The sequence below is a fragment of the Ruditapes philippinarum genome, unplaced genomic scaffold (assembly GCF_026571515.1).
Source record: "Ruditapes philippinarum isolate M1 unplaced genomic scaffold, ASM2657151v2 ctg4391_1_1_1_1, whole genome shotgun sequence".
Classification (NCBI taxonomy): domain Eukaryota; kingdom Metazoa; phylum Mollusca; class Bivalvia; order Venerida; family Veneridae; genus Ruditapes; species Ruditapes philippinarum.
Window position 1 is genome coordinate 1 of NW_026861984.1, and position 69426 is coordinate 69426.

The 69426-nt window shown below is 32.9% G+C and overlaps 3 protein-coding genes across 3 annotated transcripts; 1 reads left to right on the plus strand and 2 right to left on the minus strand.

Moving 5' to 3' along the window:
- Positions 1-14672: 14672 nt before the first annotated feature.
- On the minus strand, positions 14673-27943 carry LOC132717544 (uncharacterized). Its single transcript, XM_060701031.1, has 4 exons — positions 27782-27943; positions 24514-24542; positions 17851-18006; positions 14673-14984 (listed from the first exon to the last, which is right to left on the minus strand). Exons 1-4 carry the CDS (start codon positions 27852-27854, stop codon positions 14913-14915), a joined length of 330 nt encoding a protein of 109 aa, XP_060557014.1. The 5' UTR covers positions 27855-27943; the 3' UTR covers positions 14673-14912.
- Positions 27944-39848: 11905 nt separating this feature from the next.
- On the plus strand, positions 39849-42631 carry LOC132717542 (uncharacterized). Its single transcript, XM_060701029.1, has 3 exons — positions 39849-39982; positions 41034-41223; positions 41698-42631. The coding sequence occupies exons 2-3, from the start codon at positions 41043-41045 to the stop codon at positions 42390-42392; spliced, it is 876 nt and encodes a 291-aa protein (XP_060557012.1). The 5' UTR covers positions 39849-39982; positions 41034-41042; the 3' UTR covers positions 42393-42631.
- Positions 42632-63195: 20564 nt separating this feature from the next.
- LOC132717543 (uncharacterized) lies at positions 63196-66208 on the minus strand. The gene is made up of 3 exons (XM_060701030.1): positions 65810-66208; positions 64935-65124; positions 63196-64546 (listed from the first exon to the last, which is right to left on the minus strand). Exons 1-3 carry the CDS (start codon positions 66002-66004, stop codon positions 63846-63848), a joined length of 1086 nt encoding a protein of 361 aa, XP_060557013.1. The 5' UTR covers positions 66005-66208; the 3' UTR covers positions 63196-63845.
- Between the last annotated feature and the right edge of the window lie 3218 nt (positions 66209-69426).

Below are 69426 nucleotides of genomic sequence, written 5' to 3' on the forward strand. Positions count from 1 at the left end.
TTTAAAATTAAAAGTGATGTGTTTCAAAAAATATCAAAATGAAAGGTACACTTAAAATAGAACAACTATGATATCAACTCAGATGAGTAAAATACGGTAATAATAAAATGTAAAATAAACGGTAATAATTTCCAATAATGTAGCCAAAAAGAAATATTCAATCCCGGACGAGCCCCCAATTTCTGTTACGAGCCAGGCGTAACTAGAAAGAAAAGCCAGCAACAAACTTGTAACAATATAACAAATTTATTACAGAAAAAATATTAAAGAAAAATAAAATAACAAATAACGTTTACAAATACCTGAAGTCCAAATAAAAGTGAAAATCTTAAATGTCTAGTCTGATCCTGGAATGATCCTTTTTGAATAACACAGTTAAATCCAAGTTAAATCCAAGAACACTTTAGAATAAATTCCCACAATGAAATCCACAAGAATAATTTAATCTATTTTGAAATAATCCAAGCTCCAATAAATCACTTAATATCCAAGTTGAATAATACTCCAAATATATTGATGACTTAAAACGTAACTGAAGACTTAAAAGATCACTGATGACTTAAAAGGTAAAGGTAATGAAAAATGTCACTTTATATATATTAACTAAGAAAATTCCAGAAAGGTCTATTATGTTCTAAAGTAATCATAATCTAGCAACTTCAACAATAAAGAACATTCCAGAAGTTTCTATCTAAATATAATGCATGAGTTTTCTACAACAGTTAAGAAAGTTCTAGTACATACATGTAGTTAATGTTCTAAAAATAGAACAATGATAATATTGGAAATACCAACTGGTCAGATATAAATTATATACATGTAATATGTTGCATACATAACAGTATCATCCAAAGAATCTCTTACCAATGACAAGTTATCAAGTTTTACCATCGATCTTTCCTTGTATACCATTAATCGCTAAACTGAACTCTCTAGTTATGCCAATGACCTTTCAAACGAACTCTACAGTTATGCTGTTGATCTCTTAAAGGGCATTAGCATCTTAAACATTGCTAAGAGTAGAATAAAATTAATGACATTGTTTAATTGGGCGCGGAGCTATTTGTGTTGACTATTTTTTGTCCATGGACCCGATTTTTATCAGTTAATCCCTTCAATTTACATCAAATTATAGATTCGGATGCAATAATTCCTTCCGATTTCTGTTATGTAAAGTCATATATTGGTTTCCCATCCGGTGATTCGCAGAATATCATATCAATGGATGAGAAAAGCAGTAAAACAGACAAAATAAGAAATAAAACTAAAATTTGGTAATTTATATCTTACATTTGTCTCTTCTACAGGAAATTACTAATTATTTGTAGTACACTTAAGGTTATGTATGTATTTTTTGTTGTACATGAATTCGAAAGCTATAAATAGATATGTCCTTCACATTGTGAAAGTCCAAAAATCTATTTAAGATCATTTGTTTCGCGCTATGGTAATGAATAACGAACTGGAGAGTTTTGCAGGAAATGAAATGCATACATATTCAACCATTGTAAATTTATTTTGAATTTAAAAGCTTCTACACCTAATTGTATGGTTTATGGTGAGTTAGGCATACTCCCATTAGCCTTACAAGTGAAAGCAAGAGTTTTGTGTTTCTGGAGTGAAATTATAAATGCTAAGGAAAATAAGATATGTAAACTTCTTTATAAAACAATGTTGTCTTTGTCCTCTAGGAATATTGTTAATTCTAAATGGATAAATTTTGTGAAAGAAACACTTAGTAATCTTGGCATGTCAGAATATTTTCATTTACAGAAGGTAGATAATATTAATCACTTTAAAAATATTGTGAAGCTTAGACTACAAGATCAATTTTTACAAGATTGGCATAGTACTATTGATACATCCTCTAAGTGTTTAGTGTATCGTACATATAAAAATACTCATTGTTTTGAAAAATATCTAGATGTACTTCCTTTTGACATAGGCAAATATTTATGTAAATTTAGAACAATGAATCACTTATTACCAATCGAAAAAGGCAGACATTTGGCAATTGATCATAATAATAGGGTCTGTTCCTTATGTCCGTATCAAGCTATTGGTGATGAATTTCACTACATATTTGAATGTTCGTACTTTAATGACATAAGACGTAAATCTCTTCTTCCCAGGTTTTACATTCATCCCAATATATTTAAACTTGACACATTAATGACTAGTTGTGATAAAAATATTCTACTAAGATTATCTTTATTTTGTAAAAACATTATGTTAAAATTTAGATAACTAATACTTCTCATTCTCCGTTCCCATTTGTTACATTATAAAATACATGTTGTATTGAATTCAGTACTTGAAATGAAGAATATGATCTCCTTTTTGTTTATTTAGCTAGTCATAATTGTATTTTTATATTGTGATATTAGTGATTTTTGACTGTTATTTTTCTGTTTGTTTGTTTGTTATAACCAGTTGCATATTATATGCCTTGGTTTTATAAAAACTGAAAACTGAACATAAATTTATCGAAAATAATTTAGTAGACCATTTTGACTGTTGTTATATCACATTATTATCATTTTTAAGATATCACAATTGTTGTCACAGTGAACTCTGGAAACGTTAAAGGACATGATAATAAGTTTCTTAGACTTGTCTCAATAATTTAATATCCACAATATCTGTTATTGTTACTTCCAGGGTTTGACTTGTTTTAAAACTGCTCGGTAATTCTGCCGGCGTCTAAATTTCGTTCAACATATATGGATATATTGAAGCTTCAAAACCAAAATATATAGAAATTATAAAGAAATTCATGCTGGGACTTCACAAAATGTCATTTTAGCGTGCTTTGAGTACATAAGATTATTTTTTATATTTTGTCATTAATTTGCCTGTGTATTCCTTTTACATGAGGTGTTAAAACTGGACGAGGATTTTGAAGCAATTCAACAAAATAGTAGATTGATCTCCCAATAAATCAATTAACAATAGCTCTGTGACTCGCTTGAATCTAATACTTATGTTAGTGAATTTCCTCATATCTGTCTAAAATTCAGGTAAGAGTCTTTCATTGATAAATAATGTTTCACTAGATCAACATGCCATGCAAATTTATTAATGTACCATTACTTTTTGCTAACGAGAATTTGGTCTTTTTATAAATTCATCCCACATTTTTCATTCCATTGGGTGTTCTACTTCCAGTACTTATCTGGGACTTATATAGCTACTGTATCTTAACTCCCAGGTATTAAAAGAAATTTCTTAATTTGACATGAAAAAATGCAATACAATATTAATCCATTTTATTGCAATTTTTATATTCTGCTTGTTTATTTGTTACAATTTTAAAGCTACATTAAATAAATATGTAAAAATATTTTTGCCGTCGGCTTAAAACCAAGCATTCTACAGTTTCATTAATCTTTTTAACAGTATCGTTATAAATCTCATCAAATACTGTTCGTAAATTAGGGTTTTAAATGGAAAACCCCGCGTTAACACTTAAAGTCGTATACGGATTTTAACATGCAAATGAAGAGTATAATCAGCTCGTGTATGCGCTACGTCACGGTGTTATAGTTGCTATTATATCCGGAACGCAGCAAATATAAGATTTTCTTGTGCAAACACAGCTTCACGGTGCACTAGGCCTGTGGTTCTGAAAAAATAATCATTTCATGAATATGAAACCCAATTTATTAATGAAATGTCGCTATTTCTGTTTTGCATGAAATTTATTAAATGTAACTTTAATAACAAAAAACAGACTTTGTTCATTTTGACTACTGATTTGTATGTTCCAAAGAAAATACATTTAATATTCTTATCTCTAGCAAGCCTACCAAAGTTCATGATGAACAATGTCTTTCGTTCGCACATTCATCTATGATATACATGCACAATATTCTGGTAAAATCCAATAAACTATTGAAAATTTTATACGGATATCTGGTCATCAGATGTCTACTAGGTCATAGTCAATTGCTGCATTTCTTGCTTGAATGCCCTTTGATAATGTACACTGTCTAGTACTTAATCGAAATAGAAAATGTCTTTTGCGTAGGAATTATTTGGTAAGGTATTTGTAATTAGCGCATTTTTTTGCGCTTCCCAATTGCTGCATTGCAGCAACATTTGTACTTGTACGTATTGATCTTAATGATTTGTTATTTGTATTTGAATACCTAGAACAGTTACGCTATTATTTTGTTCGTGTCATTACTTCTCTTAACCAAGATAATATCATGCACGCAGCCAATTTGTTATATGACATTTTGATAAAAAAACTGAACTACAATCAAAGAATAAATATGTTTTCCTTGTTTTCAGATATGCGCAAATCCTTCCCGCATAATGCAAATATTTTCTTTAGTGGTATAACGTGACAGAATTGCTACAATGTTATTTTTCTCAGTCTTATAAAAAATGCATGCAACCAAGTCATGCCACTAAGGAAAATATAAGTAAACAGCTAAATGTCCAATACAATGTACTTTCTCATAAAAAACTTATGTTTAAAGGAACTCCACTGAGGTTCAAAAACCCTAAAAAATGAATTTCTTATATAAATAAGCTGGGACTCTTAAAAAGAAAGATGCAAAAGATAAATAAAAAAGGTCAGAAATAAATATTAATTGAATGTCGCATTTTTGTGCTATTCTTAGCCCGATTTGATTGAAAAGCGTTTTTTTTGGTCATTTTTAACCATAAGCATGTTTATTCGGAAAAAATTGAGTGAGCCAATTATCTGAAATTTTGCACACAAATTATTTTTCTAGACCCACATCAAATGGAACATTTAATCTCGAAAACTTATTTCCAGTCCCGTCATGTCAAAAAAAAACCTCAGTGGAGTCCCTTTAATCTCAACACCACTCGATATGTTTGGTTTGGTTTAAAAAAAAAACCAACAAAAAACAAACTTTAAATCCCCTTTGACTTACAACTCAATATTTAAATTGATAACATTGTTCGATTGATTAAAAGATTAAATTGGGGACTTTTATGTCTGTTGACTAATATCTGTGAATCCAGTATAAAAGAATTGATCATTCATTCAGATTCATTATATTGACAGCCGACAAATAGTCATTGTAAACTTAGAGCAAATATATTTGGATAAAAATGTAAGTTTTTTTTATATCTTTATTCTTTGGAATTTGGACAATTCTTTTGGCGATTGCAAAAGCACTTCTTTTCTTTCAATAAACAAATCTTTATGTGAGACATTATAAAATACTTTATTTTCAAATACTTATAAAAGAATAGCAATATTCTAATAAGAAATATTAAAAGAATATTTTTCAAAAGGCTTGTTTTTAATTTATTTATTCTCTTGTTGTTTATATGTGTATACATTTGTATACAAAAATGCAGTAACTAATTACTTACAAATCAGTCTATGTAGGTACGTTCAGTAGGGTTTAACATTTTTTTGACATATTTATGACTAGAGGTTTCGGAACAATGTTTATCAATAAATACATATAAGAATAAGGTAAAACATTATGTTTTGACACGTACCCCGAAATATTCATTTCAACATGTAGTAAATTATTAGATAAAATATTGGTTCAAAAGAAGTCGTGCTTAGTTAGAAATCTTCGTAAAAAATGATCAACAAACAACTCAGTTATCCCGCTCATTTAATATTTTACTTCACAACTCGTAAAGAAAAGAAAAAGGTCAAATACTAAGTTTTAAGTCTATATAAAAGACCACGTTAATCAAAATAAATAACGTTAAATTAAACGAAAAGTTATGTTCATATAAAATATTACTTTGAGTGCGTTATTGGACGTGACAATTTTAACCTTGTACGACGGTTGTTCAATATATAACGAGACTGTCCTTATATATTTTTATTCTAACATGAAATATAACAAAACGTGGAATCATTATTAAATATAACTTATTCTTGATCAGATAACCGGCATTGGTAGAAAAAATATAACGCATCATAGAAATCATGATCATTTCAATAACCAGAGTAACTCGTATACATTCGTGTGTCACTATTTCAAGCATTAATAATATATTAAATTGTTGATTCTTAGTTTTCCTGTCGCCAAGTAGTAGATTTTTATTAATTAAAAACGGAAAAAGTCTTTCTTTTTTTTCAAACAAATTGGTATTCAACAAAAACATTTTTATTATTTCCTTTTATGCACAGTCAATAAAGTTTGAATTGTTATAAAGTGCCAAAACAACTTTTATGGATCATTTTATCAGCAATGTGTCTTTTATCTTTGCTCCTTTGTCTTGTACAATTTGATTACTTTTCTTTGCTGTAAAAACAAATCGGCATTAACATATGTATATTCAACAAACAACACATTATATAGTACACTTTTAGTTCAGATTAAGTTGGCATTGTAATAAACTAACACTTAATTTAGCAATATTAAATTAATGAAAAGATTATCAAAATACATTACAAAGCAATGATTGTAAACTAGTGTATATCCTTTTATTTAGATGAAGTTCCAATTGAGATGTATAATGGCTGGCATTTACGTATCCGTTTTAGGTAATAAAATTCGGTTTATCAATAACTGACGTGTATAATAGCGTTCTGAAATTGTAACTCCTCAGTAAAAGTACATTTGATTTTAAAATGTTGTATCATGTTTGCATCAATCATTTCTATATCAAGCAAATTGTACCACTGTACATTCTAAATTATATTTTGAGCAATATGAACGACGGAACTGTACATATCACAAATGTATACAAATTTATTCTGATCTGAAGTGTGCATGCAAGACTTGTCCCCCTTTCTAAAAAAGATGGTATGTTTTGTGTTGGAAATTCCAGATCTGTCTCTGTCTTTAATTATCAGACAGACAACAACTAATTTGTATATCTGGCACCTTTCTATCATCAGAAAACATATCTTTTAGTGTCCCCTCAGGGCTCCATCCTTTTAATTCTGTCAAAAATCTTTACAAGGAATTTACAATAAAGAAAACCTCCTTTATTTGATAAAAAAAATTAAACTGATTAATGATTTTATATGAACTTCACGATCTGCAGTAAATTTACTACACGTTAAATTAAATTGGCTATGTGAAAAAAGATAAACATGGTATTTTCCTAACAAATTCTTCAGTTTCAGAGATAGACACTGCAGCACCGACTCCAGCACTGACTCCAGCACCGATTCCAGCACCAGTTCCATTACCAACTCCAGCATGGACTCCAGTACTGACTCCAGCACCAGCTCCATTACCAACGCCAGCATGGACTCCAGTACTGACTCCAGCACCAGGTCCATTACCAACTCCAGCATTGACTCCAGTACTGACTCCAGCACCAACTCCAGCACCAGCACCAACTCCGGCACCAACTACAGCACCAGCAAATCCTAAAGCGCCGGTACAATCACCCGTCGGTGGAGGCGTTTCTCAATCTCCTGTAAATGGACACAACGGACAATCACAATCAGGTACAGCAAAATATCTTCGGTACAAACTTAGCATTGTCACTGTAATTTACATGTTTATATTATCATAACGTACGTGGATCCCTCCCCAGGTGCAACTGATTTATCAATGAACTTGAGAAGTCATTTTGTGATTATCTCGAGCTTGTCGTTTCCTACAAACAAAAGAAATTCTGTTAGTAAATTTAAATATCATATGTTTAACATACATGTATTGTGAAATCCAGAAAAGTATTTTTAAAGGTACAGCTTAAGAACAAATAATCAAATATCGCTTATTTCTTACACGTTTGTGCATGCTGTCACAAGTAAATGTTATCATTCCTTGGTATGTGTAAAATATAAAAATTTGCTCAAAAATACATAAAATACAAAAAATACTATTTTCCGATCGTTATTGTTTTCGTCTTTAACCACGGCTTAGATTAAAGTAAAAGTCACCCAGATTACTGATACGACACCAGAAATATCTAAATAACTGGTGCAGATGCTAAAATGGAAAAGGACCAGCTTCTTCATTTTCGACCTTATGATTTGTTTTACGGGGAAAAAAAGGAATTAAGGATTTTCGGAAACGCATTTCTTCCGATAAATTTACACGCTAGATAAGATAAAGGAGTTTCAAATACCAGGTTTGCCAAGAGACGGTTATTCCGTTTTGAACTACAAACATATATTTAAAAATGCTGGCATTAACTAAGAGAACTTTAGTCTGATATTCAAAAAAATATATTTGTCATGTGGTGCGATTCTTATTCGTGTCATTGGCGTTAACGCGACTTGCCGAGCTGTCGGCTATGGGCGGGTTTTCGAGGGCCGCATATTCCGGTTTAAACTGCATACGGATATTCCTCCTGGCTTATTCTACCATATTTAAAAGAAATAATTGAAATTAATGTCATTTCATCTGTTACTTTTTTCTTACAGTAGCTTATGAATGTATGTACAACTTCATTTATAACGGCGAAATGACGACAGCCTGATAAACAAGAAACACTTCTGAATATAAAATTTACTCGGTTAAAATTAAATACAGACGTATCACAAGTTATACTGTTTAATTATTGAAAATAAGTCCAAATCATGTTTCTAATCACACATTTTTTTTAATTACTTCACTTCTGAAATTTCTTCTTCAATCTTGGGCATTCGTTACTTTATTAACAACAGCTCTTGTCTCCCTTTCTTCAAAGTAGCCTAATTATTTTTCGTTTTAATTACAGGTTGTGGAGGAAATGGGGAAAACGGATTACATCAAATCACCACAGGAACCCTGTCCAAGTTCACAGGAATACTCTTTGCCACACTTTTCATAAACAGATATATATTATTTCTATAAAATGTTCATGATATATTTTAAAGGATCCTAGAACAATATGGACATATTTACATACAAACACTAGATCTAAACTAATGAAAATGTAAGAGCGGATATTACACTTCGTTGTAAGAATGATGCTCTTAGTTTAGTAAAATTACACGTTTATTTAAGTTTATTAATGCCTACTGCTCTCAAAATTTATTATAGCTATTCAAACACCTGTTTTGGCTACATGTCTTCAATATGTGTAAATATATTATCTAATGTGTAAAATGTTCCATAACTAAATTTTCAAATATTGCCCATTGATTATTACTCAGTTAATTATTGGCCATGAAACTTACATCGACACAAACTTGCCCTTTATTCAATCTTAGTTTCAAGAACGGCACCAGTTACATAAATACATTCTGCGAACAACATTTGATTTTATACTGGAGAACATGGTATTGAAAATTAATTATTTGAACATTAGTTTATGCTGAAAGGAAATGACAAACCTGTTCTTGAAAACGAATTAAATATATGTCAGCATTTCACAACGATGTAGGATATTTTATGATGATGAAACATCTTGATAATATTCTTCTTCCTCACTATACCAGTTTTGAGAAAGGTTTATACAATACTTATATTATATATAAACCGAATTACAAATAAATCCCACATCTTCCGCATAGCAACCCATTAATGTGGCCTTCAGCTTTTCAAACAAAATTAAACATGCTATTTTTAGATAAATCATTTCATATAATCTACAGAATTAAGGTGGAAACTGAAATTTGCCGGCTATGAAATACATAAACAATAAGGAAACCCAACGATAATCTATCTAAATTTCATGAAATGTCACTGTGCAGTTATGAATAGCTCTCGGGACGTTGTTTTAAAGAAGGCCTACAGTGATATGATGCACTTTTCCAAGATAAAATCACTGAACTACTTGGTTTGAAACAACATAGAATTGATTTTCCAACAGAAAATAAAAGGTAAAGGTCGCTTTAATATTAATCCATTTTAAACAAGGGTTTGACTTTATAAAACCGAGCAGCATCTAAAGATTTAAACATCTAAACAATGACCCGATCATCTGCAGTAAAGCGCTGCAAGCAAATTTTATATTTTTTTTTAATTTAATAATTAATGCGCAATGGCAATTTTCTCAAATTCCCAAATTCGTGCATCTAATAGAGGTATATCTTTTACAAAATGTAATAACATAATTTTATATTGTAATAACAATTTACAAACCATATATAAATTATGATATTACATTTTGCTAAAGACATACCTGTGTTAGATACACGAATTTGAGAAATTTGAGAAATATATAGATCTATACGTGTACACAATGTATGAGACAAAACAATAACAAAGTAATAGTTGTATCATATGTTATAGTATATGAAACGAGTTAGTTACCAGCATATAACACTGAAGACGAGGGATGTTTCTGCTAAAAATGTTGAGGCTGTTTCACCTGCCATTATATCTGCTTATTTAAGTGTAACTACACGAGTAGTTTGGAAAATGTCTCCGTAATGTAATATTTAAAGATTCGACGATCAATACGCTAGTCTTGTCGCCATTCTCACGAGTCACACGAATTATCTTCAAAAATAAACACTCTCATGGAAATATTTTTGATGAGATTCAAAACATAATGTTTCAGCAACCGTATGTGCTACTTCATTTCTTTAAATTTGATATAAAATTAAAAAAAATATTGGTTCACTTTACTTTCAGTCACATAATTGCACCATTCTGCGTTACTTTGCTATTTGCACATTGCTGCGTTACTGGATATACACGGTGTTTAGTATGAGAGAAAAATAGTGACAATTAAAAAACATTAAAGAGTTGATGGAAGGTGATTTCCGAATTACATTTGTACCAAGATAATTTATTAATATCTGTTACTTCTCACACGAAAAATCATTTACCAAGCGGGAAATTCAGCTCAACATTTTGACACACAACTCACAACGTACGAAACGTAAAGGAAATATTCAGGAATGTGGATTGTTCATTTTCAACTCAGACAAAGGATTCGTGAGCGTTCAAAATGCCAAGAGAGTAAAGAAGACATTTTTTAGGAAAAGAATTCAAATTTATCAAAATGGCATACGACTTTATTGTTCGGCGTATGGGTATTGTAGATTTATACAATAGAACGGAGGCGACTTCCAAAATACCATGTTATTTTATAGCTATAATACACATAATGGACTGACCAATAATTTTAAGATAGTTTCATGTTTGCTATAAAAAAAACCAGACAAATATATATCCAGTATAAACTATTTTTCTATGAAGTTATTTGTTGTCATGATATGTTTTAATTATGACAAGAGTTAAAAAAATCAGCCTAATTTACTATCTTATTTAGAGGGGTCATATACAGTGTACAACTTAATATTCGTCTAATTCTGTCGGATCTATTTAAAATTGATTTGCATTTATCCCAATCCTGATGTTAAGCTGTGGCTTTTAAGGTGGCGTCCAAAATGGCCGTATTTTTGATATTCTAGAATATTGGCTGATTTCAATTTTAAGTTTTGTATACTAATTTAATTTTTGCGCGAAATAACTTTAAAATTGAGGAAACACACTTAAAAGTAATTGATTTTTGTTCACGTACATTCATGAATTTAAATTTAATGCGGCTCCCGAAATGTATATAGGTGTTATTGGAATGATACCTTTATCAATGCTAAATCTGCACATGCAAGCAACAATAAACTCATTAAAAAAATATAATGCCCACCTCAACAGAAATACATTTGTATAGTTGTCACTATTTCAAAGCCACAAAATGTGACAAACAGGGTATAGTTTGTTACAGGGTTATTTGTGTCCAGTCTATAACTTTTTCATGATCAAGGTATGTGGGCAATTCATCAATGACATGTTATTTGCATAGGCCTGACTTGGCATCATATCATGTCATGTAACAAACCATTTTTAGACTGAACTTCCAAGTGTGACCTTGACCTTTGAAGGGGTCTGGGTGTTGTGCATGACATGTCGTCTTATTATTGTCAACATTTGTGCAGAGTAATTTCAAATTCCCTTGAACAATAAAAGCATTATGGACTGGACATAATATGTACACCCTAAAACAGACCATGTTAAGCTTTGACCTCCAAATGTCACCTTGACCTTAGCAACATTTGTGCCAAGTAATTTCAAAATCCCTTCATTAATGAAATATCAGAAAAAGTTATGGACTGGATACAATATACACTCTTTAACAGGCCAAGTTAATCTTTGACCTCCAAGTATGAAATTGACCTAAGAGGTAGGCAACATTGGTGTTGCTCATGACACATTGTCTTATTATGGTGAACATTTGAGCCAAGTATTGTCGAAATCCATTCACGGAAAAGAAAGTTATGGACCTTACACGACATAGACCTTCAAATAGACAATATTAACCTTTAATCACTAAGTGTGACCTTGAAGGTAGGGGTGTTGCCCGTGACACCTTGTTTTATCATAACAAACATTTATGCCACATTCCTTTGATAAATGCCATGATTATAGACTAAATACGAAAGCGTGACAGACAGACAGATGGAAGGGCAGGCGGACGGACGTCCCAATCATATGATACATATGTGGCTTCTCAATTGTTCTTTTAGCCATGCAAGAGATTACTGAATGAATGACATCAAAGAACTAGAAATGTGTCGTCACTCCACGGATGCCCCCGCATGCAGCAAAAATTTCAGATGTTACAATATTTAGTTCCAAATTTGTTTGCACAAACTATTTTTTTTTTCATTTTAAGTTCAATGCCCTTAAAACTATTCAATGTAATCACATACCATTTTTATACAAAGTTCAAGGTACTGAAACTATTCATTGTTTACCTTTTGTAAATTGCATATTGCATATTTGTAGCCAACATAATAATGGTTAAATACATTTCCACAAAAGTACCAGTGCTGAAACTAAAAATTCAAAATTTTTCCAACATTCAAGAGAGATAACTTTGTCCAAAATCATTAAACCACGACCAAATTCAAACTTGAACTGTTTATTCCTAGGATGTATCTATATGTCAAATTTGAGTTGAATGTATACAACCATTGGTGAGATAATGAACGGAAACTAAAAATTTCTGATTTTTTTTTCAAAGTTCAAGAGGGATACCTCTGTCAACTATCATCAAACAATGACCAAATTCAAACTTGACCAGTGTATTTTTATGACATATCCATATCTTAAATTTGAATTGAATATGTACAACTGTTGGGGAGATAGTGAACGGAAACTGAAAATTTCCTTTTTTTTTTTCAAAGTGGAAGGGGCTTAAGTCTGCAAAAAATCATGGAACCATGACCAAATTCGAACTTGACCTGCACATTCCTTTGATGTATCCATGTCAAATTTGAGTTGAATGTGTAATACCATTGGAGAGATAATGAACGGAAACTGAAAATTTCATATTATTTTCAAAGTGAAAGGGGCATAACCCTGCCAAAAATTATCAAATCATGACCAAATTCGAACTTGATCTGTATTTTCTTATGATATATCCATATGCCAAATTTGAGTTGAATGTGTGCAACCGTTACTAGTATAATGAACAGAAACTGATGATGACAGAATGACGAAATAGGGTAACACTATATGCACCAGGCATTATATGGCGGGGGCATAAAAAGTACAATTACCTATTGTTCCTCTAGCCACATAAATATTCAAATGTTTGTTCGGACAGACAGACAGAGCCCTTTTCCACATCCCACTTCTTTCTTTGAAATAGAGGCGGACAATAAGTGACCCCAGGCAGAGCCAATATTGATCCAAAAAGGCAGTTTTAATACCAGTCATTTTGTGGTCCACAAAAAGATGTTACATGCCAAATATCTTAAGCTCTGGACTTAGAAGTTTCACACAATGTCTCAGATTTTTTTCCCTATATAAATCAATAAATCCCTGAAGCAGGGTCAATATTGAATCTAAGTTCTAGACATTGTACATTGTAGTTTCACATAATAAAATTTAAATGTGTTTTCCTATGCAATTCTATATAAATCAAGAAATCCACAGGGAAGGGCTAATTATGATCTTGGGAAGACCAAACCTATGCTCTGCACATCATCTCATTATAAGAAATGTATCTGCCAAACAGTTTTAGTTTTTCAATGTGTTCAAAAGATAAAGAGCAGACACAAAATTTTTAATTGATTCAAAATGACTGTGACCTTGACCTGAGGATCTGTGACCTTGCACTAGTCTAATTTTGGTTAACATTCACTGCCCCGCCCCCCACCCACTTTACAATTTATATACATGTAGTTCATGAAATGGTTTCATTTACAGTTAAAGCTGTGTCTCATGAAATATCTTTATATAAAATTTATAAACAGTAAAATTATGTTGTTTCCATTATTTTATGATTGATTCTGGAAACAGCTGTAATTTAAAATGTCTAATAATGTAAAAAGAATAAGTCCCGAACAAAAATTGTGCCATTTGCTATTCAGGCAATATTCCATATTTCTGTTATACAAGCATTTTGCAAGCATTCTTTTTAAAATTCAAACAATTTTTGCAACAGCTTTATACACTTAAATGAATCTGGTTCATAAATATATATATTGTCAAAATTGTAGTATTTAAAACCTGAATAGATAAACATTTCATGAATTATATATCAAATAATTATCAAGGATCACCCACCACACTTGTCTAATCATTTACCATGTGATTTTTTAATGCTTAGTAAATTGTAATGTTTCTTGCAGTCCAAAATATTCACCAAGAAAATCAGTTCAATCAGCTGATGTACCAGTAAGTAAAATGTGTAATATGTAAAGGGGGTGGTGGAAGCATTACTGGACATACCTACAACAAAACTTTCATTACTTTTGAAACTTTCCATATAGTATAGCTAAACTTCAAAGCACTTTAATTATCAACACTGCAAATGTTTAAAATATTGTCAAATTTATTTCAATCAATCATAAAAAGTACACCTGTTCTAAACATTCCAATATTACAATTTCAGAGTCTTCTTAAAGAATATACTTAGTTAAAGAATTATTAACTTTCTGTGGTCTTGTTTTATAAGATATTTAGTCATAGAATTTTTCTTTGAAAACAAAATCTGTGAAACACTAATAACTTAAAATAATTTCCGAGTGATTAATTTGTATTGATCATTGTTTATCCGTAGATCTCCTTCAAATCGATTGGTTTGCTGTAATCTGGCGTATATACGAATTTTCTGGATAAGAACTGAAAATAAAGAAACAAAAAATATAAAAAGTTTAAAATAACCAAATAATTGATGATGCAAGCAATAGATAAATGCCCTATCTGTCCAATTCTATCATATTCAGATTACAATAAACAGAGTGCACCTAATCATAGAAAATTGTCTAAAAACAAATTTTTGTCTGGTCTACTTGAAGGTCTTGTCCCAAGGAATGTTGTGGATAAGTATGAAGACAATACACAAAGACCTAAAAAAAAGTCATGATCAAGGTTTAAGTTTGTGAATGGCAAATGTTTTGCCACCATGACTGTAACAATACATCTAGCATATTCATTTTCATTGTAAACAAAGGCCACCGCTGGCGGGGCAACGCCTTTTTTTACATTTTCAAAAAGCAAACAAACACATGGCTTAAACAAATCTTAAAAAAGAAAATTAAAGAAAAAAAAAGTTTTTCCTTTTTTGTCTAGTCACACTTGTTGTAGAAGTATGAATTCTTTCCATAAATAAATGAGAAAGTAAAGAAAAATATAATCGAAATTTAATAATTTATGGTCAAGGTCATTTAAAGGTCAATTATTCCACGTGTCTGCTTTGTCAAAAGTGTAGTTTTGTTATATATGAATCAAATCTGTACATAAATTACAAAATTAAGACAACTTATGTAACAATGACACAGTAGAGAGTTGTTTCCCCTGAACTGTTCTTTTATGGGTCAGTGGTTACATAATGATTCTCACACCAGTTTGATCATGTGACTATTTTTGGTGTTCAGTTGACCTGAGGCTTTTCAAGAGACACATGTACATTGTCCTCTAGTTTTAAATTTTTGTGATTTATGGGATATTATAATTAATAATAAAGGTATTTGAAGTTTGAATTGCTTTTGATGATTTCCAGAACATCAAGACTAGTATTGTTTATCTAAATGTTGTTTTTAATTGAATAATAATATTGAATGGAATAAGTAATGTAAATGGTATCTGTGTCTTATTTTTGGACTTCTTAAGGATTGGTTTAATATAGCAGTATCATATCTTTCTCCTTAACTAACAAATTTTATAAATTAATTTCAAATTCTATTCCAACTCTCTGCACATTATTCCATTATAATTTGCAGAATTAACAGTACACTGGAGAGAGTGAGAAGAGCATATTGTATTTCTAAGTTTGATATATTGTTGTAAATGTATAAGTGTTTTATGATATTGTATGAAAAAATGTTTATTATGTTAATTAAAAGCCACTGAAATGATGTGTGATTGATAATGATTTGTTCAATTCATGAATGTTAAATATACTATTTATTTAGAATGAATTAATTATGTATTTTCAGAGTGTGGTTATATTAGAAGATGGATTGTCTATAATCCACTGAATTTGTCTTAGATACAGGCTATGCCAACAAGAACAAAAGAGATTCAGAACCTACCAAATCCTTGACTTTTATTCACCCTTTCTTATTGATACATCTTAAAGGAGTTACACTTAACTAAAATTCAATACTTTGGCCTTGACTGTCAAGGTCATTGAAAGCTCAAGGTCAATGTCAGTTCAACCTTTAAGAATGCCTTGTCCAAAATGTTGTTCTTTCAAAGTATGAAGATAATCCATTTATTAATTACCAAGATACAGTCAATTATAGCAAAATCAGTGAAAATTCAATAATTTACCTTAAAGGTCAAGGTTAAAAAAGAGCCAAGGTCAATTTCAGTTTGATATACATGACAAGAGCGATCAGTAATCACATGTGTCGCCTCATGATGGCCAAATTCATGTTGGGACAACTTTTGTGACAGACAGACAGACAGTGCACATCTAGACTTGGTACTGATCATTCCTGTAAAGTTTGGATAAAATTGCACCAGTAGACTAGTTTATGAGGAGTAGTCCGGACAAGCTTTTGTGTATCTGGCAACACACAGAAAAAAACACCTTTTTATCAAAGGGCCGTAACTCGGCCAAAAATCATTCAACCGGAAAAAAACGTGCAATATGCGCAAGGACTTGAGTTACAGATCAATCCTGTAAAGTTTCATTGAAATTGCATTAGTGGTATAAGAGAAGTATTCCGGACAAACTTTGATAAATAAAAATTATTAAAGGGCCATAACTCTGACAAAAATCATTGAACCGGAAAATGCTGACAATATGCACAACTAGACTTGGTACTGATCATTCCTGTAAAGTTTGATAAAATTGCACCAGTAGTTTATGAGGAGTAGTCCGGACAAGCTTTTGTGTATCTGGCAACACACAGAAAAAAACACCTTTTTGTCAAAGGGCCATAACTCGGCCAAAAATCATTCAACCGGAAAACCCGTGCAATATGCGCAAGGACTTGAGCTACAGATCAATCCTGTAAAGTTTCATTAAAATTGCATTAGTGGTATAAGAGAAGTAGTCCGGACAAACTTTAAAATTAAAAATTATTAAAGGGCCATAACTCTGACAAAAATCATTGAACCGGAAAATGCTGACAATATGCACAACTAGACTTGGTACTGATCATTCCTGTAAAGTTTGGATGAAATTGCACCAGTAGTTTATGAGCAGTAGTCCGGACAAGTTTTGTGACGGACGGACGGACAGACAGACAGACGGACGGACAGACAGACGGACAGACAGACGACGGAGAAGTGATCAGTATATGTCGCCACTACTCCGTAGAGGCGACACAAAAATCTTATCATAAAGAATCTTATGTTATAATATAGCATAATAATATGATTTTCTGCAGCCGTTATGCTGATGAAATGCAAAATCGAAGCAGTGTGAAGGTTACATATTTATGAAACTCTCCTGTTTACATTTAGGGTATGACTTATTGTTGAGATCTTATCTTATTGATATTGAACAACTCAAATTCTTCAATCAAATACTTACAGCATAAGAAGCAGCAAGCATTGCAACTGTCGACAGGAGCAAGTTTAGATTGTACATGGGCTGTTTCGCATTATAATTTTCTTGCCAGCTTCCACTTGGAACTAACATGTGGTCCATTGATGCTTGGTTTGCCATCACTTTTTGTCTAGGTGTCAGCTGCAATAAACAAGAAGGTAATTATGTGCCTATTTGAGAGGAATAAACATAGAGGAACATTTCCATGTTCTGTGAACCAATATATATTTTACTCTTTTTTCACAGTAGGCCTTAATTCATTTGGTATACTGGTCGAAGAGATAACTCTGACACACAGATAATTCCGACACTTGATAAATATTTTTGTTGCAACGTTGTTTTTCAACAAACAAGCATATAGCCACCTAGTAGTCTAGGAGCAGGACAGAATGTGATGATTTTTTGAAAGTTGTTAAACTTTTTTATAATTTTCAAATAATTACCTAAACTTTTTGTTGGCAAAAACTGCTTCAAAACATTCTTTTTATTAAATTGCAAGGAAAAAAAAAAAGGAAGTAAAAAATGTATTGACCCACAGGCCACTGACTTGGGAAAGATTGTTGAATTTTTTTTATATCAACAAAAAAATAGATAAAACATGTAAGATGTAAAAATTTATAATATTGATGCTGATTTTCCTGTCATTTTTTACATAAAAATTTAAGTGTTGACTTTATTAACTGTTTGTTTGTTTGTTTGTTTCATTTTACGCCTTTTTCAACAGTATTTCAGTCATATAGGCGGGTAGTTTCCTAACCATCGTTCCTGGAGAGTTACACCAGTACTAGACTACCTTCCTCCGCGCTAAACTACCAAAGCATCTCCCGGGGATCGAACCCACGCCAGAGAAGTAACTGGATTAGAAGTCATCGACTCTAACCCCTCGACCACGGAGGCGGTTACTTGATGCGGGGTTAGAAGACCATGTTTTGTATACCTCATTCAAGACCTTAAAGAAGTACCAGTTTCCATTTTCATATGTTATTCTTGTAGTGTAATGCAAAGTCTTTGAATTTAACTTTGTTTAGGTGGTTCAACATTTAAAATATACAGGAAGATAATTAAGATATTGCAAAAAATATGTGAATTTGTGCCGGGGTTATCTCCCCAACCAGTATAGGATTTATTCGGTGGTCCTATACAAAAATGATGTAAATCATCCCCTGTATGTCCTTTATGTTGTGATAGATGTACAGCATCAGATTGAACATTAGAAGAGGGCACCTAAGGATCATTCCTATGAAGTTTGCTCAATCTACTTTGTACTTTAGGATACGATGTCATTTAAAGAAACTGCAGATAATTATTAACATCTTACTATCACAAATTAAAGCTCATCTCTGTTACGTCATGGGTTTATGAACGACATAAATATATATGTGCTCTAACTACGTTTATTATCTAAACTATATTATATGATACATGTGTTTACATATCAGTGTCCGCGATGGTAGTATCTTAAGATCTAGGGAACTCTCTATTATAAAGGAGCTGTACACACCTAGAGTATCATGTTACAGTTTACTCATTCCATCTTTTACAAAATTACTGTTTTTTTAAACATAATTTTATCATATGTATAACCGCATAGATTATTTGAATAACGCTTAAATAAATTCAAGGAAGAAAAACTTTATATTAGATGATGATTACAGTAACATGTAGTTAATAAATGTTCATTATCATGAGTCGTTTACAACATGTACTAATCATGATTAATACTGTAAATTTCTTCATTACAAACAATCACTGTCTATTTACAAGTCTGTTACAGCACGTGGCTTCACCTTTCTGCCTGCGCGAGTGAAATAATTAGCATTATCCGGAGGATTCAAAACCACAGGCTGTTTATTGCTATCGGTACGCTCTGACCCTACGTCAATCATTTTGTCATTAACTGACATTTCAAGGCCAGAATTCAAAGCACCATGTGTCAATAAAGGTGATTCTTTAGATTTCAACAAATCTTTAAGATTTCTGCGATATTGTTGTCCGTTTTCTGTTTCAACAATATAGGACCTATCGCTGTGATTTTTTATTACAACAGCGGGACTCCAGGACTTGTCTAGACGTTGAATTCTAGCGGAATCTCCAACATTTAAGGGAGACAGAGACTTAGCATTTTTAGCTCGACTATACGAAGTATATGGAGAGCTGTCCTACTCGCCCCGGCGTCGGCGTCCGCGTCCAGATTTTAGATTAAAGTTTTGGTGCAGTAAAATATTTTTCACTATAACTTTGTCATTTCTTAAGGTATCAACTTCAAACTTCAAATATATGTTCCTTATCATCAACCACATCTTATGTGACAAGGTTCATAACTCTAGCACCAATATTTTCAGATTTATCTCCCCTTGAACTTAGAATTTTCCTTAAAAATTACTATTTTTTTACTGATACTTCTTTATTTCTTAAGGGATCAACCTCATACTTCAAATATATGTACCTTATCATCATCCCCATCTTATGTGACAAGGTTCATAACTCTAGCACCAATATTTTCAGATTTATCTCCCCTTGAACTTAGAATTTTCCTCAAAAAATACTATTTCTTACTGTTTCTTCTTTGTTTCTTAAGGGATCGACCTCATACTTCAAATATATTTACGTTATCATCATCCCCATCTTATGTGACAAGGTTCATAACTCTAGCACCAATATTTTCAGATTTATCGCCCTTTGAACTTAGAATTTTCCATAAAAAATATTATTTTTTACTGTAACTTATTTATTTCTAAAGGGATCAACTTCATACTTCAAATATATTTACGTAATCATCATCCACATCTTATGTGACAAGGTTCATAACTCTAGCACCAATATTGCAAGAATTATCTCCCCATAAACTTAGATTTATTTACTAGAAAAATGTTATTTTTTATTTTAACTTTTTTATTTTTAAAGGTATCTACCTCAAACTTCAAATACTTATACCTTATCATTAATTACATTTTATGTGACAATGTTCATAACTCTTAAAGCAATATTTACAGATTTATCTCTCTTTGAACTTAGGATTTTCTTTAAGAAATATAATAACTTCTTTACTTTTTAAGGTATCTACTTCAAACTTCAAATATATATTTCTTATCATTACACAAATGTTGTGTGGCAAGATCCATAACTCTAGCATGACTATTTCTATAATTATTCCCCTTGATCTTGGAATTTATGTTAACAAATGTTAATTTTTACTATAACTTAATACGTAATTATACATAATTGATTTTTCTTTCATAGTTTTGTCCTCCTTACTGCGTCCAGTATTTTATTAGTCGAGCTTCGCTGTCTCCTGTGACAGCTCTTGTTATCATAGTAATGCTTAGATTTGACCTTGGATTCTGCGATTTTTTGTTTGACTACATCAGGGGGCGGTTCTCGTGGTATAAGGTTTTCCCTTACAGTGGGAAGGATAGAACGAAGTTGTCGTGATTGGACTAACTGCGCTGGACTGAAATTTCCTATATCAGCGAGAGGAGTAGAACGATATTCTAAAAATCCTATTCTCGGATCAGAATTATCATCTTTTGCCTTTTTAAGTATACGTTTGGCAACTTTAACCATCGCCTCATCCAAACAATTTGTTTGGTTATGATATGGACTACATTTTACAGGTACAAAATCCCATGACTTTGAAAACTCCTCAAATTCTTGACTAGAAAAACATGGACCCCCATCAGTGACTATTTTCTCACATATGCCCCAATGTGACATGATATCTTTCATGTGGGAAATAACAGTTGAACTTTTTATGTTCGAAAGTTCATGAACTATGGGATACCTAGAATAGTAATCGGACATGACCATGAAATTTTTCTCATTAAGTGAGAACAAGTCACAGTGTCACACCCTGCAATTTGAAACGGATAGTCTGGGATTTCAGAGCTGATTAATGGCTCATTCTGTTGCGATGACCTGTATTCCAGACAAATATGACATTGATTTACCATTTCAATTATATCATTTGAAATTCCCGGCCCAAAACATATTGACCTTGCTCTACTAAGACATTTTTGCGCACCCAGATGACTGGAATGCAGCACCTTTAACATTTCAGATCTGAGTGACCTGGCATAACGATTTTTTCTCCTTTCATTATTAAACCATCAACCTCAGATAACTCATCCCTATAGTTCCAAAAGGCAGCAATTAACTGATGACAAGCCTTTTGTACTTAGGCCAACCAAACTTTATTGTTTGTTGTAATGTACATAATTGTTCATCTTGTTTTATGTGTAACCTGATTTCCTCAAGTTTTCTATCTGACACGGGTAAAGATGAGATAACCATGCAAACGTGTGCCTCAATACCTCATTAAGTTCTGGGCTTGTTCCGGACTGGCGTTTCTGCTAAGTCCATCTGCTAATGGATTTTCTTACCGGACATGTGACGAAACTGAAACCTATATGGAGTTAATTTCAAGACTAAACGCTGCAACCTAGCAGGTATTGAATGCATAGGCTTTTTCAGCAATCCCTGTATAGGGAGATGGTCATTTTCTACAATGACATCACGGCTATAGCAGTACTGATGAAATTTCGTAAATCCAAAGACGATAGATAATAATTCTTTAGAAATTTGACCCATATTTCTCTGTGATTCAGTTAAGCTACGGGACGCAAATGCTATGGGACGTTTTCCTGAAGGATTACTGCCCCTAAAAGATTTTGAAGAAGAATCAACTTGCAATGTCAAGGATTTGTTTGGGTCATAATAAGCTAAACATGTGTCCTTACAAATGACTTCTTTCATTTTTCAAAGGAATCACTTTGAGGCTTTTTGCCACGTGAATAAAGTGTCCTTAATGCAATAACTCTCTCATAGGAGCGGTAATCTCTGATAAATTGTCAGAGACATAACGACTGAGATAATTAACCATGCCTAATACCACCTGTAGTTCACTTTTTGATGTGGGTGGTCTCATACCCTTAATGACCTCAATTTTGGCGGGATCGGCCTTTAAGCCTTCTGCAGTTAACACGTGACCAAAATAACTAATCTCGGTGAGACCTACTTCCAACTTTCTGGAATTGAAACGAATGCCTTTATATGTGCTCTAACTACTTTTATTATCTAAACTATATTATATGATACATGTGTTTACATATCAGTGTTCGCGATGGTAGTATCTTAAGATCTAGGGAACTCTCTATTATAAAGGAGCTGTACACACCTAGAGTATCATGTTACAGTTTACTCATCATGCTACAATCTCTAGGCCTTTTTTTTTCTATCTCAAAATTTAACAGTCATCTTGTACAGCTGACAGTGACAAAGGCCACTGACCCTAGGATAGCATCTGATCGATAATCAACAATTGATACAATATCAATTAATAATTTAGAATATTATTGATACAATTTAAAACCCATTTCTTCATGTTTAGTAAAAATAGTGAAAATGTCTCTCTCTTTGTTGTAAAGAGAAAAAGCCACTTTTTTTCCCTAGTTTGAACATTGGAATTAATTGTCAAAGACCTGTAAAAGATAAAACCAAGAAAACATTCTTTCTTTCAGAATGCTATGTTTGTAAGAATAAACCATGCTTGCATAACACTATAATTTTTTACACATATATTCATATATATATAGTTTCCACTGTATATTAAGCAATTTAAATCTATTATCAAGTATAAATGATATTTAGCTATTGATATATCAATACAAAATTTTCAATCAATAACAGCCCTAGCTGACCCTAATGGTGAATTTTTACCCACTGAGTTAAGGAGATATTGTTAGGGGGACAAGTTCTGCATATACCAATGGTGCACTATAGCCCCCATACATGTGCAAGCGAAAGTAAATGAATTGCATTTGGATATTCATAAAAAAGCTTTGAATTTCATAAAAACTGACACAGTTATACACTTATCCCATCATTGACTTACTTCTGCTTTCATATACTGGGAGTTTATTGTGAAAGTGCATCTTTGGAACATATACTTTTTTACCAATGCTCAATTTTAAGATTTCAAATGAGTTCCTTCCTGTACAATACCATAAATCAGCACATTACTATATTATTATCTATGCAAGTAACAGTAACTGAATTGAAGGCTTATGTGTTACTTGCATGTACGTAAACAAGAATGGTAGTATTAGTATTGTACTATTAAATTTTCATTGGCTCATAATCTCCATATGCTTTCTCAATTCTATTTTTTTAGTTATAATGATAAAGAATTTTCATGCCTTTTATCAAATATGACTGAGCCAAAACACATTTCCCCCCTCTTTTTCTCTGTTTAATTTGCTGACTTAAGCATAACATATGCTGAAAATATTCAGCAGTTTATTATCCATCGCTGAGAACATTTTTTTCTTGTTATTGTGTTTTACATCACAACAACACAGTATAGGTCATATGACGACTTTCCAGGTTCACTGGTGGAGAAAGACGCCATGTGCCCTTCCCTTCAATGTTTCTGGCAAGAATGAGTAGAACCATCAACATTCTGTAAGCTAGAGAAAGAATCCAAAGTCCAATTTTTTGTTTTCCTTTTGTTGGATATATAGAGGTAAGATATATTTTGATTTCTGAACAGTTTAAAAATTGTTTTTTGTTGTCATTAATTTACTGTCCACGTCAATCGCTTAACATTACGAAAAGTGGTGACTCACAGGTATATATGTAACAATTACTTACTGCACCAGGTTCTCCACGGCATACAACAGCTGAAATTAAAAAAAAGAAAATTAAATAGTTATAAGATTGAATCAATACATCAAAATTATTGCTCAACATTTTAATACTAGCTGTTGCACAACACTTCAATTGCAAATATCATTTTTCATTCAGCTTCAGGTCATTCAAGTACTGAGGCAAATACATATAACATTTTATAACTATTTAAGCATTTACGAATCTTACAGACTCAACAAAATATATATGCAACATGTACAAAAGGCTACTAAAAATTTCTAATTTGCCAAATGGGCAAGTGTAGCAAGATAGTTAAAAATCTTTGTACTTTCCATTCACTCTGTTTTTAAAAGTAACTTCTGCATACCGCTAAAATGCCTACTGGCATCCATTATTATTATTAATATTAACCTCTTGCATCCACTTAGTGACTTACTGATTAAATCTTGCATGTAGCAAACTCTTATGTACTGCAACAGTTTTTATGATGTTAAGCAATATTAATGAGTTCAGTATTTTACTTTTTTTGCATCCATTTGGATGCAAAAAATAAATAAAATACTGAACTCTAGATATTGCTTAACATCATAACACTGTTGCAGTAAATACACAAAAAGAGTTTTTACATGCAAATTTTAATCATAAGTACCAGGGCCAGTAAGGGTCAGAATGTTTGAAAAAATTTTTTTGACATCCTAAATTTAATTTTTGGACCCCTTAATTTTAGGAAATTAGAAAAAAGAAACTGCATCCAAATTGGACCCCCGGGAAATTTAAAAAGTGATATAATCCCGGGCTACTTTGTTAAGTGTTGTCAATGCCTAACACGGACAGTGTATATTGTCACTGCCATGATTCAGATAAATAGCCTCAGCCATTAACATATTCAGAAGTACCATCACTTACATCCAGAAATTGAAAAGGTTGGCAGTGTACATGTACGTATTGTTTGAAATTATCTTTGTTAAGAAGAGATGTCAATACAATATAAGTTAAATATTGATCCATAAATAAAGTTTTTGGATTAAATTTTTATGACAATAAATGTTCTCGTATTTAACACTGTTTCTTCTTTAATACGACCAATGCTGTTTTGACTATATTTTTTTACTGAAAACACCTGAAGTAATTTGTTTCTCTACAAAATATTCACATGTATACAAACTGGTACTTTTGTCAGTAAAACTTTTCAATATCCTTGAGTAGAGGTCTGTTACTGTAAAATGTTAAACAATGAAAGTTATGATGAAAAAATATAAAAGGTAGTAAAAAAATCAGTGATTCAGTCATTTATGTGCCGAGTTGACCGTGCTGAGTTGGATTAGAGCCGAGCTGACTCGGGGTCGAGTACGTTTTAGGGCTGAGCTGACCCTGATTTGCGGACGAGTTGGTTTATACAAATACAAATTTATTTTAGTTTGATTGTGTTGGAAGCTATAAGCTTATTGAAACACTCTCGAATCCGTTCCTTGAACCAACCAGTACTAAGCAATGAATGTAAAGTTTCTTGCTCAAGGAAACAACGGCTTGACCCTCACAGGGTTTGAACCCACGCGGTCAGCAATCCTTAGATTACTAGTCCAACGCGTTAACCACTTGGCCACGCCGCGGACGAGCTGATAGTGTGGGGAATCTAATCACCCTTCATCAGTAATTTACCATTTCTGATAAAATAGTTGTAGTTAATTTACAACCATCAGGCACTTATACAGTCCAATTCATTGTACTGCGCGACGAGATTTTGTGATATTTTCGAGTCTGATTCTGCCCTAGAACGAAAATATCTCAAAATCAAGCTTTGGCACGTCAATATATTTTGACTACAGGCACTTATTAAACAAATTAATTAACACAATGCATTTTATTGTGTGTATGTATGCCTGATGTTCATCTGCTTAAATGTTTGTGTGTTTTATATAAGATGTGATGTGTGATCTTAACCTTTAGTATGTATATTAATGTTTTTTTTAATTAGATCTAATATGTATTACCTCTTAATTTTGTATGCTACTGATGAATGCTAGTACAGTGCTGTTTGTCTACTCTATTTGTTAATGCAATGCTATTTGTCTTATTTTATCATAACCATTTTCGTCATTTATCATATCTTAAACATGTGTTTTATATTATTGTAGTCGGTGTAAAAAGCTCATCAGAGCTTATGTTTATTGTTGATGTATCCGACTTATAAATAGAATTTACTTGACTTGACTTGCTTCAGTCGAAATAAATAAGCAGATAAGGTCACAGACGCTTGTGGTTTGGAGCTCAAAACGCCTTTAAAATCCAAATAAAATGCATATTTGTCAATCCCAGGACATGTACTGATCATATATATCAAAAAATCTTAATATATGCCGTTTTGAAAAAAAATCATATTTCAACAACTATAATAATACACAAGATAAAAATGTTCGCTTGAAAAAATCCGCACCCCTACCGTCATAATCACCATGTATTTTAATCCATTTCCAATATTTTCACATAATCCTTTGGTCCATCGACACAGAAGATATAATTCTTCACGATGATGGTCAATTTTAAACTTCAGCGGTAATATAAACAACGCAACAGCCGAAATAAACATCAATATTATCGCCGTTTTTTTCAACGACAAAATCTTTCGATAAATTCAATGGACCAGACGGCTATGAACGAAGCTATCCGATTATGTGGTTCCCAAACTTAAAAGCGCTGCGCATTTTGCACACGGCAAAGCTGGGGCCACATAATCGGATAGCTTCGTTCATAGCCGTCTGGTCCATTGAATTTATCGAAAGATTTTGTCGTTGAAAAAAAACGGCGATAATATTGATGTTTATTTCGGCTGTTGTGTTGTTTATATTACCGCTGAAGTTTAAAATTGACCATCATCGTGAAGAATTATATCTTCTGTGTCGATGGACCAAAGGATTTTGTGAAAATATTGGAAATGGATTAAAATACATGGTGATTATGACGGGTATGGGGTGCGGATTTTTCCGGCGAACATTTTTATCTTGTGTATTATTATAGTTGTTGAAATATGATTTTTTTTCAAAACGGCATATATTAAGATTTTTTGATATATATGATCAGTACATGTCCTGGGATTGACAAATATGCATTTTATTTGGATTTTAAAGGCGTTTTGAGCTCCAAACCACAAGCGTCTGTGGATAAGGTCGGTCTTTTCAAATCTTTAACCAAGGTCATTGAATACATTTAGTTTTAAAGCTATTTCTATACCTTAGGATTATAGCAGTTTAAATTATTAAAATATTACACTTACATGATTTAAAGCCATGCTTCTGAATCTGATGAATGACCTTTTCAGATTTAAGGAGCCCTCGATAAAGAGACATTTTTGTACTGAAGGACTTGCCTCAACGATTTCTACGAAACGAAAATATATATTCTGGTACCTTGTCTTGTGGGAAGAAACAATATAGAAGAGAATAGGACAGGGAACCAAACTAAAGTGATGAGTCAAATTCCCGGTATCCTGAATCCGGAATTTCTTCTTCGGGTTCGGCCCACTGAAATTTCATACTACAATGTTCTATAGTAATTCAGTCACATTTGCGTCTTAATTCTGGCTTCCACTGTTCTTGATGAATGATATACTGTTTTCAACTTTAAACATCAGCATTATATTTATAAAATGAGGTCCATAATATAATTTATATGTCATCTCCTTTTTTTTCAGAAATCTTCATTATTTTAATGATATTCCTGACTGCTAGCGGGTTTTACTGTTTTAATCCTTCCGCCAATAAACGAGGTCCAGAAGAATTAACAAAAACCTACGTTTACATCATGTTACACACAAAACCTACACAGATGCAATAAATTTATACACTTTCATTATTACTTATTAACCTACTTGACTATATCCGTACAAATAGCTCCAAAGGGTTACTCACTGGTATAACCAAAAGCATTTTCAAGATACTGTCAATCATGATTTTTTGTGTGATAAATTAGATGTATTAGGTGTCAAATCTATTTCTTGGTTTAAATTATACTTGTCAGGAAGGCATCAAAAAGTAAGTATTGGTAAAAAAATTCTGACTCAATTCATATCTTCCGGTTCCGGTTATGGTGGCAACACATGGTTTTCAAAGTCGATTAAAAAAATGGCATTTCTACCCAAACCCCCTCTCCCCACATAATAGTACCCAGTCCCTCAACTCAACTAGAAATGGTGGTATACTAAGAAAATCTTCTGCATTGAAATTCTGCAAATTTTAAAGACTTTTTTCAGAACTGAAATCTGACCAAGATGCCCTTCAATAACCTGCACAGAACACAAGAAATAAACAGAGAGATACTGACAATATGTCTGTATTAAGTGAATCAGAGCATACTTATAGTCATAGGGCAAGCTGTGCATCATGTCATGAAATGCTTCAAAATGATGATGATGGAGTTCAGTGTGACTTGTGTGATTAATGGTTTTGTATTGATGAAAGGTGTTCTGGAATGACCGAATCATTTAATGACCAATTGCATGATTTAGGACTTGTTGAAAATTTCCTTTGGTATTGTACAGGCTATATATAGAGAAGCTATTCCAAGCGTGAAGAAAGAACACAGTGCTATCACAAAGATAACCGTCAAAAATGAAAAATTGGAGTCGCATGTAAACGCATTAGAGGAGAAAATGGAACCTGCTAGTAACTTACATTTAGATTACCGCATAGATGAAACAGTGAGAGATTACCATGAACGCGATAAAAGGAAAGGTAATTTGATTGTATATAATCTATCTGATCCAGCTGGTGAAAATACTCAAGAGAAACGTGATGATGATAAAATGAAAGTCCAAGAAATGTGTGTTACATTAAATATTGAAAATGCTAATGTTGAAAATGTTGAGCGTTGAAACAAGAAGTAGCAAGAAGAAGAGTTATGGACAGGTCGTTCACATACAAGAAAATGAAAGCAGAATTAGCAAGTAAAGTAGCTTATAATTCTGGTCCTAGATTTCAGGAATATAATAATAAATACCACATTTATATAGCGCCCTTTTCATTAAAATGTTCAAAGGCGCTTAGGAACCTGATGATGTTGAAATTTTGTCACCGTCTCAGCGGGAAAGTAGAATTCCAAGATTTAGCCAAAGATTTGCAAACAATAGAATAATAACTGCAAGTCCAAAAAAAAAATGAACAGTTAGGTAGCTCGCAGATTCAAACAAGGGGTAAATCAAATTCAAAAGGTGCACAAGGATACAGTGCTTCTAAAAATGGTCCCCTTTAGGATAGAGCTTTCAGGTTATGTTTTACAAGGATATCATGTATTCTGTAATCCAAAATTTCAAAATGTTGCAAGTAGAGGAACTTTGTTGTTTGTTAGAGACTATTTGGAAGTAACTGAATAAAAAAAAACTGAATGAGAATTCTGCTAAAGAGGCTATTTGGTGTGAAATTAAAATTAACAATTTAGAGAAGCTTCTTGTAGGATTAGTGTATAGATCTCCTAACTCGAGTGCAGAAAATAATCTGGCTATAAATGAAATGATTGGTGCATTGAATAATGAAACACAGTCGAGAGTAGTTGTTATGGGTGATTTCAACTATCGTGATATAAACTGGAAGCATTGGATTTCAAGTGCGCCAGAAAATCATGTAAGTCATGAATTTATAGAAGCTGTACGTGATAGTTATCTTCATCAAAACATAGAACTTTATACAAGATACAGAAACGGCCAAAGACAACGTACTTTAGATCTTGTTTTCTCAACAGAAGAACATTTAGTGAACAATATTGAACACTTCAGTCCCCTGGGTAAAAGTGACCATATAGTGATTACCTTTGGTATTGACTGTAATTCCAACAATGAGACATACATGAAGGAGTCATTTACTTACGATCGAGGAAATTATGATGAAATGAAAACTGACTTGAGTAATGCTGATTGGATAAGTGAATTTCAAGGTAAAGAAGTGAATGAAAATTGGATATTTTTCAAAGATAAAATAACAGATTCAATGAAAAAACATATTCCTGTTAGGAAAATCAGATCATCAAATAAACCAATTTGGATGACTAGAGAAGCTCTTAAAGCGGTGAAAAAGAAACATAGGGCATGGAACAAATATAGACAAACAAATGAACATGTTCACTTTCAATATTTTTGTCGTCAACGTAATATAGCTACCCCTGAATGTCGTAAAGCCAGAAATAACTTTGAAACAAAAATTGCAGAGGATACAAATCAGAAAGCATTTTACAAATGTGAATTCTCGCAAAAAAGTCCAAACTGGAATAGCAGACTTAAAGAGAGACGATGGTTCGATTATGACTTTGAAAAACCTGAAGAACTAAAAAGGTTTTTCAAGACTGTATTAACTATTGAAGATTTAAACAATATTTCATATATAAATGCTAGAAGTTCTGGTAAAAGTATTTTAGAAGTACAGTTCAATGAGCAAATTACCATGAAATAACTTGAAAATCTGAACGTAACAAAATCATTTGGACCTGATTTCTTACACCCTAGAGTGCTGAAAGAAGTTAAGAATGCAATATGTTTATCATTAACTCTTTTATTTCATCAATCTTTTGAAGAAGAAGAAACACCGATTGACTGGAAAACGGCAAATGTGAATGCGTTGTTTAAGAAAGGGGAGAAAAACCAGGCAGGAAACTATCGCCCAGTAAGTTTGACCTGTGTCCCCTATAAGCTTATGGAAAAGTTGGTAAGGGATCAAGTAGTGAAACATATGACTGAAAACAATCTATTTTCAAATTCACAATATGGATTCAGAACACTGAGATCTTGTGCTATACAGTTACTGGAAGTTATGGAAAAGTGGACGGAATGGATAGACGATAGTCAAAATTTTGATTGTATTTATTATGATTTTCAAAAGGCGTTTGACACTATTCCACATGCTAGATTATTGAAGAAACTTGAAAGTTATGGAATTAAATGGTAAATTATTAAAATGGATTGAAGCTTTTCTCCGGGATAGAAGACAAAGGGTTGTAATTGGTAGTGAAAAATCTCAATGGACTGAAGTCACCAGCGGTATTCCACAGGGAAGTTTCTTAGGACCTATAATATTTTTTGATTTTCATATACGATATAGAGGATGCCATTGAAGGAACATTGCGTTTATTTGCTGCTGATACAAAACTGTACAATTTAGCGAATGACGATGCAGATATAGAGAAAATTTAACCTGACAATGACAAATTCAGTTTATGGAGTGAAAAGTGACTACTTAAGTTTAACGCAAACAAGTGCATTACATTACACTACGGAAATCAAAATGTCAATAATACCTACCATCTTAAAGTAAACAACACCAGAAATGAAATTTCAAACAGTGAATCTGTAAAAGACCTTGGAGTTATTTTTGATGTGAATATGAAATTTAGACAGCAAATAAATGATTGGATCAATAAAGGAAATAAAATTACAGGACTAATGAGAAGAACATTTCTGCATTTCACAGTGAAATCTTTCGGGAAATTATTTAAAACCCAAGTTAGGCCTCATCTAGAATATGGAAACATAATTTGGAATCCTCGTTTTAAGAAAGACATCAATGCAATTGAATCAGTACAAAGACGTGCAACAAAACTAGTTGGTCAAAAAAGAGATCTGTCATATGAACAACGACTTAAAACACTGAAATAGCCTTCACTAGCATATCGTCGATTTAGAGGTGACATGATTGAAGTTTTTAAATTGTTACATCATAAGGAGGATATAAACTATTAAGTGTTTTTTTAATTAGGTAACAATGCAAATACAAGAAGTCATGGATATAAACTAAAATTGAAAACATGTAGAACTGAGATAAGAAAGCATTTCTTTTCTCTACGGGCTATCTCGGACTGGAACAATTTAACAGAAGTGGTTGTGAATGCTCCTTCACTTAACAGCTTTAAAAACAGGTTGGACAAATTCATGGGAGCAACACAGTATACCACCATACCGGATCAGAACTGAGTACAAAGCCATGGGGGTTATAGAAGACGATGATGACGTCCTGCGACCTCAACTCCAGTAAAGTAAAGTAAAGTAAAACATGTGGGGTCCCTCAGGGCAGTATTTTGGGTCCTCTTCTACTTCTCTGCTACGTTAATGACATGGTAACTTGTATTGATTCTGATTGAAAGTTAATTTTATATATATGCATATGATAGCACAATGTTGTTTCCGCATAAGAATCCAAAAAAATATATAGCCCAAAAACTTGAAAAGGTTTTGGAACGATGCACTGTTTGGTTAGTTGACAATAAATTATCTCTACACCTGGGCAAGTTTGTTTAGTTTGTCTCATTTTACGCCTTTTTCAACAGTATTTCAGTCATATAGGCGGGTAGTTTCCTAACCATCGTTCCTGGAGAGTTACACCAGTACTAGACAACCTTCCTCCGCGCTAAACTACCAAAGCATCTCCCGGGGATCAAACCCACGCCAGAGAGGTACCTGGATTAGAAGTCATCGACTCTAACCCCTCGATCACGGAGGCGGTACACCTGGGCAAGACTGAATGTATGCTATTAGGTTCTAAATCAAAAATTTGATTTTTTTTTAAAAATTTCTATTTCATGTAATGATCAAACAATAAAGTCTTCGTCTGAAGTTAAATATTTTGGTTTGAATATCGATTGTTACTTATCAGGAGATAAACTTGTTAAGAGCATTCTTTCAAAGGTGAATGGAATAATTGCATTTTCTATACCGATCACAAAAATTGTTTTTTCGGAAGAAATAAAGAAACAGTTATGTCCTGCCCTTTTGCTATGTCACTTTGATTATTCTTCAGCTTCTTGGTACGAAGGAGTGAGTAAGTCACTGAAGCACAAACTTCAAGTAGCTCAACATAAGGCTTTGCGCTTTATAAAAGATTATACCCCTAGGACTTCGGTGACAAATAAGGTTCTGTCTGATCTTAAAATATTGAATGTCAATGACAGAGTTAGACAGATAGGACTCAACCACATTCATAAAGTTTATTACAACAAAAGCCCTTCTTATTTAAGGGAATTGTATAAGTTATGTAAAATATCCAATTTAAGATCTAGTAATTTTAATTTTGTTTTGCCTCAAAATGATTCTCATGTTACAAACACATTTTTCTACAATGCCATTATAAAGACTTGAATTCTTAACCAGACAGCATTAGGTCAATCGACAATATCCAGACATTTACAACGAAAGTAAAACATTTTTTATGTAATGAAAATGATAAACAAGTGAATATAATGTTTATTTATTATTAAATTGATGTGTAATTTATGATAAGGTTTTGTAACACATTTATGTTGTAATTGATAATGTATCAGTTTATACGAAATTTATTTCATTTTGTTTGTGTACAATGTAATTAATTGTCTTATTATATTTAAAATGTGTCTTGACTGTTGAACAATTTTGCAAAAATTGTCTGTTATCTTAACTTCTTTATAATTCATTTATTATTATGTAAGTTAGTGTGATAATTTTACAGTAAATGGACCCCATTGGAAATAAGCTTTAAGCTTAATGGGTGTTATGATATCAAGATTAGATAACTCTTTATATTAATGGGATTACTTCCCTTTACTTGATATTCATTAATGCTATGTTATATATATGATCATGCCTCTCTGATACCTGAGTCGTTCTCACTTGAGCTCTGGTCTTAACAACATGTATTAAATGGTTATAATAAATAGTAGAATAGTTTGAATCTTGTTATCATCCATGCAACATAACACGGTGTCAGAAGTAAACTAAAGGAACAATATTGTAATAAAAGGAATTTAATTAAAAATTTATTTGGAATCGGATTTAACAAGCATTCTGGAAGGAAATTAAATTGTGCGCATCACACACATTTTACTTTCTTTAGAGGAATCAATTAATTCTACAGCTCTATAATGGATTCAAATGGTGTACCCATACCAACAATGAACTGGGACAGTCAGAACCCTATGGAAGAGTTCAAAAAGTTTAGGCAACATGCAAAACTTATATTTAGTGGCGCGTTTAGAGAAAAAAAAGAAGAAGAACAAGATACTTACTTATTACTTTGAATTGGTGACAGAGGCCGACAAATATATAATACTCTGACATTAACTGAGCTCCAAAGAAAATCAATAAAGGCAATTTCGGATGCAATACAAAAACATCTACAACCAAAATCAAATCCTGTATTTAGCAGATACATATTTCACAATGAAAAACAGGGAAACAGTACAATAGAACAATTCATCACGCGTCTGAAATAAATAAATACAGAATGCCTAAAGAAAGCCCAACACGGCAAAATTGAAAATGTTGCAGGCTCGGTTTGATTGAGCCTGTTCATGGACGGTACTGGAAAGTGCAAGTTACCGTCCACGCCCCCTAGCACCGGCTTAAGCAGAATTCAACATTTAAACACTAAAATGGTGAAATTTTGAATTTAGAAACATCCGCAGATGTGTTCATACGGCGGTTATCATGGAACCTTCAATGTGACACAGTAGTGTCATTCCATGAAAAGCAGCGTATGGTCCCCAAGTAAAAGAATGCGTGTGCCCTAAACGAGAAAACAATGGGCGGAACTAAATAAAATGGAATTTTGAAAGGGGATCTGAGGTTATGAAGCCTGCATATCACAGATAAGACGTCAAAAGACAAATTTAAAAAGCAGGCAACATATCCTAAGGGTGATTCAACATTATTCAAGTAGGAATATTGGAACCACCCAACTAGAAAATGCCGAAAAGTTGAAACAAAAAATACCACAAGCACAACAATAATGTCGTGCTGAACGATCTTCAAGGATCGAAAATATAACATCATTGATTAAATGTACGGGGAGACTTTTTACAGCCGCCACACGGCACAAATAACAAGGATGTGATCATAAAACATTAGCAAATGATTGCACTTTTCATGCTGGGTACAGGGATGATGTCATACGAGATCAAATAGTTATTGGAATTACATCGGAAAAAAATATGATAAACAAGATCGACAAGGAAAGGCGGCGTTCAATGAACGCAGCCCTCACCCGACCCAGCAACAAGCGCCAGCGGCAAGGAGCCCAGGAGGACCCCAAAGAAAAATAGGACAGGGCATAAGGCAAAGCACGGGCAGGCAAACCACTGCATTAGAATAAATAATTATTAACTGATAAGGAACTAAAAGAAAACAAATAAATGATTTAATATTAGGCCCATAAAGTCAAAAGGCACAGGGGAAGGGAAAATGAGACACGGGGAAGGGGGGGGGAGAGGAATGAATAAAAGAAATAAAAACTAGGGACAAAGGGGAAGATACACCATAGACGAGAAACAACAAGAGACACAAGCAAAAATATCACCAAAACAGTATTAAACAACATAGACATACATCTGAGGAACACAGAGGGGCGCCGCCTTGGAACGGTCAGCAGCATCATAATGACTACTGGGGAGTTTAAACTGGTTAATGGTGCACCAAACCTCGCTCTTAGCCCCACTATGTTCCTATAAACAAGACAGTCTAAATAAAATGAATCCCCGCCAAGTGAAATTCTAACAGTTGTTATGGTTACAAAAGGTTAAATAAGTAAAACACCAAAATGATCATGTAGAAACATATAAAAGTAAACCCAATGACCATAACAAAAGTACTCGATGTCTTAAAGGAAGACAGAGCAACAAGAAAATCACCTACAAGGGCCCGACGAAGCAATACAGAAGACAAACATTAAGGCAAATCAGTCCCAAAGGGCTTTAAGAACTGTCCATCATATAGTCTCCCACTTGGTCCGTCAGATGAAATCAAAAGAGGAAAGCGTAGTGTCCAACTGTAAATGGGTTGAACACTAAGCATGCGGTATGTCTTAAAATAGTAGGGTCATAACCCCTTTTAATAAAACGTTTAATAGTTTTAGTAAACACAACAGAAAAATTACAATGACCCAAGATCTTACTAAGTTTGTAAACAACATCCCCGTAAAAATCAGGCTGGCTAATCCCTTGTCGCAGAAGTGTTTTTAGATCATTATTGTATTTTGAAATTAAATCAAAGTTACGATTGTAAAATTTTGTAAAATATTTACGTAATTTATAATAGCGGTAGTTATATTTATAGCAAATAATAGGTATCTCAGAGTTTTTGAAGTATAATGGAACTGAATCAGTGACAAGTTTATCACGAAATATTCTGGGTAAATCGATGAAGTCGATACCTTTATTAAGGAAGGCAACTTTTAGGAAATGCCTGTCGTGGTAAGAAGTGTTGTCGATATGAGGTCTTAAGACATGCTGAGTATAACTTTGAATAAGATAAGCTGCTGTATATAAAGGATCTGTTTAAATAACTATATTATCTACCTCCGCGTCTAAGATTTTCAGAGATGATAATGAAAGGGAAGTAAGACGTGAAAACATTGCATATTTACCAGAATTTTTTAAGATATTTAAGTCGGTGACAGACAGGGTAATTTTAGATTTACGTTTGATGTTGCCATTTTTACGTATTCCGTGAGATCGGGATTTACGTTTACGAATATTCAGAATAGAAAATATATCAATGTTAGGATCTTTAGAGATGTTACCTTGTTGAAAAATATTGTCATTTAGGCCAAGTGGGAAAGGCGTTTGTAAGTTTTTAATCCATTTTAATCTGCCAAGTTTCTAACTTTTACTTTAAAACTAGCCGAAGTATCAGAATCATAAATAATATGTTCTACTGGTTGAATTGAAACATTTTTAAATGAATGACCATCTCTACGAAAATGTTATTATAGAAAAGTTGTAAATTTTGAGCGATTTTTCATTTTATAAAAATGTTCACGGAATCGAATTTTAAGAGAACGTCCTGTCTGACCAACATACTGTATGCCACACCCAGGGGTGTTTTAAGTCAAAACATAAACAAAATGAGTAGCCTTTCAGTCAATATCTGTATCTAAAATTACATTAAATGTTCTCCCATTGACATGAGAGGTTATTGTAGACCTGTGCGATAAAAATGTACAACATCCGCACCTCTTAGAATTACACTTATTAATAGAAGGGTACACTCTAGATCTATGAGGATGTTCGTGAAAAACTTATCACATAAGGTAAAGCATTGACTCTTGAAAAAGCAGTCAGGATATCACAGTCACATGAATATGCACAGGCACAATTACGTGATAAGACTAATTCCAATAGCATTGATGACATTAATTATAAACGACATTCCACGTCAAAACGCCAAAACGAGACTGGAAAGAAACACAATCACTATTCAAGACAAAACAAGCAGATAACAAAATGTGGAAATTGACAATCACATCACAGCAAAGATCGATGTCAAGCTAGAGAAAAACAATGCAAGAACTGCCATCACTGGAATCACTATGCAGTTGTTTGTAGGTCAAACAAAAAAGTGCCTGAAATTGAAACTGGAAACAGTGACAGTAACAGTGACAGTGAATTTTGTATTCATTTGGTGCAGTTGATTCACATTCAAAGGGACAGGTATTTGTTGATTTACAGGTGGGCTCTAAAGGTCATTTTAAACAGTTTAAACTTGACACAGGGGCATGCTGTAACATCCTTTCTGAGGCAGATTTCAAATCCCTCAATGTCAATACCCCCGTAAAGAGCCAACTGTCAAACTCACTGCTTACTCAGGCACTGAAATTAAGGTACCAGGAGTAGTAAATCTCTCATGCAGCTACAAGAAGAAATGCACAAAACTTGTAGAATTTTATGTAGTGAGAACAAACTAACCCTCCATCCTTGGTTTACAATCATGCCTTGACTTCAATTTAAGTCAGATTGTAATGTCCGTAGACCAGAATGAGCAAATGAGTAAAAATTCTGTCTTGCGTGACTTTCCTGAAGTTTTTCATGGCTTTGGAAAATTACCTGGTGCTTGTTCGAACAAAGTAGATCCCAAGTATTCTCCAGTAATTCATCCTCCCCGAGGCGTTTATTTAGCTCTTCAGAGCAAAGTTAAAAAGGAACTTGATGCTATTGAAAAGGCTAAAATCATAGCCAAGGTCACCACACCAACAAATTGGGTGAATAGTATGGTCGTGGTCAATAAGCCACATTCTGATAAATTTAGAATTGTAATTGACCCTAAAGACCTTAATGAGGCAATCCATAGGCCACATTATCCTTCAAAACATTAGAGGATATTTTGCCGCAGTTAAAATCTGCAAAATATTTCACAAAACTTGACTGCAAATCAGGTTACTGGTCCGTTGTTTTAAATGATGAATCATCATACTTAACCACATTCAACACCCCACAAGGTCGTTATAGGTATCTAAGATGTCCCATGGGACTGAAATGCAGCCAAGATCTCTTCCAACAAAAGATGGATGAGTGCTTATAGAAGGCTTACTTGGTTGTTGTGTCATTGTAGATGACATTCTTGTTTATGGTTCAACTCGAGAAGAGCATGACATAAACCTCAGAAACTTACTTGATAGGTGCCGCCAATAGGGCATTAGGTTACACGAAGACAAAGTTGTTGTTTGTGTCTCGGAGGTTAAGTATTTTGGTATTAAATGGTTATAATAAATAGTAGAATAGTTTGAATCTTGTTATCATCCATACAACCTAACAATGGGCAAACCTAGGGTAGCATAGAACATACTCATTAATTAATCTTATAATTAGTTTTGTTGCATTTATGTGTGTAATTTTTATATATATGCAAGTTAATATATGTGATAACATTGTATGTGCCTGAATAAATCGATACGATGACATATTAAACATAGAGATGACTATTCAAAAGCAATGAGTTATTAGACATTTATATAAAACAATCAAACGAATCGTTCAAAGTAACAAAGCACAATAATACACATGTCTTTATGTTGGAATTAGTTATACAGAGAGAAGAAGAACACTTTTATTCATTATACTTTTTTGCAGTCGAAAATAATGAAGACAGTGCACTCTCTTATAAAAAGTAAAAAAAAATGCTTATTTGCAATAAAACTCCAAGTAAAAATCGATTAAACTATGTTGTGTTATTAAAAAAGAAACATAAAAAAACCTCTGAAAATGACCAATGCCATATAAAGATCTATGAATATACCAATGAAGTTTCACTTTGATAATAATATTTAGTTATTCTGTAGAGAAACAATTGATATGAAAGATAATTAAAGTTGGCATAAAATTACAAAGGACATTGAATAAACGTATTAAGATACAAAATGTAGATATATAGTTATTGCGCTATATGCATTCCTCCTAAATATGATCTATACACCTATGAAGTTCCAAGTTCTTATATTTTATACTCTATAGAAAACAAAAAAAACCGGAATCCCTAAAGAACGCCCAAAACGGTAAAAATTTAAAATAAATTTGTGTGAATACACAAAACAAAATTTCTATGCCACTGTCAAACCTACAATATCAAGGTGTTATCTGTTTGCCTTGTTATCTCATAAAACTAGTTCATACACACACATGGACATATCTTGATGTTCACAATATCATACACACGTAAACAATAATCCAAGTCTATTTCAAAAGAGGGATTATAGAGGTAAAATTATCTTCTGTTTATTGATGATATTTTTGACATAGAAGTTCGATGTTCCATAGACATGTTATTATAAAAATATGTGTAGATAAGGTCAATTTACTTAAATGAAAATGTATGTTTAATCACGGATTTATATTACATTTATTATAAATCCGTGGTTTAATCATTTAAACGATGAATTAACTGTTAAACCGTTATGTTTATCTTGAACACATAGTTTCATTGATTTGCCATTTTGCACTATTATCAAAACACCGCCCTGTACATTCAGTCATCTGGAGACGTTTTATTTTTCAATACTTGAAGCTAGTTCAGCTATGTATGTGGAACTTTTTTGTTTCTTCTATTTTATCTTATTTTAAGAGGGTCGTTCCATTATTCCTAATTAAATAATGTGTAATCACCCATACATTTTCGGTCAGAAGTATGATATTTTGACGTTGCACGGAAAAGTTGTGGTAAACGCCCTATCCCCGTGCCATAGGATATTTTGCCTGCTTTTTAAGTTGATCTGTTTACGTCTGCCTGTGATATGCAGGTTTCATAACCTTGGATCACCTTTCAAGATTCCATTTTTTATTTTAGTTTATACTGAATTTATTTTAGTTTGATTGCGTAGGAAGCTATAAGCTTTTACAGTCATATTTTCGAACCAACCAGTACGGTGCAATGAAAGTTTCTTGCACAAATTATCAACGGTTTTAGACTGACCGGGTTTGAACACAGCCGACCGGAGATCGTTAGATTACAGTCAAACGCGTTAACCACACGGTCATGTGGCCACACAATTTATTTCCAATTGTTTTCTCACTTATGTCAAACGTATTACTTTATTTGGGGACCATGTGCCGCTTTTCATGGAATGATACAAAAGTGTCATATATGAACATGCTCAATCGAACAGAGGCTAGATCATTTTAAATTTATTCCTTTCTGGGAATATGTTAATTCGTATTATTATGGACAGCCACTGTCTCACTGATTTATGTTGTACCGACTTCTATCTGGCTTATAATATGTATCATATGACAGATGTAAAATGTATTCACAGATATATGAAATGTCTGATGTAACAGCTAACGAGGTAACTATCCGTCAGTACAGACCAGAAGATGTTAAGTATTTGATGGAATACGCTGAAGAAAATGAATGGGATTTATCTATGTATGATCACTTGGCATATACAAGAATTGATCCGAATTACCTGATTGTTGCTGCAGACAAAGACGATGTGCCTGTAGGTAAGTATAATTCTCCTCAAGTTCTTGGCACGATCGACGATCGGTAAATATAATTGTTATAAACCTGTCAGATGAAAACTATTACTTAAAATTGTCTTCTTTGATTTACCATATAAGATAGCGTTCAGAACATCCCGACAATTATTTATGATCACCTCTGTGTTAACAAGGATTAAAAGGAAGGCCTACCAAGTGACAAAAACAGAGGGTGCATTATTTGTAAAATTAGAAATGAATGGATTTTTTCCATGTCAGTTATCGGAAAATAAAGTCTTCTTTTTGGTTAAATTATTATATAATGTAATAATGTCTGACAAACAGAAACAAAATTAATTTAAAAATGTCCACAATGACGTAGAATTACAACCAAATCCTGAATATGTCCAACACAAATCTGTATTATGTATATGTGTGTTTTAACCTGAATAAATATCTATCAATCTATTAACCTTTTACGTTAATATCTATTGACAGGGTTTTGTGGAGTAAGTCAAAATGCACCGGACACGATCTACTTTGGCAACTTTATCGTACGCAAAGATCTCCGGAAACGAGGCATTGGTCGATTGCTGTGGAAAGCGATGTTAGAAAAGGCCGGGGATCAGAACATTGTTCTTGATGGAGGCCCTGAGATGGCAGACTGGTACATTACTCATGGGTTCCCTTATCAGGCATATAAGGTTCAGTTTTATGCTGTTAAAGTTAATGACGAAATGAAACAAAACATAATGTTCAAATATGACACAAAAACCCTGATGGAAAGCATGTGGCCGGACTTAATGAAATATGACAGTCAAGTTTACACAAACTTTGACCGTACACGGCTATTACGTGCTTGGTTCACAGGAGATGATGTTCGTGTTGCTGTTGCTATGGAAGCTGGGAAGATAGTTGGCTATGGCAGCATTCACAGAAAACCAAACGGTGAATATGGACTGAGAAATATCTTTGGAGATAATGAAGATGTTATTGAAGCCCTTCTACATAATATGCTATCAGTGTTACCTGAGGGAACTGTTGTTCATTTTATGATGCCAGAAGACAAACCTTTACCGAAATATATTCAGCACAGCATGAAGGTTGAGGAAACAGCAGTTAGAATGTTTAACAAGGTGAAAATAGAAACAAACAATGAGAAGATTTGGTTCGCAACAGCGCATACTGTGTGATATACATTTTATGACACAGGAAAGCACGAGGCACAGTTTATCAATAGATATTTCTTTACCACTAATGTAAACATTTGTATTAATTCTACCAAAACTGAACATCTTTGATTGCATCTACTTATGTTGACGATCATATATGTAAATTGTGTAAATGTTCAATTGCACATTCTACTTTGTTTTGTCAAATTATATGACATAGTCATTTCCAGAATTTTACTAGATAAATATTATTTATTCTATACTGGTGTCGGAGTTCTTTAATTTTGCACCCGCGTCTGTCCAGCCAACTTTTCTACATTTCTCCTTACAATTGTCGGTCAAAGGGACATTTCTTGTTTAACAGATTTGCAATTGGAATCTGGGACGAATTGTCACTTATTAAGGAACTAGGGGCAAATTTTAACGGGCCTTAATCAAACTGTAAAAAATGGTCATATCATTTCCCTCTCTTTAGAATAAAAATGTATGTCATCTTTTCCATCATACCAAACAAAAGGACCATGATTGCTCTCATTTCATGAAGGATAACATTCCTAGACAAAATAAAAGGTCATAGCTTTAACATACTAAAGTAATTCACTAGGTCAGTTTCAATGTCACTAAATGCCAATTTGTCAAAAGATTGCATATCTTTAACAAACAAATATTGACATATATACTTAAAAGCTCTTTCGGTATAATTTGTTATGAAGATGTGATGTCTTTATTGTCCAAATGATAAAATGGACGGACTTTCAAATAGGTCTTGGACAGACTTTGATTGTAAAAGGAAATTATTATAAAAGTACATTGATATTGCTTGTGTGTCAACAATGTGTCGTTCCTGGATGTACTTTATTAAATATGCAAATGTGTGTTGGACATAATGACGATTTGTCACGTGCAAAAAATAGGTCTCTACCTCACATCTGTACATCGAAAGTTGTGTTATGAATTTTCACAAAAATGCACTGATATTTGTGCCCGTTTAACAATTCTGCCATTTCCAGATGAATTATATTATAACTTGTGTGTGTAAAAGAATCAAGTCTCTAACCCAAAGGTCAAAGTCAAACATGTACGTCCAAATTCACGATATAATAAAAATGTTTAGTCGACGTCAACAAGTCTGTCATTCCTGGATCAAGGTACTTTAAAAGTTATGCTGTGAAGTTCTCGTGTAAGTGGTCGTCAATGTAGTCCATAATTTTGTCAGTCCTTTTTTTTTGTTTTGGGTTTTACGTCACATCGACACAGTATAGGTCATATCGCGACGTTCCAGCTTTACTGGTGGAGGAAGACCTTAGGTGCCCTTCCGTGCTTTATTTCAGACACGAACGGGAACCTGAGTAGAACCACCGACGTTCCGTAAGCTAGCTGGATAGCTTCCTCACATTAAAGAATCCGAAGTCCCTGTCGGGATTCGAACCCACAGCGGTGAGGGGCAAGTGGTTTGAAGTCGGACGCCCCTTTGTCAGTCCTTGATGGGATTTGAATTAACTTTAAATGTGGTGAAAATAAAAATAACAAAATAATTTATAATCATTATATTTTGAGGAAATCTTAATTGCAGTTAACTTGATATGTGTATATTTATTTCAATACTAAAATTGTGAAATGTAAATTAATGTGTAAATTTTGTATTTTTTTTTGCAATTATGAAATATTAATTGATATGAATTGTCTGTTGCAAGACATCTTTGTTATTTGTCTTATAATTGCTTTATTTGTTATAATAGCTGCTGTACAAATTTATATATTTATTCACAGTGTCTGTATAAATTTATATAGAAATTTAACTCCTAGGTGTTGTTTTATGTAAAGTACACCACTTCAAAATGGCATCGATGAAGAAGGCTAGGTAGAAGAGCCAGTGAGTTGTTCCTGGTTTGGTCATATGTAGTCCATTTGCAGAAAGACAATGAAGAAATCATGAGGTCTCTCTACAGTAACAAACAATGCATCACATAAGTATACTCCCAAACCCCACCTCCCGTATGGAGCCCTTTTCTGTCACAATCAGATCCTACCAGTGTTAATGTAGGACGGGGAGGAAGTTCTTGTGTATGGATTTAGGACTCTGTTGTGTGTGTGCGTGCGTGTGTGGGTGTTTTATATGAAGATTTTCATGTTCATGTAAGTAAATGTTTTCTTCTCGTACATTTTCACTGTTTTTGTTGGTGTTCATTTCATATGTCATAGGAACTATTTTGTTATTCAATTAGAAACTACTTTTGATCTGTATTCTTATGTCATGTGTGACCTGATTCACAGAAAAAATAATAAGGTAAATTACTTTATTTTCTTTTACTGATATTTAGTACATTTCGGTCTAATCTAGCTTTATCTGTGATCGATTTTTAATGCTTTAAATAAAAAGCTCATTGCATTTTTCTACACTGTCGTAATTCTCAAAAATGTAAATTTGTCACGCAATTTCGCGACCTTTCAAATTTCATAACAGTTTACAACAGCACCCAATCGGAAATAACAGTTTATTGCATTCGCCAGACAGGGTACATATTGAATTGCATTTGGTCGCAAGACAGGGTACAGTGATTTTCTTTACATATTTTTGTGAATATATTGAGTATAATTAAGAAATAATTAATTTGCCTGGGTTATTATAGTGAGGCTGATATAAAAGACATAAACGATGTTTAAAAAAAATAGGGCTTGAATTATTATGTTATATTGAAATAGATATTAGAACTATATGATAATGTTTATGTTTAAAAAGTGTATTAAGTATAATTCTTATATTTCCAACTGTGCTGTTCTTCTATATTAACATACTAACTTAACAAATTAACACACAGAACCACAGGTGCGTGTTGGTGATTGATTTGAACTAAAATATGTTTAATCTTGTTATTCATGCAATATTATATCCATAGTAAAATAAATGAAAAAAAAATAAAGAAAAATAAAAAAGTTTATTTGTTACATTGTTATGATTGTTCACATCAGATTGTGAAGTACATGTAATTGATAATAATAATTTTTTGTCAAAAAGAAGGTTAATTGAGAAACGTGCCGAACTGACCAGAACTGAAACAATATGACGATAGAGTTCGCGAGAAAGTTAGTTGTAGATGATAAATTTAAAATGTTGCGGTCTCGGTTGGATTGAGTCTATTAATAGAAGGAGCTCTATACAGGAGGTATATCATATGTATATACTTTCACGTAGATAACAACAATTTGTTAAAAGTGAGAAAATGTGTGTAGCTTAATATATCATATATCTTAAGTAAACTTACATTACAGTATACTAACAGTTATTTACGTTTAACAATCCTGACAATCAGGCCTCGACAATAACTTTTTTAGCAGGTGGTTAGCCGGACCACTAGATTTGAAATGAAGGTGGTCCTTCCAGGAGTCAGGTGGTCAATTATTATAAATATGTCATTTACTGCAAAATTAGAAAAAATATGTTTAAAATTGATGACAAAGATGTATCATTAACCTTAAGAAAACAGACATTTTAGATATATATTTTTATCTAATCAGAAATAAAGGAGAGCAAGTTAGTAGGTATTTTATCATAAAGTTATTTGTTTTTTTATATGTCATTCAAAAATACACAACAGGGCTCTTATTTATGTTAACTTTTATATAGAAATGATTTCTCTCTCAACTCAAGTTAGGGAATAGTGAAACAATTTGTGTCTGTAATTTTCTTATTCAATTTGTTATTCATATATTCATTGCTGATATGTGGTACGACTTTAATTATGATAATTACATGTATCTTTTATAGATGAACATTTTTAATAAAACTAATAAAGTATCTTAAAACAAGGAAATAGCTAAAAATAGGATAAAAAAATAATACTAATGTTATACAATGTTATATATAACTATAGTTTAGCTTATTTTTCTCACAGATGTATAATACCAAATTTTTACCTCCCTGTTGCTTGTTGGTTGATACTTATTTTTAACATGAGTATTTTAAACCTTTTAAAGTAATTTTAACTCTGAAGGAAATGGATCTCTATCGTTAAACAGTTAAAATAAAGATATTAAGTAGCAAAGAATTACTAGATGTATTTTTCCAGTTCCTTTTGTTTGCTGCCATTTTTAAAGTATATGAAATTTTAAGTTTATTTTATATCCCATATAATATCATAATTACCATCGTCGGATGTCCACGTTTAATTAACATGTAATATAACATAAATGTTACTGGTTCCACCGTAGGTATCCGACGATGCATAATTATTAGCATCATTTGAATGAATTTTGTACCTAAATTGATATCACAAAGTCTAAACTCTTTTAACTTGCATAAACCAAATTTTAGCGACTTAAAATGAAAGTTATAGATAACTTAAGAACTTCTTTAACTAATCAGATAATTAATGAACCATATACGATTTTAAAGAAAATGTTTGTAACATGTTTTTGACCAAATCACCATTATCCCAAATGAGTCTGCACCAACCAGAAAATTCAAGTGGTCCGACGGACCAGCGGCTTTTAAAATTAAGTGGTCCTTGCCAAAATCAGGTGGTCTCGGACCAACGGACCACCGCTAATGTCGAGGCCTGTGACAATTATGGATGGTGCTAGGGGGCTTGAGGGATGTTGCACTTTTTCATTATCACTCATGTACAGAAAAAAATGAGAATAAAGATTAACAAGGCAACGCAACGTCCACAGAGCGCAGCCCCCGACAAATTCCAGCCACATCAGCAGGGCACACAGGAGGCAACAATCTCAATCAAACCGAGTCTGCAATTTTCATGTAATTTTGTTGTGATTAATGCTTTCAAGGGGTCACACTTTCTCCAGATTTTTGTAATTCTAGGCATAATTCAATGACATTGAGAACGTTTGGTATAAGCAAACGCCAGTGTGACAGTTGTTATGTCTGGTCATATATTTGGGATTTATTCACGGATGCTTCTTGAAAGAGACAACACACTCTAAATACAACAGGGTAGGATGTATTTGTTAATGTTTATTTCTGCTTGTAACACTCTTTTTTATAGAAACTATGCATCGGTTGGAAGTCAAATGTCATGTCGGGGGTGATTTTTTCCTGTTTCTAACGGTAGATTGTTTTATTATTTTTTTATTATTACATGTTATGTGATGAATCCTCTGAGTCCTATCTTGTAATTTGCGGTGAATGGTAAGTAGTCTTGTCCGCTTTTAATCCTAGCCCCTATTTTGAGTTCCCTGTTATATCAACATTTTTGTCTGAAATAATTCTTCCATCGGTTAAGTTGAAAGTTGTCATTTGACTTAAATACCACCCTCTCCGAAAAATCACGAAGCTATGAAAAAAAATATAAGCAATGTGCCTCAATGTACATTTCGTGAGAATAAATATCCTGTATAAAATGTATACTACTCTGAGGCATACAGAATTATTCTTTTATTATTGCATCGGAACTGCCTGTGCAGGTTTTCAAGTCTTTCTGCGACTGAACTATATTTCACGTCCTTTGTATCTATTCGTCAGGACTATTTGTGCAGTTTTCTTGTTATTATGACTTCTTCAATGGAATGACTTAATTCATCACCTGGTGTTAACATCAAACCCTAGTAGGAAAGTCCTGTTCCTTGCGTTCGAAACACTCACAATCTGTTTCAAAGGCACACCGCCATCTTCATTCAGGAAACAGGTAAAATGATATTTCTTGCCATTGAAAGTGACGCCAGTAAAACTATAATCAAGGAGAACTCTGGTCTATAATGGTATGCAGGCCAGTCCATGTTGATGCTTGCACAAGCTACCAGTCATCGTGAATTAAAGTTGAAGAAAAACTATTTCAAATACATGACAAATTCGCAATGGTCAAATAAACTGATTTTTTAATCTGCTACCGGTATATGAAAAGAAAAAATCAATGTAAAGCGACGCTAACTTAACGCAACACCAAAACATTTAAAGTCACATTGTTGACACAGAATCCATAGCACCTTGCCTACATGTTTTCTGAGAGGTAAACAATCTTTGGACAGGAATATACCTGTGATGTGGACCATGTGATGAGGTTATGCACACACTGTAAAATTGACGAAAGCATTGTGATTTGAAAGTAAAGATTATAATTATTGGGGAGCAACTTTTGCAGAATGCAGATTCGACACGTAGCAACGTAGGGGCAGCAATTAGAAAACGGGGGAGGGGAAACAATGAGGTTTGAGAGGTCACACAAGAATTAATAAGATAAACAAGAGAGCCATGATTGCCCTTAATCGCTCACATGAGTAGATTGTTCAAATTAACAAGATTGCATTCTTAAGACATTCGTAAAAAAACACCAAAAAAACTTTACAATTTTGAGTGTGCGGGCGTTGGTGTATAAAAAGAATAAATTTGTTAAATTGATATCTTTCATAGTATTATTACGTAATGGAATCTACACAAAGTATATTTACACTGTACAAAACATTTTTAGCTATTTTTGTTTTATAAAAGGCCATCTAAAGATCATTCCTGTATAGTTTGATGAAAATCTACCATAAAGTTAAGGAACAGGTGTTGTTTAAAGGTTTTAAAGGTCATCTTGTTCATCAGACTGGATCTATTTGAGTACTTTTGGAGGGAAACGTCCAAGGATCATTCCATATATTTCATCACTATTGGTGTAGGGTTTTAGTAGATTTTGTTTAAATAAAAACAAGTTAAAGACACACGACAGACGCCGAGCAAAGGCCGTCGGACACAGGGGTATCACAACATATGCCATCTTTAGCACATTGTGCTCAGGTGGTGAGCTAAAAAACCCTTAAAGATAGTTCTTAAGTGTCCTCTTTGTCTATAAAAGTTTGCATTCTCACATTGAAATAAGATAAATCCAAATCGTAATAGGTCTCATAATGTGCATCTAATAAATTATGCGTGGTATTAAAATAAATATAGGAGGAATGACTACGTCACTATATCGAATGACACGTACTTTAGAGAGCCAATGATAATGCTCGTTATCACTCGCTCCGCCTCGCTTTTATCAATAAGAATTTACTAACTATAACAGACGGCTAACATAATATTTATCATTTGTTCATTTTTAATGTATGTTATCTATAATACTGCCGCACTAAAATAAATCTAGAAAATGGAAGATCACTTGGAAGCAATGGTAACACCAATAATATATGAAAATTGTAGGCTCGGTTTGATTGAGTCTGTCCACAAAAGGTAACGTAAAAATGCAACATTTCTCACATGCGCCTAACACAAAATGGACACGATCTCTTGCATGGGTCTAGCTTCTTAAAGGCCGTGAAGGGCGTAGCCTATAATTTTTTCCAGGCAAAATTTAAGCCTAAACGCTAATAGTTTGCCCCCAGATCTCACTAAAATACGTTGCATAAACGTGAATGTAAACCAAGCCTCGCCTCTGTCTTATATATTATTGTAAGTATTATTATTGCTTTAAATAATTTGTAAGACAGCATTGGTATCAAGACCACTCATTATCATTAAACAATTTATGCCTGAAAACAAAATTAGATAATTAAACACATATGCGCAGTAAGTCGATAAAATAGAAACTGTTAAATTAATTGTTGTTAAATGCGTATGGTATTATGAATTCGGCATGATGCCTTGGTAACAACAACTAAATAAACGACATGATTTCGGCGGTAAAAAACGTTATTTACTATGGTAAGGCGCTGAAGTGCCAGTCCAATAAAAACATATGAATCTAAACAATGAATTAAATGTAATACAAATATCAACAGGATAACGTTGTATGTTATACATTTTGGCCCCCTTCTTTATTTTACTATTTCGTGAAAACTTCTTATGACTATGTCACTGATCGTGTTCTACCTATTTTGGCTTTGTTTACATATCAATAATAAAATTACTTCACAGATCGATAAAATGTCAGACATAACTGCTATAGATGTAACTATCCGTCTGTATAGACCAGAAGATGTGAAGTATTTGATGGATTTTGCTGAAGAAGATGAATGAGATTTATCAATATATGATCATTTTGCATATACAAGAATTGATCCGAAATACTTGATTGTTGCCGCCGACAAAGACGATGTACCTGTATAATTGTATAAGGTAGCAAGTCAAATCGGCCCTAATTCAAATCAGCCCCAGGTCAAATCGACCAAAAGTAATTTCTTATCGACACGAAAGAAAGTAAAATCGGCCTCTAAAAAACGTCAACTCAATCTCATTTTAGTTGTATAATCGTGATTTGGGGTAAAATACACATTGAATCTGTAATAATAACTAAATTAAATGTATATTCATTATGGCCAGCTAGGTTACTAAAATGAAAAATATTAAATACCATCTACTAGTATATGAGATGTCAGCTGCTTACCTCTTTGTCTGTTATATTTAAAAGGTAATATACACATGCCACAATACCAGATTTAATTCTCGTGCAAGTTTCTAATTGATTCATTTAAAGATCTGAATTAGAAAAGAACAAAATGGTTGATAATTGTTTTGCATACACCGACAATAGTAAGATTATGTGGTGACTATCCAGATTTTACAGGTTGTTAAAGATTCTAGGTACTCTGTAGATTGCTTTGTGTACAAAAATATCAAGTTGATGGTTGTTTATCTTGTGACAGAAACAATCCTTTCTGAAAATGATATTCCAGAAAATTTGAAAAATGTTAATAATGAAGTTCCCTCTCATGTCAAAGACTTCTATAGGTTGATCTAAAGAAAGTATTGTTAAAAGATTATTAGAAACAATTACACGTACATGCATCTGACCTTGATATGCAATTAGTTTTCATTCCTACACGTACATACATAACTTTAAATGTACATCTACTATTTTTGCATACCTATACTTGTATTGCAAGGGTTTTGTGGAGTTAGTCAAATTACACCGGGCACTGTCTACTTCGGCTGCTTTATCGTCCGTAAAGATCTCCGGAAACGAGGATTTGGTCAGTTACTATGGAAAGTGATGTAAGAAAGGGCCAGAGATCAGAACAGAGTTCTTGATGCAGTCTCTGTGATGACAGACTGGTACATTGCTCACGGATTCCAAGATTAAGTTTTTTACTGTTAAAATTACAGGAATAACAATGAAGTCCTAATGTGAAACAATTACCCTTAAAGAAAGCATGTGGCCGGACTTAACGAAATTTGACAGTCAAGTATACACTAACTTTGACCGTACACGACTATTACGTGCCTGGTTCACAGGAGATGATGTTCGTGTCGCTGTTGCTATGGAAGCTGGAAAGATAGCTGGTTATAGCAGCATTCACAGAAAACTAAACGGTGAATATGGACTGAGAAATATCTTTGGAGATAATGAAGATGTTATTGAAGCCTTTCTACATAATATGCTATCAGGGTTACCTGAGGGAACTGTTGTGCATTTTATGATGCCAGAAGACAAACCTTTACTAAAATATATTCAGCACAGCATGAAGGTTGGGGAGACTGTAACAAGAATATTTTATAAGTTCAAAATAGAAACAAACAATGACAAATTGTTGTTCACAACAGTGCATACTTTGTGATTTACATTTTACAAAATGAAAATGGGAAAATAAGAACAAGATTGTAACATCATTGATGGTATCCAATAAATTATAAAAGAATGTGTACAAATTGTGCACAATATATTATTTGTTTTAAAATTGCTATACTTATCATAACTTGAAAATTAAGCAAAAACACCACTGACTATGTTAAGCTCCTTATGTCAAAGATTGAACATGTAACAAGTGTATCATATATATAACCGTACATTCGTCTTTGTCAGATATGACACATTTGTCATGTCGTTTTTTGAAACCTATCAGAAAACGTAATGCCCAAAGAGAGTGTCGGAATAACTTCCTATCGACCCACGTCTGCCCAGTTCCTATTTATACCTCCCCTCCTGCAATTGTCGGTCAAAAATATTTGCAGTTTATATAGCAATGTATTTACAATTTAATTTCATCGCCCTTTCCGAATCAAAAATGTTCGAGTACATTCGATTGGCATTTGACCGGAAAACGGTATTAACATCAGATGCCATCAAACATCAACAATCAAGATCGACCTTTAACTATTATCACAACCAACAAAATGTATGTCTGTTTAAATATTCAATATACATGTATTGTCATGTAACTGAAAGCATTCCTTAAAAACCACCTTAAACCTGGTACAAATCTAAATGACAAGCGCATTGATTCGATTAGTTCAATATTGACACAGGTTTATTTAAAACCTTTTAAAGGTAAAGGAAATATATGTCAGGCACGAAACAAAGTTCAGTTTTGTCCTTGAGTTGACGCGGATACGAGATGTATTTCAATTTGTTAACATTACATTCATTATTCCTAAAATGGTTAGACAAACTGTAAATGGACACGGAAATTTAGGATTTGTTTCCAGATTTTTTTAAAACTTTATTTGGCCCTTAAGTGTGATATTTACCTTGAGATGGTGTATTGAAATATGCAGATTATCTCATTTTGATAAACATCTGAATCATATTATCTATTTCGTGAAAAAAAAATACTAGTAAAATATTAATATTTCTTATCAGTTCATGCTAAGAATTTATCTTAAAGGAATAGTGGCACATATTATATTGTTTGGACGGTTACCCTTTGCACATTGTGTATTGCAAGAAAAAGAACGGAAGATCGTCTAATTGATTTTGTATATTTCATGTATATAAAACGGATGTACATGTAGTTATATAAATACTTTAAAAGTAATAACATGTTTCAAAAGGTTGTAAACTCATAAATACGCATCACTTCCTAATTTTAAGCATCGGTGAACATGTATCGTACAAGTTTATATTATTTTATTTTAATAGTCAAATGAAAACAGTTTGATTCACTTTGAATTAATTAGACCAGTTGTTTGTTTTTTCTTGGCTCGATCAATTAGACTAATTATATATTATTTGCAATGATACGCTTGTTGTTTCGAAAATAGTAAAGTAATCCGCTTCATTTATTTAATAAAAATATAGAAAGGGGAGATAACTCACTCGAAAGCCTAAAATAGCTGAAACGGTGTTACTAAGTTTGTTTATAAGAGCTTGTGGAAAGTGCAACATCTCTCATGACACCCAGCACCGGCTTTTATATAAATATTCTGCAAATGGAAGATTAGTCGAAGCAATGAAGACAAAAAAAACAACAAATGCATGAAGATGAAAATTGCACACAGTCTCGGTTAGATTGACTCAGTGTTAATCTGTAAACTTGTTTTATCAACACAAAAATAGCAAAATATTATCAAGTTGCGTGATAATTAATTCTCAAATACACGATAAACTGGCAATATGCATAAAATAATTACATCTAAAACATGAAATCATTTACAAAGTACATACGTTTTAAATCCGCTTCAACTAGGTGTTTGTTAAAAACTCTTTGCATCTGAAAACTGAATTTAAATTGAGAAAATCGTTCAGATAACTGTTTATCAGCCATTAACTGTATTGTCAGATCTGCACCGTTTGGAACAACTTTAAGCATTTGTTCAAGGATTTCTTCAACGACAAAGTCATCATCAGCAAATAAAGAAGCGATACTATATTTGTTTGTTTTAGCACATTTGATCAAACTTCCATAGCCTGTTGTTTGTCCGTCACAAAGAGATATGACACTTAACACATTTTCATCAAAAAGGTAAGCCCGAAGAATCCTTTCTCTATCCAAGCCTTTATAGACGCTCCTATCATACTCTAAAACTAATGGTAATTCATTATTGGATATTATAGCATAAAATCGGCTATTTTTCCCTCTTTTGCCCATGTTATAACGGGACCAAAACCATGTGTTAACATAGTCACGCGCTCTTGTTATAGCCCGGTTTCACCTATGCGCAATACATACAGGGCCCAGTAAACAAACAAACAAAAAATGACGTTTTTGCCTGTTTGCCGAAGAGTCATTTGTTCTTGTTATATTGAAATTTATTGATTCGAGGGCCTCAGTCGCATATTCCAGTAACTATGCCGGAAAAACGGCGTATAGACATCGGTGCTAATCTTGGTTGTTGCCCTTTCTAAGAAACGGACAGTTGTCAATGTAAACAAATACAGTAGAATCTACCTGTCATTCAGTTTAACACTCCGATTACTTACAAAACTAGATAACACAAAATTAATATGAGAAAATGTTTTTTATTTATGTTAATGTTGATAAATGCTCTTTATATTTCTTTGAGAGAATAATGCTTAGTGCCTGATTTTTTTATAAACTTGCATGTTTGCTTGAAAAAAAAAACCGATTCTGATGTCACTGATCTTTTTTCTATCGTCAATCTGAAATCACTCTAAGAATTTCTGAGGGTCATGTTTTGTCTTGGGTAGAAGGTAGAGTAATGTAACGTTTTTTTTCTTGAGATAATAAATATCCAAAGGCCAAGCTTTGTTAAATCAATTAAAATTCAAAATTTCGTTCGGTTCCGAGAATTTTCCAAGTTGTTGGCCCCGGAAAAATGAAACGCATACGTAAAACATAGAATTGGATAAATACCGTCCAAGCACAAGAATTTAATGTAATTGTGTTTTGTATAAAATATACATCACGAATCTGTTTGAAAATTTTATGCTATAATAGCGTCAACGCACGTTTATTTCGTGTTATAAAGTCTGCAGAGTCCCTCGGAACTGTTGGAGCCCTCGCCCTACCGGGCTCGGGCACCAACCGTTCCTCGGGACTCTGCAGACGTTATAACACGGAAAAACGTGCGTTAACCCTATATTATAGCATAAAATCGGCAATTTTTGCCTCTTTTGCCCATGTTATAACGGGGGCAAAACAATGTGTTAACATAGTCACGCGCTCTTGTTATAGCCCGGTTTCACCTATGCGCAATACATACAGGGCCCAGTAAACAAACAAACAAAAAATGACGATTTCGCCTGTTTGCCGAAGAGTCATGCGCTCTTGTTATATTGAAATTTATTGATTCGAGGGCCTCAGTCGCATATTCAAGTAACTATGCCGGAAAAAAACGGCGTATAGACATCGGTGCTAATCTTGGTTGTCGCCCTTTCTAAGAAACGGACAGTTGTCAATGTAAACAAATACAGTAGAATCTACCTGTCATTCAGTTTAACCCTCCGATTAACTTACAAAACTAGATAACACAAAATTAATATGAGAAAATGTTTTTTATTTATGTTAATGTTGATAAATGCTCTTTATATTTCTTTGAGAGAATAATGCTTAGTGCCTAATCTTTTTATAAACTTGTTTGCTTGAAAAAAAAAAACCGATTCTGATGTCACTGATCTTTTTTTCTACCGTCAATCTGAAATCATTCTAAGAATTTCTGAGGGTCATGTTTTTTCTTGGGTAGAGGGTAGAATAATGTAACGTTTTTTTTTCTTGAGATAATAAATCTTCAAAGGCCAAGCTTTGTTAAATCAAATAATATTCAAAATTTCGTTCGGTTCCGAGAATTTTCCAAGTTGTTGGCCCCGGAAAAATGAAACGCATACGTAAAACATAGAATTGGATAAATACCGTCCAAGCACAAGAATTTAATGTAATTGTGTTTTGTATAAACTATACATCACGAATCTGTTTGAAAATTTTATGCTATAATAGCGTCAACGCACGTTTATTTCGTGTTATAAAGTCTGCAGAGTCCCTCGGAACTGTTGGAGCCCTCGCCCTACCGGGCTCGGGCACCAACCGTTCCTCGGGACTCTGCAGACGTTATAACACGGAAAAGCGTGCGTTAACCCTATATTATCGCAAAGTTACATTTTCCTTGTGCTTTAGATTTACTCCTGGAGTTATCATTCACTATCCCTTGAAAACAATTAAATTTGTATGATTTATAGATAAATCCTTTTTTACTATAGTGATCAACAAAAGTATGGTCAAGATTCATGCACCCATTGCTGTCTGTTTGAAGAAGTTCCATAGCTTTGTTGAATAGTTTTCAAATACCTGAAACTCGATAATCTTTTCTTACGATAAATGGTCCATTGTACGTGATTTCTGGCAAAATTCTACAGATTCCCATAAAACCTGAAATAACATACATGTATGTTATAGTATTTATAGTTGAATTTTAAGATACTATGATCATCGATATATTTCGTCGTGTCAACGTTGAAAGTTTCATTATAACCGAATTATGAACAAATCTTTAGATGTTCCTAAATGAAATATTTCATTATTCTAATGTTTAGATGTTGAATTCTGCTTAAGCAGGTTTATTAAATTCAATACGATATAAATATTTCTCGATAAGAAGTTAGAAAAGAATGAACCATTGTGCCTTTAAATATCATACGTTATCAGAACATTTTATTGTATTTACATAATTTGCTAGATTATTGTATAGTTTCTTTTAAACGTTACAACTGCTTTTAGAACTATACGTATTTCAAAAATTAACCTACCAATGGATATGTTACATTCGTTTGTCGCAAGAGTCAGTGAGCAAGGGTCAAGTTCAAGTAGAATATTGTACTCGAATTCAGAATACCACCAATTATGCTCTTGGGTCATTTCAACAAGGTACTTGAAATTCATCTTCGTTCGTATATTGCTTTGCCTCCATAATTTCTAGGTTCATATGAAATATTTTATTTAGCAGTATGTATTTTTGTTAGAAAAAAAATTATTTAAAAACACATCATGAACTTGTCTAATATGATTAATGGTAAAAAATCTTGAATAAATTATGATCCCCCAAAAGCATTAATCACAACAAAATTACATGAAAATTGCAGACACGGGTTGATTGAGTCTGTACATGAGGGATAACGAAAGAGTGCAACAACTCTCAGCTCTAGCACCGGCTTAAGCGGTACTCAATTTTCAACACTTAAAAGTGTTGGAATCAATTATCCCGAATGACCAGAAAAAATGTAACAACAGTGAAGTGAATCACGGGGCAACTTTTTAACCTGCCACACAGCACTTGACGCCTGCTGTTGAAAAGGTTGAGAAGAATAAAAATCTGAATTAAGTGTGATTCCTCGAAAGCATTAATCACAACAAAATTACATGAGAATTGCAGACTCGGTCTTATTGTAACTCTATGTTAACTCTATGTTTGTTTATTTTACTGTTGTGTTGCTTTTGAATATGTATTAGTGACGAAATTCATTCGACAATTATAGTACATTTGATTTGATTACAAAAAAATATGCTAATTGTTCTAAATTATTAAACTGAATAAGAAACACACATGTATAAAGCTATATTACCGATAATAGTTGATCTGCTCGTAGTTCAGCTGGTTGACAAGACACACTAGATGTTGGATTACATACATTATGGCTTTCTCTGTCGGCTGTAGTCGAATAAGGTATTGAAGACACAGCTAAATCACATGATGATACTGAAGAGAAAGCATTCCCTCGGGCTTGTAATATCCAACTTAATGCTCCATACTTGGGAATTACTCTAAGCATGTTGAAAGTGATAAAGCAGTTAGACAAATTTAAACTATCGCTCGTTGTGTACATAAAACACGTATTAACATTCTAAGAAGTTTATCCATCAACGAAGTGTTTGCAAGTTTTATTAATAGCTTACTTTGATCAGATGTTGTTGTGTTTTTTTACCATGACAACAAGTTTATTGTAGAAAGATAGCTAATATATATCCATCAGCGTTAATGTTAGGTATCGCTTCGTTAAGAGTGCATTCGCCGCAAGTTATTCAAGTTTTAAAACTTATACAACCGATGAAATATCATCTCAAATATGTCCTTTTATAAACCGTATCATCAAATTCAAAATTTATATATGCATGTTTTAAAGTAAGAAGGAAAAGAAATAGATTCGTTGTTTTTATGCAATATAAATATCATGTTAACAGTTCAAAAATGATCATATATTTACATCATTTAGAAGTAAAATAAATGTTGCAATGAGTGTTTACATGTTTACATGTTTACATTCTTTGTACAAGAATATCCCACAAAAACTTTTAGAAATGTTTCCGTCCGTTTAAAACTCGCTATGTTTTAGCTGTATGTATGTATGTATGTATGTATGTATGTATGTATGTATGCATGCATGCATACAAGCTGCAAAATCAAAAGCTGCATATTTATATTTGAATATATTGTTGGACAGATGTCAGAAATGTAAGTTTATTTTTCAAATGAACGATCGTTTGTCATATTTTTCATTTTCGTGCAATTTCGTGAAAAATATAGACTCGTCCTTATATCGAAGGTCAAATAAGCAAGTTAACACATAAGGTAGAACAAATTTCATAGTATACTAGTTTATTCTTTTCGACATAATATATTTAAATCAAATCTAACATGACTTTCCCAAACGATTGTTTGATTATGACATCAATAATGACACGAATAACATTTTTATTAGGAGAGGACCAATACGGTTATTTATCCTTTTTTATAAAAATGCACCAGAGTAACTGAATAATTAAAACATATCATGATCCCAGAAATACCAGTTTTGTTGTTGTTGCTGTTTTTATGTTGTTCTTTTTTTCGCATTTTATCCTGTAATATGTTTATACCGAGCAAAGGCCTTCGGACACAAGGGTACCACAACAGCTCATCTTGATCACGTTGTGCTCAGGTGGTGAGCTAAAAAAAAACTAAAAATAGTTCTCAAGTGCCCTCTCTGTCTATAAAAGTTTGCATAAAATCACATTGAAACAAAATAAATCCAAATCATAATAGGTCTCATAATGTGTATCCATTAAATTGTGCTCGGTATTAAAATAAATATATGAGTGATAACAACGTCAATATAGCGAATGACACGTACTGTAGCCAACCATTGATAATGTTCGTTATCACTCGCTCAGCCTCGCTTTCAGAATTTACTTAATATGTTTCTAACTATAACAGACGGCTTACATAATATTTATCATTTGTTCATTTTTTTTATGTAGGTTATCTATAATACTGCCGCACTAAAATAAATCTAGAAAATGGAAGATCTCTCGGAAGCAATGGTAACACCAATATTATATGAAAATTGCAGGCTCGGTTTGATTGAGTCTGTTCACAAAAGGTAACGTAAATATGCAACATCTCTCACATCCCCTAGCACAAAACGGACACGATAGGGCGCGGCCTATACTTTTTTCCAGGTAAATGGCAATTCATCAACTTTTCTACCTATAATGTCTAACAATTCCAAGAGCTTTTGTAACACAAAATTTAAGCCTAAATGCACCTGCAGTTAATAATTTTAGGGGGTACTAGTTTGCCCCCAGATCTCACTAAAACATATGACATACACGTGAATGTAAACCAGGCCACGCCTCTGTCTTATGTATTATTGTAAGTATTATTGCTTTAAATAATATGTAAGAAAGCATTGGTATCAAGACCACTCATTATCAATTAATTGAACAATTTATGACCGAGAACTAAATTAGACAATTAAACACATATGCTCATTAAGTCGATAAAATAGAAACTGTTAGAATTATTTGTAAATGCATATGGTATAGAATTATTTGCAAATGCATATGGTATTATGTATCCTCATGGATTCAGCAGGATACCTTGGTAACGACAATTGAGCAAACAGCATGATTATGAGGAAAAAAAACGGTATTAATTATGGTAAGGCGCTGAAGTGCCAGCCCAATAAAAACATATGAATTATGTTTAAAAATGAATTGAATGTAATAGATAACGTTATATGTCATACATTTTGGCCTCCCTTCTTATTTCGTGAAAACTCCTTATGACTATGAACAGATTCTATGACACTGATCGTGTTTTACCAATTGTGGCTTTGTTTACGTATCAATAATATAAAATTTTCTTCACAGACCGATAAAATGTCAGACATAACTGCTAAAGATGTAACTATCCGTCTGTATAGACCAGAAGATGTGAAGTATTTGATGGATTTTGCTGAAGAAGATGAATGGGATTAATCTATGTATGATCATTTTGCATATACAAGAATTGATCCGAAATACTTGATCGTTGCTGCCAAAGGCGATGTACCTGTAGGTAAGTACAACATTTCTTGCTTTGCAAGACGGAATAAAGTCTCAGTAAATAATCTATTAAATGAAAACAATTACTTCAAAATTGACATCTTTAATTAACTGTATAAGGTAGCAAGTCAAATCGGCCATAATTCAAATCGGCCCAAGTCAAATTGATCCAAAGGAATTTCTTATCGACACCAAAGAAAGTCAAATCGGCTTCTAAAGAAAGTCAACTCAACCTCGGAATTTTAGTTGTATATCGAGATGTGAGTAAAAATAGTTACACATTGTATTTGTAATAATAACTAAATTAAATGTAAATAAACAAGAATAAAGATCAACAAGGCAAAAGTTCACAGGACGCAGCCCCCAGACAAACCCAAGTAGGGCACCTAGAAATCACCAAACATGGGAAAATGGGAGAAGGGGGAGTGAGAAAATACCTACCGTCAACGACAATGCAACAAGACAGACATCACAAAACATGAAAACATCCAAAACAAGTAACAATACAGACATGAAAAACACGCGAAGGAACACAGAGGGGTACCGTCTTGGAACGGTACCATTGTGGCCAGCTTGGTTACTTAAATCAAAAATATTAAAATACCATCTTTATGAGAATTCAGCTGTTTACCTATTTGTCTCTTATATTTAAAAGATAATATAGACATGCCACAATACCAGATGTTACTGGTTGTTAAAGATTCAAGGTGCTCTGTACATTGCTTCGTGCACATAAAATCAAGTTGATGGTTGTCTATGTGTAAAAGAACCGATCCTTTCTGAAAATGGTACTCCAGAAAACTTGAAAAATGTTAATAATGAAGTGCCCTCCATGTCAAAGACTTCTATGGGATAATCTTAAGGAAGTATTGTTAAAAGATAATTAGAAACAATTACACGTACATGTAACTGACCTTGATATGCAATTAGTTTTCATTCCTACATGTACATGCAAAACTAAAAATATACATCCACTATTTTGCATACCAATATTTGTATTGCCAGGGTTTTGTGGAGTTTGGAGTTCTACTACGGCTGCTTTATCGTCCGTAAAGATCTTCGGAAACGAGGAAAAGGTTGGTTACTATTGAAAGCGATGTTAGAAAAGGCCGGAGATCAGAACATAGTTCTTGGTGCAGTCTCTGTGATGACAGACTGGTACATTGCTCACGGATTCCGTTATCAGACAAACAAGATTAAGCTTTTTACTGTTAAAAATTACAGGACCAATGAAGAAAGATATTCTGTCCAAATATGAAACAATTACCCGTACAGAAAGCACGTGGCCGGATTTAATTGCGTTCATTGAACGCCGCCTTTCCTTGTTGATCTTGTTTTTCATATTTAATGGAATATGACAGTCAAGTATACACTTACTTTGACCGTACACGACTATTACGTGCCTGGTTACAGGAGATGATGCTCGTGTCGCTGTTGCTATGGAAGCTGGGAAGATAGTAGGATATGGCAGCATTCACAGAAAACCAAACGGTGAATACGGACTGAGAAATATCTTTGGAGATAATGAAGATGTTATTGAAGCCCTTCTACATAATATGCTATCAGGGTTACCTGAGGGAACTGTTGTCTATTTCATGATGCCAGAAGACAAACCTTTACCAAAATATATTCAGCATAGTATTAACGATGTAGAAACAGCGACAAGAATGTATAATAAGTTCAAAATAGAAACAAACAATGACAAATTGTTGTTCACAACAGTGCATACTTTGTGATTAACATTTTACAAAATGAAAATGGGAAATAAGAACAACATTGTAACATCATTGATGGTATCCAATAAATTATAAAAGAATGTGTACAGGTTGTGCACAATATATTATTTGTTTTAAAATTGTTATAGTTATCATGACTTGAACATTAAGCAAAATCACCACTGACTATGTTTAGCTCCTTATGTCAAAGATTGAACATGTAACAAGTGTATCAAAAAATAACCGTACATTCGTCTTTGTAAGATATGACACATTTGTCAAGAATTTAAAAACCTATCAGAAAACGTTATGCCCAAAGATAGTGTCGGAATAACTTCATATCGACCCACGTCCGCCCAGTTCCTACTTACACCTCCCCTCCTGCAAATGTCGGTCAAAAATATTTGCATTTTATAACTTTCTTAATCATAGCAATGTATTTACAATTTAATTTCATCGCCCTTTCCTTTGAATAATTATTTTCCAAACGGAAGAATCGAAAATGTTCGAGTACATTCGATTGTCATTTGACCGGAAAACGGTATTAACAACAGATAGCATCAAAAATCAACAATCAAGATCGACCTTTAACTATTATCACAACAAAAACAATTTATGTCGAACAGTAAGTCTGTTTAAATATTCAATATATTGTCATGTAACTGAAGGCATTCCTTGAAAACCATCTTAAACCTGGTACAAATCTAAATGACAAGGGCATTGATTCGATTAGTTCAATATTGACACAAGTTTATACAAAACCTTTAAAAGGTAAAGGAAATATATGTCAGGCATGAAACAAAGTTCAGTTTTGTCACGGAGTTGACGCGGATACAAGATGTATTTCAATTTTTTAACATTACATTCATTATTCCTAAAATTGTTAGACAAACTGTAAATGGACACGGAAATTTAAGCTTTGTTTCCAGATTTTTTAAACATTATTTGGCCCTTACCTTAAGTGTGATATTTACCTTGAGATGGTGTATTGAAATAAGCAGATTATCTCATTTTGATAAACATCTGAATCATATTATCTTTTACGTGAAAAACAATTCACAAATAAAATATTAATAATTATCAGTTCATGGTAAGACTTATTTTAAAGGAATAGTGGCACATATTATATTGTTTGGACGGTTACCATTTGCAAATTGTGTATTGCAAGAATAAGAACGGAAAATCGACTAATTGAGTTTGTATATTTTATGAATATAAAACGGATGTACATGTTGTGAGATAAATACTTTAAAAGTAATAACATATTTCAAAAGGTTGTAAACTCATAAATACACATCACTTCATAATTTTTAAGCATCGATGAACATGTATCGTACAAGTTTATATTAATTTATCTTAAAAGACAAATGAAAAACGTTTGATTCACTTTGATGTGGTTAGACTAGTTGTTTGTTTTTTCTTGGCTCGATCAAGTAGACTAATTTATATTATTTGCAATGATACGCTTGTTGTTTCGAAAATAGTAAAGAAATCCGTTTAATTTATTTAATAAAAAATAAAGAAAGGGGAGATAACTCACTCGAAAACCTAAAATAGTTGAAACGGTGTTACTGAGTTTGTTTATAAGAGCTTATGGAAAGTGCAACATCTCTCATGACCCCTGGCACCGGCTTTTATATAAATATTCTGCAAAAGGGAGATAAGTCGAAGCAATGAAGACAAAAAAACAACAAATACATGTAGATGAATATTGAACACAGTCTCGGTTAGATTGACTCAGTGTTAATCTGTAAACTTGTTTTATCAACACAAAAATAGTAAAATATTATCAAGTTACGTGATAATTAATTCTCAAATACACGATAAACTGGCAATATGCATAAAATAATTACATCTAAAACATGAAATCATTTACAAAGTACATACGTTTTAAATCCGCTTCAACTAGGTGTTTGTTAAAAACTCTTTGCATCTGAAAACTGAATTTAAATTGAGAAAATCGTTCAGATAACTGTTTATCAGCCATTAACTGTATTGTCAGATTTGCACCGTTTGGAACAACTTTAAGCATTTGTTCAAGGATTTCTTCAACGACAAAGTCATCATCAGCAAATAAAGAAGCGATACTATATTTGTTTGTTTTAGCACATTTGATTAAACTTCCATAGCCTGTTGTTTGTCCGTCACAGAGAGATATAACACTTACCACATTTTCATCAAAAAGGCAAGCCCGAAGAATCCTTTCTCTATCCAAGCCTTTATAGACGCTCCTATCATACTCTAAAACTAATGGTAATTCATTATTGGATATTATCGCAATGTTACATGTTCCTTGTGCTTTAGATTTACTCCTGCAGTTATCATTCACTATCCCTTGAAAACAATTAAACTTGTATGATTTATAGATAAATCCTTTTTTACTATAGTGATCAACAAAATTATGGTCAAGATCCATGCACCCATTGCTGTCTGTTTGAAGAAGTACCATAGCTTTGTTGAATATTTTTCCAATACCTGAACCTCGATAATCTTTTCTTACGATAAAAGGTCCATTGTACGTGATTTCTGGCAAAATTCTACAGATTCCCATAAAACCTGAAATATCATACATGTATGTAGTATAGTATTCATAGTTGAATTTTAAGTGGCATAGATACGATACTATATATGATCATGTATATATTTCTTCGTGTCAACGTTGAAGGTTTCATTATAACCGAATTAATCTTAGATGTTTCTAAATGAAATATTTCATTATTCTCATGTTTAGATGTTGAATTCTGCTTTAGTAGGTTCATTATATGCAATACGACAAAAATATTTCCCGATAAGAAATTAGAAATGAATGAACCGTTGTGCCTTGAAATGCCATACGTTATAAGATTTTTTTACTGTATTTTACATAATTTGCTATTGTAGTTTAAAGTTCTTTTAAACGTTACAACTGCTTTTAGAACTTAATGTCTATCAAACATTAACCTACCAATGGGTATGTTACATTTGTTTGTCGCAACAGTCAGTGAGCAAGGGTCAAGATCAAGTAGAATATTGTACTCAAATTCAGAATACCACCAATTATACTCTTGGGTCATTTTAACTAGGTACTTGATGTCATCTTTCACAGCATAGCGGAAATTCATCTTCGTTCGTATATTGCTTTGCCTCCATAATTTCTGAGTTTACATGCATTATTTTATTTAGCAATATGCATTTTTTGTATAAAAAGATAAAAAAGATTTATTTAAAAACACATCATGTACTTGTCTAATATGATTAATGGTAATAAAATCTTGAATAATTTATGATCCCTCAGAAGCATAAATCACAACAAATAACATGAAAATTGCAAACACGGTTTGATTGAGTCTGTACATGAGAGAAAATGAAAAAGTACATCATCCCAACCCCACCACACCCTAGCACCGGCTTGTGCGGTTCTCAATTTTCAACACTTAAAAGTGTTAGAATCAGATATCTGGAAGTGCTATAAAAAATAAAAGAACACTGAAGCGAATCACAGGACAACTTTTACAGCTGCCACCAAGCACTTTACATCTGCTATAAAGAAGGTTGAGAAGTACAAAAATCTGGATAAAGTGTGATTCCTCGGAAGCATTAATCACAACAAAATTACATGAAAATTGCAGACTCTCTGTGGTAACACTATGTTTGTTTATTGTATACAGTTGTCATTTTCTATATTAAAGTGCTTTTATATAGGTATATTAGTGATGAAATTCATTCGACAATTAGTATATTTGATTTCATAAGAAAAAAATATGTCGAATAAAAGTTACTGATTGTTCTAAATTATTAAACTGAATAAGAAACATACATGTATAAAGCTATATCAATTACCGATAATAGTTGATCTGCTCGTAGTTCACCTGGTTGGCAAGGCATACTTGATGTTGGATGACTATCTCTGTCGGGTGTAGTCGAATAAGGTATTGAAGACACAGCTAAATAACATGATGACACGGAAGAAAAAGCATTCCCTCGGGCTTGTAATATCCAACTTAATGCGCCATACTTGGGAATTACTCTAAGCATGTTGAAAATGATAAAGCAGTTAGATAAGTTTAAACTGTCGCTGTTTTAAAATACATAAAACACGTACTTACGTTCTAAATAATTTATCCGTCAACGAAGCGTTTACAAATTTTATTAATAGCTTACTTTGATCAGATATTGTTTTTTTACCATGACAACAAGTTTATTGTAGATAAATAGGTAATATTTAACCATCAACGCGGAACGTAATGGTCAATGTTAGGTATCGCTTCGTTAAGAGTGAATTCGATGTTAGTCATTCAAGTTTTCAAAAATCTTTATCAACTTATTCAACCGATTAATTATCGTCTCAAATATGTCCTTTCACAAACTGTATCATCAAAGTCAAAATTTACATATGCATGCTTTAAAATAGGAAGGAAATGAAATAGATTCGTTGTTTTTATAAATATAATGTTTACAATTCATAAATTATAATATTTACATCATTTGGAAGTAAAATAAATGTTGCATAAAAGAGAAATAGCTATGAGTATTTAAATGTTTAATTCTTTGCACATAAATATCCCACACAAACTTTCAGATATATTTCTCTTTAATACTCGTTATGCTTCACTGCATGATATTTTTTTTTATCTTTATTCGTTAGATGAATTATTAAATCTGACGTAGTCATTCGCTCACAAATGCATTACAGCAACCGTTACCATAATATTAAAATGATATTCAAAACCTCAAGATCTACGTTAAATCTCTCTTATTCCAACAAGTCACCTCCCAAAAATATCCGAAATACGATTATAATTCATACAATTCTCTGCAATTACGGGACTTAATGACATTGTTATAACTTTTAAATACTAATATGACTTTTTTTACAAACACACATTTTGCATACATCATTGTATAATGATTCCCTTCCTATAGCACTGTGAACAAAATGGACTGCCGAATTTAAGAGGGGCAGGAAAAGCATTGGAGATGATTGCGGCCTGGGCGGCTAAAAGAGGCCACCGTTGAAACTGCCGAAGCTGTGCACGATCTGGTCATGTGCGACAGAAGGCGAGACCTGCGAAGCATTGCTAGGGAAGTGGGTATAAGCTTTGGTTCAGTTCCGACAATTCTGATTGATCTCTATGGCATGTCAAAGGTTTCCGCTACATGGGTCCCCAGACAGTTGACTGACGACCAGAAACGGACCAGGCTTGACAATTCAAGATATATTTTGTCTCGCGAAGAGGATTAACCTGATTTTATCTACCGGATCATAACTCAGGATGAAACATGGCTCCATCACTTCTATCCAAAATCCAAAAAACAGAGCAGAACAAACTAGGTCACAGAGTTTTAAATTTAAAAAATCTGTTGTGAATATAAATATCCTGCAAAAGGGAGATTAGTCAAATCAATGAAGACAAAAAAAAAAAAAAACATGTAGGTGAAAAATTGCACACATACTCGGTTAGATTGACTCAGTGCTAATATGAAAACTTGTTATATCAACACAAAAATAGCGATAAACCGGCATAGGCAATAGGCATTGTAACACCGCACTTTTGGGTCAAACGCACTTTGGGGTCTAACCCCAAAATACGTTACGCACTTTGGGGTCCAATTTTGATCCCAAAGTGAGTAACACAGGTACATTTTAACATCAGACAAACGACCGCACTTTGAAGTCATAAAAATGAATTTTCATGACGTTTTAAAGTCAAAGCCAATGGTAAACAAAAATCAAGGTATCAAATAGACGAATTGCAAAAAATCGGATAACAATAGAAGATTATAGTTAATTTTATTTTGTTAAATATATCGGTTACAATTGATTATATCTTAATATTCAATTATGTATCTCAAAGAATAATGTGGCCTGAATTATAATAGAATCAATTTTACTGGGCGACCTTAATAAAACAATATCAAAAACTATTTAAGTTGTCACACATTAAAAGCGGAACTTTATAATAATGTAAAGTTTTAACTGCGAGGTCTAAAGGGGATGGTGGGCTGTCGACCCCCACCCCTCCCCCTCCGAGATTATAAGAAGTTTTAAAGGTCCATTATGCCTTTAGTTGTATTTCTCAAAAGCTTTTTAATTTCGGTGCGTTTATATAGTATCCAAAACGTTACTCATTGGCCAATAAGTTTGACGCTTGTTTTCTGGGATTTATTCCTGATATATTCAGACTTTTGCAAAAGTATACTCTGTCCCATGTACTCCAGATCTATTTAAATGAAGGGACAATTCCTTCGAAATATGTGTGGAAGCGAACATTGTTACAACATGTAATTAACCCTGATGTTCAAAACATATATCTAAGACTTGTAGAACAAGATAAATTTGCGTTATTGTGCGAAATATTGAAACCGAACAGTCATTGCTTATTATGGCAAACTGTTAGAGGAATTTCAAATATGACAATGCTCTGTAATATTGATAGCTATCACTGGAAAAATATACTCTTCGAATTATTTACAGACGTGCTCAAAATGTTCATGTGTGTCAGATGATATTATTGTACATTTTATTATCTTCTGTAATGCAAATGAAAATTTACGGAGTGTCATGTTAAATCGTTTCATCACAGTGTTTAGGCTACGTCTATTCGCAAATCTAAGGTCACAAACAATGTATTACTTTGCTCAGGCGGCAACAATTATATGTAATAACGCTTTCTTGAATTGTTGGCTAGTGAGGTATATTAATGCCATCTTACCCCAAACATTAAATTAGGTTCTTTAGTGAAATTATGTGACAGCCTATAATATAATATATTTTAGTTATTTTGTAATTGCGAATTATATTTTTAGCTTTGTCTTCTGTTTGCCTTAAGTCGTAGTTTTTGTAATTTTTGTTCTTATAAAGTTAGAGTTTACAATGTTCTCTGAGTGCACACAAGTAGTCTGATTTATCTTTGCGTCTGTATTATCATGCTTTAAAATTAACGATGTATGTTCATATAAACTTAAATGTCATAGTCACAATCAGATAAAACGATCTTGCATTTATAATTTTGCTATATTAAGTTTTTTTCCGATATACATTGTGTTTGTGGAAATATTTTCATATGAAGATACATCTTAGACATCCCATCCTTTTGCTGCGCAGCTTAATGTTTTCGTTTCCTACTTAAGCAGACTGCTGTTGGTATTACTATATTGATGCTTTTTTTCAGTCGATTAAGTCTCTAGCTTCCCAGTCCATTCTTGGATTTGTTGCTGAATCCATCTTTTGACCATGGTTATAAATCCAAAAAACATATTTAATTTCTGTTATTGTAATTAGTATTATAAATAATTAAATCCTTTTATTCTGACACCATGTTTTATGTTTAGTTTAGTTTGGTGTGGATGCAGAGAATACGAGATGTTGATACTATGAGTTTATTTCTAAGACTGTTTTACAATATGTAGTCAATTGGTCAGTACACTAAGTAGGCGGAGCCTAACAATCAAGTTTA

Bases quoted from the DNA above. Each gene is read 5' to 3' on its own strand.
- LOC132717544 (XM_060701031.1), bottom strand. From the start codon at position 27,854: ATGTCTCTTTATCGAGGGCTCCTTAAATCTGAAAAGGTCATTCATCAG. The intron at 18,007-24,513 runs GTAAGTAATTGT...TGTTTATTGCAG, and splicing joins GCCGTGGAGAACCTGGTGCA to CTGACACCTAGACAAAAAGT. The intron at 14,985-17,850 runs GTAAGTATTTGA...CTTTATTTTCAG, and splicing joins TGCTTGCTGCTTCTTATGCT to TTCTTATCCAGAAAATTCGT.
- LOC132717542 (XM_060701029.1), top strand. From the start codon at position 41,043: ATGTCTGATGTAACAGCTAACGAGGTAACTATCCGTCAGTACAGACCA. The intron at 41,224-41,697 runs GTAAGTATAATT...ATCTATTGACAG, and splicing joins CAAAGACGATGTGCCTGTAG to GGTTTTGTGGAGTAAGTCAA.
- LOC132717543 (XM_060701030.1), bottom strand. From the start codon at position 66,004: ATGCTTAGAGTAATTCCCAAGTATGGCGCATTAAGTTGGATATTACAA. The intron at 65,125-65,809 runs GTAATTGATATA...ATGTAAACTCAG, and splicing joins GAGCAGATCAACTATTATCG to AAATTATGGAGGCAAAGCAA. The intron at 64,547-64,934 runs GTAGGTTAATGT...ATGATATTTCAG, and splicing joins CAAATGTAACATACCCATTG to GTTTTATGGGAATCTGTAGA.